Source organism: Vulpes lagopus, chromosome 8 (genome assembly GCF_018345385.1).
Source record: "Vulpes lagopus strain Blue_001 chromosome 8, ASM1834538v1, whole genome shotgun sequence".
Lineage (NCBI taxonomy): Eukaryota > Metazoa > Chordata > Mammalia > Carnivora > Canidae > Vulpes > Vulpes lagopus.
This window is the reverse complement of record NC_054831.1, coordinates 30,068,495-30,140,583: the sequence shown is the minus strand read 5'-3', so window position 1 is coordinate 30,140,583 and position 72,089 is coordinate 30,068,495. Positions and strand designations below refer to the sequence as shown.

Sequence of the window (72,089 nt, the reverse complement as noted above, 5' to 3'; positions counted from 1 at the left end):
ACCAGTGAGAATGGGGAAAATTAACAAGGCAGGAAACAACAAATGTTGGAGAGGATGCAGAGAAAAGGGAACCCTCTTACACTGTTGGTGGGAATGTGAACTGGTGCAGCCACTCTGGAAAACTGTGTGGAGGTTCCTCAAAGATTTAAAAATAGACCTGCCCTACAACCCAGCAATTGCACTTTTGGGGATTTACCCCAAAGATTCAGATGCAATGAAACGTCGGGACACCTGCACCCCGATGTTTCTATCAGCAATGGCCGCAATAGCCAAACTGTGGAAGGAGCCTCGGTGTCCGTCGAAAGATGAATGGATAAAGAGGATGTGGTTTATGTATACAATGGAATATTACTCAGCAATTAGAAACGACAAATACCCACCATTTGCTTCAACGTGGATGGAACTGGAGGGTATTATGCTGAGTGAAATAAGTCAATCGGAGAAGGACAAACAGTGTATGTTCTCATTCATTTGGGGAATATAAATAATAGTGAAAGGGAATATAAAGGAAGGGAAAAGAAATGTTGGGAAATATCAGGAAGGGAGACAGAACATAAAGACTCCTAACTCGGGGAAACGAACTAAGGGTGGTGGAAGGGGAGGAGGGCGGGTGTTGGAGGGGAATAGGTGACGGGCACTGAGGTGGACACTTGACGGGATGAGCACTGGGTGTTTTTTCTGTATGTTGGTAAATTGAACACCAATAAAAATTAATTAAAAAAAATAATAAATGAAAAAATATGTAAAAAAAAATCAATAACTTTTCTATATGCCATCAATAATCTCTTAAATGTAATAAAATAATAATCTCTTAGGAAATGTAATAAAAAGCAGATCTTAGTAATAAACATGGAAAGTATTTTAAAAGATCTGTAAATAACCTTTAACAAGAAATGTGCAGGACTTATATGAAGAAAACTGTAGGATATCACTGGAGGCCATAAAAAAGAATTTAATGAGTGGAAATACTTTTTCCTAGAAGGAAAACAATATAATATTTTATTTTCTCTAAAATTATAAATATAAATACAATTGCAATAAAAATTGCAACTGAACCACTCTAAAGTTTCTTGGTAAAAATGAGTGTAAAAATGGCTGAGATGTTTTTTAAAAAGAAAAATGATGTAGGGCTTGCATTAATAGATAATAAAATGTTATGGTGATGATAATCAAACCATATATAGGTAAAATTCAGTATGGCAAAAGACCATTTTCTAATAATAATACACTATTCAATATATGCATGGCATTGGGACTACTGGTTGTATATAAGAAAAATATAAAATTGAATTAGAATGCAAAAATAGCTTCATACTAGTTTCTGATATAGACATGATTCATTGTATTAAAAGAATAAGAGTTGTGTCAATGAGAATGAAGTTTTTATCTTTGATGGAGCAACTCTGGTAACCATTTCCGATATAATGAACTTGTAGAAGATGGATCGTCTCAGTGTGTTGCTTTTAACAGAAATAACAAAAAGACTCAGACTTCTAACAGGGCATAGGCTTGGCAAGCAAGCATGGCTCAAATAGGAGCCTCTCTACTCTCCTATTCCCCAGGACTTTGGGCCAGGAAACATCATGTAGTGCAGGGCACTTACTGTGGATGTAAGCCCTGAGAGGAGTGTTGTATTCACACAAACATTCTGGAAGTCAACCTGACATATTGCATGTATGTATCTATTTTTTTCCAGCTATAGAATGTATCCCAGGGAGATGATAGGAGAAGTACAATATCGACAATTTTTAAATAAACAAATTCTTTATGAATAAGGTGTTTAAGGAATTATATACGTTTGTAAAATAAAATTCTTTTTTTTAAGATTTTTATTTCTTTATTCATGAGAGACACAGAGAGAGAGAGGCAGAGAGAGAAGCAGGCTTCATGAAGGGAGCCTGATGTGGGACTTGATCCCGGAACTCCAGGATCACACCCTGAGCCAAAGGCAGACACTCAACTGCTGAGCCACCCAGGCATCCCTGTAAAATAAAAATCTTTAAAAAATTTTTAACCAATGTCATACGTTAAAAAGTGCATATTATTAGAGTTATAATTTCTATCTCTTCCACTACTAGCTGTATTAAGCATTTCTCTCTCAATATTAATTGGCAGTTTATATTTCTCTGATTTAACTGTGTCCTTCGAATGTCTTCCTTTTTCTTTTTTTCTTTCATTTCTTTTTTTCGTTCTTTTTCTTTCAGTTTTACTATTCATTATATACATATAAAACTTCTTTTATATTGGGAAAATTTTATAATCAGAAAAGCACATTCTTGAAAAAAAAGAATCCCACAGAAGCTACTTGAAGAAATGTCAAGAGATTGGTTTCTTATTTGTGGAAATTTTCTTTATAATTAAAGAATGGAAGTGAAGGATATAAATATTAGCTAGGAACAAGTTTGCAATATGCCTTGAATCCCAAGTAGAACAAATTGAACTTTGTGCTAGAGACAGTAGACAATCATTAGAAATTTTGAGTTGAAATATGGTATGTGAGAAATGAAGTGTTTTAAGTATCATTTACTTCATAAAGGAAAATAGTATGGAGCTAGCTCTCAATTTTGTCTCCTGTCTCCTCTCACTATGTGGTGATGAGCTATTTTCTCTTAAAGTTCTCTACATTTGTATTTTCCTGGTGTGAAAAAAGATGAGGTATAATGAAGAATATTAGAAATTTTGCTGCAAGGTGAGGATATTAAAATAAGAAACACTTTTCAAAAACAAGTGATGAGGTGAGGTGCTGGAATAATTTAAAATGAAATGGGTCAAACCCTATTAATAATTTGAAGAGTAATTGGGATGAGCAGCTGAAATTAGGTGGCTTTTGGTTTTTTTTTCTCTCTAATTTCGGTGATTAACTTATTACAAAAGAATTATGTCTTTTTTATGAAAATGGTATAAATTTGAAAGAGCCACAAATAACCTTTAGTTTTGGATCTTAAGTTTTAATTTATTTTTAAAGATTTATTGATTTATTCATGAGAGACACAGACTGAGAGAGAGAGAGGCAGACACATAAGCAGAGGGAGAACCAGTCTCCCCATCAGGGAGCCTGATGTGGGACTTGATCCTGGAATCATGACCTGAGCCGAAGGCAGGCGCCCTGGAATCATGACCTGAGCCGAAGGCAGGCGCCAACTGCTGAGCCACCCAGGCATCCCTTAATTTTTAAATTTTTGATTCAAGAATAGAGGATGGAAAGAAGCTTTTATAACCTATGGTCCCACTTTACTTTTTCTGTTTGCACCCTAAAGTTGGAGCTATTGGACATTTCAGTGTTCCAACAGCACTTCGTTAACCAACTCATCTAGGAGAGAGAATTCTCTGAAGTACTCCTATGCCTGATCTCCTTGCCGAGACCCTGATTGCCTATGTGTATTCCAGACATTCCAACCCCTTCTGGGAAGCTGCCTGTAAATCATCAGAGACATACTATATTAAGGGAGTTATGGTACTGACCAGAGAAAGGGAAATAGGTTGAACAATGACAAAAGAACTAAATCCAAGTTTTTCTCCAGGGAAAACTTGGAAAGAGTGGTATATTTTTTCCTTGCTCCCAAAGTAAAAGAGAATTTCAGAATTTGGAAGAAGGAATGATTCAGGACAGGAATATTTGGAGCCTAAAACCAAGAACACTAAAGGAACTATGATCTTAGCTTTGGGAAAAGGTTTTCTTTTGGGTTTTGGATGTTTGGAGGCTCCCATGGCTTTGGGGTTGGGTATAGAGGAGCTTTGTTTAAGGGACAACTTGGTCACCAGTGCAAAAAGTGTGGGGAGCCCTTTGCTTCAGACTTGGCTCTGGTGAGAAGGGTAAGGGGCCTTTAAAGTTTCATTTTACCTTCTCTGGTCCAGTAATGAGTGCAGATCCTGATCCCGGAGAAATCAAGTGACTGCCTGTGTTTCTGGGACTTGAGGACAACAGATGTTGAGAGGAGGGTAAGGCACTCCAACACCCTCTTTTATTTATTTATTTATTTCTGGAATCAAATGTTGATGATAGACATGCTTGCTTAAGGAGGTAAGACACTTACTAGCAACAAATTATTCAGATGATATCAAGCACAAATTTTAAATGTTCACTATTATTAGATATTGTAAAGGACCTAAAGTCTCCATGAATTATTTTTCTTGAATGACATATTTTTCCTAAATTGAAAAGATAATGGAGTGCTGAATGAATTCCCAGATGTATCAAAGTAAAAACTAAACTGCTATATCAAAATAACTTGACTCCAATAGAAAGTATATTAGAAAACACATTTATTGAGCTTTGACTATATTACTGCATTTTGCTGGACCCTTTGACATACATCATCCATTTACTCCAGACAATAATTCTGTCAGTGAAAGACTAATATTGCTATTTTACAGGTAAGGAACAGGAAGCTAGTGGAGGTCAAGTGTCATCTAGAATGCACTGGATATGGTATTCTAATGCAATTCTTCTGAAAACTATGCAGTAGTCTTTCCTTGTACCAGGAATATATGGGAGAACTATCAGCATTTACAAAGTGATTCACTGAATTTTCATCTCAAACTTGAATTTTAGTAGGGCAAAAGAACCAAAATATCCTCTAATGTTAGTTCATAGCTGGGTGAACACTCTATTTTTACTTATTTTTTATTTTATAACATTTTGTCTAAATATTTTGATTTTTATATTTAAAAATAAGCATTTACAATTATGATTATTAATGGAATGTCTATAATGCTATGTCACAGCTGAGGTTTGATAAAGAATGTTGATTTGTCTATTTTGGGGCAATTGCATATTTGTGTATGAACTACATTTTTACTTGATGACCATCTAACTATAACTTTCAGTATAGCCAATGATCTCATTTTTTTATAACAAACCTCAAAGGCAGATTTAATTATTACTATTTCACAAGAGAAAGAATGAGGCAGAAAACAGTTAAATGACTACTTGGACTCATGTGTCTAGTGACATAGTTCAATCTAAAAGATGATTCTAAAATAAATCAGATATTACTCCCTCAGATGTCTCCAAGATGCTTCTAAATTCTGAGGCTACATTTTCCTTTAATTATTAAACTGAATGGCTTGAACTCCTCTCTCATGCAGAAGGAGGCTATGTTCTTCTCAAACATGACAAGTATTCTTTGGACATTTATGTGTCCATGGTTGCGTTTTGCTTTCAAATCCTGGGAACTCCAAATTTTTGTTATCCCAATTGCCAATTTCCTTCTAAAACAAGCCCTATTGAATATGAGGCATCACTGTTTAAATGTTCTCCACCCATGCCCATCACAGAATATGTCCATAAGCATCTTTCTCCTCAGAGTTACGTAACTGCCCCAGGCTTCTCTGTCCTGAAGACCTTCTCTTCCATCTAGATTTTCCTGTTTTATTTTTCTGTTCTAAAACTTGTCTCCCAAACATACAAATGAATATTTAATCATTTCTTTTATTTGGTATGTAAATAAGGTCTTTGATGAAGGGTATCTTGGTTAATCTATGCATACAGGTCTTCCCTTTATTGTAGATGCCTTTTATTAGTTTATTTTTGTCGTCTGATTGCTGTGACTATGACTTCCAGTACTATGTTGAATAAAAGTGGTGAGAATGGACATCCTTGTCTTGTTCTTAACCTTATGAAAGAAGCTCTCAGATTTTCCCCATTGAGGATGATGTTTGCTGTGGGGTTTTCATATATGGCTTTTATTATATTGAGGTAGGTTCCCTCTAAACCTACTTTTTGAGGGCTTTTATCATAAATGGATGTTGTCCTTTGTCAAATGCTTTTTCTGCATCTGTTGAGATGATCATATGGTTTTTATCCTTTCTCTTATTGATGTGATATATCACATTGAGTGACGTGAATACCACTCTTGCATCTCAGGAATAAATCCCACTTGATTGTGGTGAATGACTTTTTAAAATTTATTGTTGGATCTGATTTGCTAATATTTTTTGAGAATTTTTGCATCAATGTTTTTCAGAGTTCTTGCCTGTAGTATACTTTTTTTTTTTTTTTTTTGGTATCAGGGTAATGCTGTCCTCATAAAATGAATTTGGAAGCTGTCCTTCCTCTTCTATTTTTTAGAATAGTTTGAGAAGAATAGGTATTAGCTCTTCTTTAAATGTTTGGTAGAATTCACCTGAAAGCTATCTGGTCCTGGACTTTTTTGGGGGGAGTTTTTTGATTACTAATTCAGTTTTACTCCTGGTAATTGGTTTGTTCAAATTTTCTAATTCTTTCTGATTCAGTTTTGAGAGGTTATATGTTTCTAGAAATTTATTCATTTCTTTTAAGTTTTCTGATTTGCTGGCATTTAGTTTTTCATAATATTCTCTTATAATTATTTGTATTTCTGCCATATTGGTTGTTACTTCTTTTATATCTGGTTTTATTTATTTGAATCCTCCTTTTTTTATATAAGTATGGCTGAAGGTTTATCAATTTTTTTTATCTTTGCAAAGAACCAGCTCCTGATTTCATTGATCTGTTCTATTGTTTTTCATTTTGTTTTGTTTTTTGTTTTAGTTTCTATTTCATTTATCTTTGCTCTAATCTCTATTATTTCCTTCCTTCTACTGGTTTTGAATCAGGTATTACTTTTTTTAACCAAATATAGTAAGCTCTTTTTTTCTAAACATACAATAAGTTCTCCCCTTACAAGGAATTCTACCTATAGAATAGGAATAGATTTGAATTCAGCTAAGTTTTTAAAGTATAGATTTTTTCTTTTGGTTATATTGATTTGGGGAGCCAGAGACTCTCTCATGTTCTTTTGTCTTGATTATACTATTTGTGGCTTACATCTTTAGTTTCTTATCCAATGTTTATTCTACTTTTCCTCCTTTATATCAAAACTATGATTTTTTTGGAAGATGGGGGACAGTGATATGCTCTGTTGAAATACTGATCTCCTTGTTTCTCTTTTAGCTAGGAGCAGGCTTGTGGAATATTCTGAGAGTAGTGCTTTCAGATCCAGGCATAAGGGCATTTGCCCAGGGTTCTATACTTCAGAGAACTCCACATACCACAAACACAAAAGGAAGTTATTAAGGAGCATACATATCTCTGTTATTCAAGATCTGTCATTTAGCATGGATATACCCTAAACAACTGCTCTCATGAGTGACACTCTTCAGGCCCAAGAAATGGGGAATATTTAACATCTTTTATCCTCTGTATACAAAACAAAAGCCAAGTATACCCAAATACTAGGATGTATTGTGTATAATACTGTTGCTGACTTTAGAAATGAACTTTTCTTTGAAGTCAGGAGGATTTGAGTAGCAGGAAGGCTTATGTAAGTAAAAAGAAATACTAATTTGTTAAATCCTTTCTTTCATATGGCATGAATGAACAAGATTTTTCCATAATAAAGTTTAGCTTTATAATGGTACTGAGTTTCCACTTTCTTGCTCCTTTTTGGGCTCCTTTTTGTGATTCCAGAAGCAATTATTAATTAGTATTTACATTTTATAATATTAAACAATTCATATTATACTTAAATTGAAATATCTGTAGACCTAGCCATAATGTACGGAGCTTGATAACAGTTTTTGACATTGGCAACAGACACAAATTATGAATAGTTTTATTTTTGTAAAGATGTTTAATGTAATTTAATGAAATTTCAAAATAATTACAACTTTTTAGTGCAATCTAAGTAACTTAATATAAATAACTAAATAAATTAAAAACTAAATAATGCTTTTTAGCTTAACCTAAAACTTAATCTAAATAATGAAATAATCTTCCTCTGTGTACCTGGTATTTATAACCACTTATATAGTTAGTTTAGTATTTACAGTTTCCTGCTAAATTCATAAGGGTGGAAGTTGTTATAGACTGAATATTTGTGTCCCCCCCACCCCCAAATTCTTAAATTAAAGCCCTAATCTCTAATATTATGATATCCAGAGGTGGAGCCTTTAGGAGATAATTAAGTTTTGATAAAGTCTTGAAGGTGACACGCCTATGATAAGATCAGTGTACTTAGGAAAAGAGGAAGAGAGCTCAGAGCTATCTTTCCACCATGCCATGTGAGAACACAGAATGTAGCCATCGGCAAGCTAAGAAGAGAGTTTTCTCCAAGAACTTAAACTGTTGGCACTTTGAACTTGGACTCCAGCCTCCAGAGCTGTGGGAAATAAATGTCTTATGTTTTAGCCATCCAGTCGTAGGTATTTTGTTTATAGCAGCCCAAGATAATTAAGATAAAAGTACTTTGAGAATAAGGACTATGTGTTATTTCAATTTTATCGACACTGCAGGAGAAATCTATAAAATCTATTTACCCATGTTCTCTTCTACAAGTACAGTTTCAGAGGAATCAGTGCTGCTGTTCCTATTGGCAGCCAATTTCTCCATTCTTGATCTGGATCCCATTCCCCATGTATTATCTCATGACGTACACCTGGAATTATCCCTTCTCACATTTTTATTATTTATTTATTTTTAAGATTTTATTTATTTATTCATGACACAGAGACAGAAGCAGACACATAGGCAGAGCCTGGTGTGAGACTCAATCCAGGACCCCAGGATCACACCCTGAGCTAAGGCAGATGCTCAACCACTGAGCCACCCAGGCATCCCTCCCTTCTCACATTTTTATTGTTAATAGCATCTTTTCTTGAAACTCCAGGAAACTTTGAAATATTTTATTGTATCTTCTATGATGATAAAAATAGAAATATAACCTAAGCAAATCATTATACTATATTCCTTTACTGCTATCACCTGTGCCTATACTTGCTTTCACAGCTGCATTTTTTGAGTCACCTAAGATCCCTAGCTCTGTTTCCACCATAATTTCTCTTCGGCCACCATCTCTACCACTTCATTGGAACTACTTTTGTCAATAACTTCTGTGTTTCCAAATCCAAGAACATCTTACGTCGATACCTCCCAAATTTAAATCTTTGACCAGTGTCATACTTACATTGTCTATTACCTACTAGTCACTATCCTAGGTGCTAGATTTTCAAATTAGATTAAAAAACAGTCTAAACTCTCATTGCTCCTCATGAATGTGGTTGTATGAGAGATTCTAGTACAAACTAAGGCATTAAACCACGGTTCTGAAGACATATAACCAACTTACTCATAGTGATACTCTGAGGAAGAGCATAAAAACTACTCAATCTGTGGCAGGCAACTGCTTTCTATAAGAGGTCTGATGCATTTATATAATTAAATTAGGTAGGCTATTTTACTGCCTCTGTTTTTTGGTAGTTGCTTTATGTCCCACTATTTTTACATGAATAAACTTGAATGTTTTTCTGTATTCCATAGTTATAACTACAACAATGTGGTAGAAAAGAAATTCAATAGTTTATCATGAATGAAATGTCATGATACTACTTCCCCCTACTAAATTGTAAGACCCTAAAATTATAGAAACATTTTCTTAGTGTTAGAAATGTGTTACAAATAATAGATAAGTGCTTCCTATATGTTCACTCTTTAAGCCCATGAGAATATGATATCCAGATTCCAATTTATCATTGTTTCTCTTGCCACTCATGTTTTTACTGTTCTCTTTACACAGATAGATTTCGTAGCACAATAGCATAAATTATTCCTTGCATACATTCTTAATAATGCTTTTCTTTTATTTAATTCACCTGGAAAACCCTCAAACTGGTTAAATCCAAATAATTCACAAACTTTGAACCTGGACTATGAGGCTGAATGTGGCTAAAGAAAAAATACATGCATCATCTATCTTAATCTTGTAAATAGTAATATCAGGCAGCTTCACGGTATATCCTGGCAAGTTTAGTATATTTCCTTTTTTTTTTTTCAAAGATTTTATTTATTTATTCATGAGAGACACAGAGAGGCAGAGGGAGAAGCAGATTCCGTGCAGGGAGCCCAAAGTGGAACTCGACCCCAGGACTCCAGGATCAGGCCCTGGCTCAGGTGCTAAACCACTGAGCCACCCAGGGATCCCCTATTTCCCAAGTTCAATTGCTATCCCACTCTGTTAGACAATTATTTCATCCCTTTTGTCTTCTCAATGCTCTAATACTTCTTGTATAAGTTGTGTTATCATTTCATATTACTTCCAATTTTTCTCAGAACATAGTCAATCAGAATAGAAATTTCTTTAGATCCTATACTTACCCCTTTATACTTAACCACCTATCTGCACCTGTGCCTATGTTCTCTGCCTCCTCTCCTGTAATCATAGGTAAGTTGTCAATGATTCAAAATCAGTAGTCTCACTTCTGGATCTATTGCCTCATCAAGATTTTCCTTTTTTACTTGATCATTACCATCAGCATAGAAATAGAATGTTTTACTAATGATAACCTATTACATAGGAGAGTGCCTGGTACATGGTAGGCATCCTGTGAGTGTTTGTTGAATAAACAAATGCATCAATTTTTAATTTAGTGAAATAATAGAAAAAAATTCTTGGGGAGGTAAAGATGGTAGAAAAATAAATTGTTAGATCTCTGACAGTATAACGAATTTAGCTTTGATGAAAGGAATTTCATCCAGTTATGATCTTTTCTCTCTGAATTAAGACTTCTGATATACTTCGTGTCCTTTTTCCTTATGGTGGTCTGATTGCAAGTCAAGAATCATACCTTTGAGGTTATAAATTAAATTATAAAATACAGATATGAGTCTTACATATTTTAAATCAGTTCCCTATGTAAATAGAGGAAATTCTAGCTTTGGTTATTGATCTTAAGTGTGAGGTTATCTTACAAAGTTTCAAAAAATGACTATAATTGCAGGAGATTAAGAGTCTAAAGCCAAGATTTGAACACAAGTACTGTAGTGTAGTCCTAAACTCAATGTATTAACTAGAAACATATAACCATACTAATTTTGGCATGAAATAAATTATCCCTTAGTTATAAAATTAAGTGTAATTAAATTTTGCACCAATTAAGGTTAGATTATTTTGAAAATAAGCATCTGAAAGCATTAACATTATTGTTTTTTGTTTTATTACTCTCCTTACAAGTGGCTTTGGATGCATATACAAGCTAAGGAGCAGACTATTGCCTGGCAGCACTTAGGAAATGATTGCATTTACCTTCCCAAAGGATCAGAGTAGCTCAATATGTTACAAATTTCATCCTCTCAGGAAAATGTTTCTTACTTTCAGGTTATAATCGACTCATTCTCTAATGATAGTTTACTCTATAAAATAAGCTAATCCTCCCAAATCCTCATCTCCACTGGTGATGAGGATGAATTTAAATATTAATTTAAAAACGGCATTCTATTTGTAACTTTATTATTATAACTTTATTTACTTATTTTGCCACGGGTTTATTTGCTTTTTTTTTTTTTTTAAGATTTTATTTATTTATTCATGAGAGACACACAGAGAGAGGCAGAGACCCCGGCAGAGGGAGAAGCAGGCTCCATGCAGGGAGCCTGATGTGGGACTCAATCCCAAAACTCTGGGATCACACCCTGAGAGGAAGGCAGATGCTCAACCGTTGAGCCACCCAGGCGTCCCGGTTTATTTGCTTTTTAAGAGAAAAAGAAAATTCTTTTGCTCAAGCAGTTGATGAAAGTAAGAAGTTCATTATATGGCCTATGTTGGTTGATAAATTGATAGCTCTGGAACAGCCTCAGATAATCTGTCACATTGTCACCACAGACAAGTTCTGTTTAACAAGCCCCTCTAGCACAGGTTAAACTATTCGATTATTCCTAACGTGTTTGACCTCTTTCCTTGTACCCTGCAGGGGAAAATGTTAACATTTAACCAACAGTGAAGAATCCTTGCTGAGGGTGAAATATTCTTTTTTTCTCAGCTAGTTGTTTGTTCAGCTGACTCATGGTTGAAATATTCTAGTTTAAATTTATTAGCTGTGAAGAGGGAATAATTATTTTCCTTGATTCCATGCTTTTCTGTGCTTCATAAATTCCTGGCAAAGGCTATTAAATATATTTTCATATTTTCTCTAAAGATTGTAAAAGATCTTCCATGTTGTCTGATCTGTGAAATATCTTCAATTGCCATTACTTCAGTGGTTTATTTTATTGTTTTTTCAATATGTGAAATACAGTATAAGTTCACAGGAGAATATGAAAATATATATTACACTTAAGGAAAAGTAATAAATACCCACATACTCACCACCCAGGCCAAGAAATAGACATCATAATATATCTATATCTATATATATATGTAAAATATGTATATGTATATATATACTCTACTTTTAACCCTTACCCATGTATAATTTTATGTGTTCCTAAAACAAAGTATGGCTGGATTTATGTTTTTAAATCTTAATGAAAAAAAATTTTTTTTCTTTAACTTTCAGGACATTTACCTTTTTAAAAAACTGTTTAAAAATTTTCGATTTTTAATAGTGTTTTTTTAGAAAAAAATTGAGGGGGAAGATACAGAAATTTCCCACATATATCCTGCTCCCACAAATGCATGGCCTGCCCCATTATCAACATCCCCACTAGAGTGGTACACTTTTTACAACTGATAAACCTATATCGACACATCATTATCACTCAAAGTCCATAGTTTACACTACAGTTCATTCTTGGTTGTTTATTCTTTGGGTTTGGACATATAATGATGTGTATTTATTGTATCATACAGAGTATTTTCACTGTCCTAAAAATCCTCTATTAGATGTATTTTTCTATAGTCTGTGGTTTGTCTTCTCATTCTCTTGACATTCTCTTTCATAGAGCAGAAACTTTTAATTTTAATGAAGTCTAGATTATAAATTATTGCTTTCATGGATCATGCTTTGCTTGTGGCATCTAGAAATTCTTGCCATGCCTAAAGTCATCAAGATTTGTTCCCATATTATCATCTAGTGGTTTTATAGTTTTGGATTTCACATTTAGGTCTGTGATTCACTTTATTTTTTGTGAAGGGTGTAAAGTCTGCATCTAGATTCATCTCTCTCTCTCTTTTTTTTTTTTTGTATGTGGATGTACAATTATTCCAGAATCATTTGTTGAAAGACAGTTTTTGCTCTATTATCTTTGCTTCTTTGTCAAAGAGAACTTGAACTTATTTATGTGGGTCTTTTGCTAGGAACTCCATTCTGTTCTATTGATGATTCTTCTTCTTCTTCTTCTTCTTCTTCTTCTTCTTCTTCTTCTTCTTCTTCTTCTTTTTCTTCTTTTAATAATAATTGTCTTGAGTAGTACAGCTTTATAGTAAATCTTGAAGTCTGATAGTGTCAATTCTCTACTTTTCTTCTCTACTTTTCTTCTCCTTCAATGTTATGTTGGCTATTCTGGGTCTTTTGACTCCTCATTTAAATTTAAGAATCAGTTTGTCAATATCCACAAGAAAATTGCCAGAATTTTTATTGGAATTATATTGCAACCTTACACCAAGTTGAAAATAATGTATATCTTGACAACACTGGATATTCTTATCCATGATATGGAATAGCTTTCCATCTATTTAGTTCTTTGACTTCATTAACCAGAATTTTGAATTTTTTCTCAATTATATATAATTAGATTTATAACTAAATATTGTAACTAAATATTAACTAAATAATAATAACTAATACTATTAGTTATATTATAATATAACTAATATTACAAAACTAATATTAAATAGTATTGTTTTTAACTTCTTGTTCCCTTTACTATTTGCTTTGCTACAAGAAACGGATTGAATTTTATATATTAACCTTGTATCCTGAAAACTTTGTATAATAGCTTTCTCCAGGAGTTTTTTGGTCAATTATTTTGGATTTTATACATTAATGATGATGTCATCTGCAAATAAAGACTGTTAGTTCTTGCTTCCAATCTGTATACCTTTTATTTCTTTTTCTTGTCTCACGGGACTACTATGCAATTTTTAGTATGATAATTAAAAAAAAGGACATCATTACCTTGTTCCTGATCTAATGGGAAAATTTTGAGCTTCTCACCATTAAGTATATAATGTTAGCTCTAGTTTTTTTTTTCTTTGTTTTGTTTTTTAATAGATTTCTTTACTAAGTTGAGGAAGTTTCCTTCTGTTCCTAGTGTACTGAGAGATTTTCCACAATGAACTTTGGATTTTGTCCAATTTTTTTCCTGGATGATACCATCATGTGATTTTTTTTTTTTTTAGTATGGTGATATAATGGATTACATAAATTTATTTTCAATTTTCCTTGCATACCTGGGATAAATCACACTTGCTCATGGTATGTAATTCCTTTTATACATTGTTGGATTTGGTTTGCTAGTTTTTTTGGAGGATTTTTGTATCCTTATTCATGAGAGGTATTGGTTTGTAATTTTCTTGTAATGTGTTTGTTTGGTTTTGGTACTAGAGTGACACTGCCCTCATAGAATGAGTTAGCAAGTATTTTCTCTGCTTCTATCTTCCAAAAGAAAAATATAATTTTTTCCTTAAATGTTTGTTAGACTTCACTAGGTAGCCCATCTAGGCCTGGTACTTTCTTCTTTGGAGGGTTATTAATGATCAATTCCATTTCTTTAATGTATATGTTGACATATTTTCATAAATATTACATATATATTCAGATTGTCCTTCTTTCTGTGTGAGTTTTTGCTATTGTATCTTTCAAGCAATTGGTCCATTTTATCTAGGTTATCAAGTTTGTGGTTTTAGAGTTGTTCATAGGACACTTTTATCATCCTCTTATTGTCCATAGGATCTGTAGTGATCTGTCCCCTTTCTTTTCTGATAATAACAATATGTGACTCTTTTTTTGTAGTTAGCCTGGCTAGAATTTTGTTAGTCTAACTGATCTTTTCAAAGAATCTGTCTTCCTTTCACTGGTTTTATTTTTTTATTTCCTTTTTTCAGTTTTATTGACTGATGCTCTAATTCTTATTATTCCTTTTCTTCTCTTTACTTTGGATTTAATTTTCTTTTCTTTTTCTAGTCTTCTAAGTGGATACAGGATAGTGATTTCATATATTTACATATACATTTAATGTATACATTATTATATGTTTTATATATTGATATAGTTGGATTAATATGTACCACATTTATTACTGGTTTTTATTTGTTGCTCTTTTCCTTTGTTCCCTTTTTTTTAATCTTTTACTCTTTTTCTGATATCTGTGGTTTTAATTGAGCACTATAAATGATTCTGTTTTCTTTCATTTCCTAGCATATCAGTTATACTTACTTTTTTTTTAAACCTTCTTTTAGTGGTTGCCCTAGGGCTCGTAATGTACACTTATAAGTAATCCACATCCTCTTGTAAATGATAATGTACTAATTCATAGGTAGTGTGAGTACTTTATAATAAAAATAATCTTAATTTTGTCTTCTTGCTCTTTATATGATTGTTATTCATTTATAACTTGGATGGCATTTATATGCATGAGATACATATATAGGCATACACAATCAAATACATTGTTGATATTTTATTATTATTATTAAATTGTTATCTGTTATATCAATTAAGAATAGGAAAAACATAGAAGTTTTTATTTTATTTTAATTTATTCTTTCTTCAATTTGCTTTTTTTTATGTAAGTCTGAGTTTCTGACCTATATTATTTTGATCTTCTATATAGTTAACCCTTGAACAACACAGATTCGAACTATGTGGGTCAATTTATACACAGATTTTTTTTTATAAAGATAGTACAGTGCTGTAAATGTATCCTATTTTCCTTATAATTTTTTCTTCTTAAAAAAATTTACTTAATAGTTTTTCAATTCCAGTATAATTAACATACAGTGTTATATTACTTTCAGGTGTACAATATAGTTATTTAACAATTCTATACATTACTCAGTACTCATCATAATAAGTATACTCTTAATCCTCTTCTCTTATTTTACATCTCCCCTCTGGCAGCCACTAGTTTGTAGTTAGGAGTCTGTTTTTTGTTTGTTTCCTTTTTCTCTTTGTTTGTTCATTTGTTTTGTTTCTTAAATTCCACATATGAATGAAATTATCTGATATTTGTCTTTCCCTCGCTTCTAGGTCTATCCATATAATGGAATATTACTTATCCATAAAAAGAATTAAATCTCACCATTCCTTATGATTTCCTTAATATCATTTTCTTTTCTCTAGCTTACTTTATTATGCAAATATACTATATAATATATAAAACATACAAAATAAGTGTTAACTTACTATTTATGTTATCAGTAAGGCTTCTAGTCAACAGTAAGAAGTTAGTAGTTAAGTTTTTTTGGGATCAAAATTATATATGGATTTTCAACTATGTGGGGGCTTGATGCCTCAATTCCACATTGTTTAAGGATTAAGTTTATGTGTTTTTTTCCTTCTTTCTAAAAATCTTCTCAACATTTCTTGCAAGGCAAATCTATTGGCCTCAATTTTTGTTTGTCTGAAAGAGATTGTATTTCTCCTTCACTTTTGAAGGGTTATTTTTTAGGATACAATATTCTGATTGGTTGTATTATTTTTTCTTCTCAACGCTTTAACTATTTCACTCCAGTCTCCTCACTTACATGATTTCTGAGAAGTTGTATGTAATTATCTTTGTTCCTTATAGGTACAGTATTTGTGGTCTGTTTCCTTCTTCTTCTTCTTCTTCTTCTTCTTCTTCTTCTTCTTCTTCTTCTTCTTCTTATTTTTAAAATTTTATTTATTTATTTGAGAGAGAGAGAGTGAGAACCAGAGAGACCATGAGCAGGGGAAAGGGGCAGAGGGAGATGGAAAAGCAGACTCCCCCCTGACCGGGAAGCCTGAGATGGGGCTTAATCCCAGGACCCTGTGATCATGACCTGATCCAAAGGCAGTCACTTAACCAACTGTGCCGCTCTGGTGTCCCCTTTTGGCTTCTTTCCAGACATTTTCTTTATCTTTGATATTCTATAATTTGAAAATGATATGCCTAGCTATAGTTTTTTTGGGGTAATTTATCCTGTTTTGTGTTCTCTGAACTTCCTGAATTATGGTTTGGTGTCTGACAATAATTAGGGAAGTTCTAAGTTATTATTGTTTCAAATTTTTCTTCTGTTCTTTCTCTCTTTCTTGTCTTTTTGATGTTCCTATTATGCATATATTATACATTTTGCATAACAGTTCTTGGCTATTCTGTTCCATGTTTTTCAGTCTTTGTTTGCTTCTTATTTCTCAAATCTTCTATTTATATATCCTCAAGCTCAGATTTTTTCTTCAGCTGTATCCAGTCCAGCATTTCTTTTTGGTTCTTTCTTAAGTTTTCCATCTTTCTACTTACACTGCCCATCTGTTCCTGCATGCTGTCTACTTTGTCCATCAGAGCCCTTAGCATACTAATCATAGTTGTTTTAAATTCCCAGTCTGATAATTCTCACTACAAAGTCTGCTTCTAATGCTTTCTCTGTCTCTTCGTATTGTGTTTTTTGCCTTTTGGTATGTCTTGTAATTTTTTCTTTACAGCCAGACATGATGGACTGAGTAAAAAGAATGTTGAAAATAGGCCCTTAATAATGTAGTGGTTAGATGTGGGGGGAGGGGAACCATTCTATAGTCCTAGGAATTGGTCTTAGTCTTTCAGCCAGGCTATGCCTCTGAACTGTGAGCTTCACAAATGTTTCTCAGTTTTTAGCTTTCCTCTTAATTGGGAAGAGTGGGCTGGAGTTGGGTATTTCCCTTCTCTCATGTGGAAGAGCTTAGAGCTAAGTGGAATTGGGTATTTCCCTTGCCTGAAGTCAGTTAGGCTCTGGTTAACTAGTTTCACCTGAGGGCTGACCTTTTTAAATAGGAGAACACTCTGTGGTTTTTCAAAATGGTTCCTTTTCTCTTTTCCCTGTTGGAAACAAGAGGGAATTTTTCTCTAATATTTACTGTTGAAAACCTGGTCAAGCTCCTGGAAGTAAATCTCAAAATATTGTGATTATGTCCCTGGAGTTTTTATCTCTCAGAGTTTATTCATAAGGAGTCTCTAGTAATTTATCAATTACAGTTCATGTTGTTCTACCCTGGCACTGGTTCCTGCAGCAGTTTCTGCTTTTGAGTCTCCGCTCAGGTAAGCCATGATTTCATCTAATTACCTGTGTGTCTCTACAATCCTGGGGGCAGTGTTTTCCCCTGTGTCCTGCCCTTCTCACAGATTTGAGAGGAATTGTTGGTTTTTCAATTTGTTTAGCTTCTTTTTTTTTTTTTTTACGTGTTGATAGAACAGTAGTGACTTGCAGGCTCCTTACATGTGAAACTGAAAATTGGAAGTCATTCCATTTATTTTTACTTTAATTACTATATATTTAATGCATTCCTATTTATGTGGTTTATACTTTATTTTCATACTATCTTTACCATTCTTTTTGTTCATTTCCTTCATTGTTTGGAACTAGCAGATTGTTTTTTTCTCATTCAATTTTGAATATTTTTTTTGCAATTTGTCTACATTCTGTAAATAAATTTCTGCTGGCTATTGAATTCTTGATTAATAGTTTTTCTTTTTTTTTTCCTCGGCATGCCCAGGAGAAATCAGCTGTTGATATTTTAGAGAAATCCACTGTTAGTTCATTGTCAGTCTTTTGAAAGCAATGTTTTCTTTTTGGCTACTTATTACTTCTTTTTTGGTCATACCTATTTTTTTTTATTTCACCATGATATTTCTATGTGAAGAGTTTATTTACTCTGGTTCAGATTTCCTGGGCTCATTAAGTATGCTTAGTGGAGTCCTTCACCAATTCTAAAATATTCTCACCTGTTCCTTTTTAAAATGTTGCCTCTACATATTTTCTCTATCTTCACACTCAGAGATTTTGGATATGTGGTAAGCATTTTCATTCTTATTTTCCTGACTCAAATTCATTTGCATATTGTTCTTTGCTTTCTATCTGCATTCATGATAATTTTTGCAGTTTTATATTTTAATTAATGTCATGTCTAGTCTGCTCTTTAACGCATATATCAGTATTCTAATTACACACTTTCAATCATTATTTCAATTATACATTTTCATTTCTAGAAGTATGGTTTGGTTTTGTTATTTTTTAAAAATTTGATTGCTATTGCTGAAAGTTCTTTCATGTTCTAAAATATAATAAAATTTTTATGTGTCTGTTGATCTTGATATATGAAATTACTGTAGGTCTGAATTTTCTCTTTGCTGTTTCAGTTGGCTTTCACTGATTTTTTTGATGTTTCCCTCTGGTGTTAGCCACAGAACCAACAGGATGTGTGTGTGTGTGTGTGTATGTGTGTGTGTATGTGTGTGTGTGTATGTGTGTGTGTGTATGTGTGTGTGTGTACAGAGAGATTTTAAAGAATTTGGCTCATGTGATTACGGAGGCTGGGAAGTTCCAAGATATTGTCAAAATTTCAGAAATAGATTTAAAACTGCTGGATGACTGAAATATTAAAAAAGTATATTGTACACACATACACAACAGCTTGTGAACTGGTAGCCCTCAAACTGAATGTTCAATGAGACAGTCATGTTATTGAAGCAGCAGTGGTGTAATGTAAGTAGTGAGGAGGCAGTGGCTGTTTATTCTTCACAGTGATTGGCTATGACATTGGAGTTTTCCTAGTGACAGGGAATTGACTAAAAGTGGTTATCTCTTATCAGTTTTGGAGAACAGTTAACATTTTCTTTGTGGTTTTTAGAGGCATTAACAAGGAGTCGCCCAAGTTCTTTCACTCATTTTGTAAAACAAGCTAAATTAAGTTTTTTTGTTTCTATGACTAAATTGGTTGGTCTGCTCAGGGGATTTCAGGTCTGGTGTCCATTTGTGTTTGATTTTTAACAGTCTTCAGTTGGTGAGCTGGGGACATGGGAAAACTGATGGCATAGTTTTAACCTGCCTCTAAAGGTCTGAGAACCAGGAGAGCCATTGGTGTAAGCTCAAGGCTTAACACTCACAAAATTGAGACCCAAGGAGACTCATTTTTTAGTTTGAGTCCAGAAGCAGAAAAAGACTAGTGTCCCAGGTCAAACAGTCTGGCTGGAGGCTATGCCTCTCAGTGGTGGGAGGGTCAGGCATTTTTTTTCTATTTAGGTCTTCAACAAATTGGATGAGTGTCACCCACATTAGAAAGGGCAATCTACTTTATTCAGTCTATCAATTCAAATGTTAATCTCATCCCCAAAAGCCCTCACCTCATGGACTTACTCACAATAATGTTTGACTAAATACCTGGACAGGGCACCCTGTGGCCCAGTCAAGCTAACATTGAAAACATACCATCACATCCTTGTATTTAATTGTTTTTTTGCAATAAGATATGTAGTTTTCTTGGAACTTGATCTGTGGAAATTCTTTGAAATCTGGGATGAAGGTAGATTATTTAGAAAATATTTATTACCAATCTAGAAACAGGTGGAACATAAATCTTAAACATTTTTAGGCAACTCAGATGATATGAATTAGTTTGAAAACCCATGTGTTAAATGGCAGTGGTTTCAAATTCTTGAGAAATGTCACTCTTCTGTTGTACATGTAGCTCCAAGACTGACAGCTTACCCTATAGACATTTTAGGGGAGTGGGTATTTAATAACAGTTCACCATTTTACCAAGTCTGTTACTTTTTTATACACTTTCTCTTAGAGGAGAGTGGTGAGGCTGTGTTTATTTTTCTGTCTTTTGATGGGAAAATTCATCGGAATTAGGAAAATGCTCAAATGTGCAAGAGCAACTTCAGGTATTCCACTTCTCTGGGTGTCTTATTTTGCTCATTCCCTGACTTGACTTTCTCGCTGTATTGCCATCTCATGTAACTGTTTATGGTTTTTTTAAAATAAATTGATCCCATACTTTTTTGTTATTTTCATGGGCAGATTAAATCATATGTTACTAGCTGTAAGAGCATTAAGAGACATAAACTTCCAGTTATAAAATAAATAAGTCATGCAGATGAAAAGTACAGCATAGAGAATATAGTCAATAATTTAATAACATTGTATGGTGACAGATGGTAACTACACTTATTGTGGTGTAATGTATAGATAGAATTGTCAAATCACTATGTTTTGCACCTGAAACTAATTGTATGTCAACTGAACTTAAATGATAAAAAATGCTTTGTAATGCTAGAAATGAAATTGTTTAGTAACTAATTTTAAATATTCCATTTACCATTGATCTGTTCATTACTTTGAATGCCCTAATATAGCCAATGTATTTTATTTTATTTTTTATTTTTTTAAGATTTTATTTATTTATTCATAGAGACACATAGAGAGAGAGAGAGAGAGAGAGAGAGAGAGAGAGGAGGGAGGGAGGGAGGGAGGGAGGGAAGGAGGGAGGGGCAAAGGGAGAAGCAGGCTCCATGCAGGAAGCCCAAAGTGAGACTCAATCCGGGGTCTCCAGGATCAGGCCCTGGGTTGAAGGGGGCGCTAAACCGCTGAGCCACCCAGGCTGCCCTAGCCAATGTGTTTTAAAAGTAGAGTCTGACTTCATCCTTTAGTGATATTAGTATTACAAGTGAAGGAAAAGAAAACCCAATGAGTTCATGAATCAGAATATTTGCACCTCCTTTTAAGGGCTCTGTGATTTTTTTTTTTTTCCAACAAGCAAAATAAAATGTAATTAGTTTCATACTAGGGTAAGTAAAGAGAGCCATGAGATATGTAATACATATTAGCAAATTTTTTTAAAGGAAATAAGAATGTTTTTTTAAAAATGTAACAGTGGCATGCCCAAATAGGAAATGCCTCAGTCAAAGCTCTAGGGGTATGTTTACCAAATTAGCCTACTCACAGTAGGGCACAAAATCTATTCACTTGTTCTGTTTTAGGTTTCTTGTTCTGTTTAGGTTTCTTGTTCTGTTTTAGAGAGTTTTCTTTATCAATATCCCAAGGGATTTCTTAGTTAGAAGCTATTATTTGGACTGTAAAACCACATGTAGATGAAAAGTAAATAGATACTGATCTGTTAAACAACATATGCCGATACAACACAATGGATATAAATTAACAGTGTATGGCTGCAATGTGGTTTAGGTCTTTAATTCTAGTCCCTTTGAAAAGTGTATTGTGCAAATCCTAAGCATTTTAATCAGATAAATCCTCTTACACTGCATTTGTCTTCCTTTTCAGGCCAGTTCTGTGCCATTCTTTATCTTCTTCACGATGGCTAATGTGGCCCTATTTCAATCTGTGTGTGTTGTTAGTGTTGCTTTCATTAATACTGGAATATATTTAAGAGGAACGTGGGTGATTCTTTGCAGTTGCTTCAAGTTGAGGCTTTGAAATACCAATGGTGGTTAATTGATGTCTGCAAGTTTACTTTTTCTCTTCTGATCATTTGTGCACAGATCCCTATGACAAATCTCACATAGTTCACTCTCCTATTTTTCACTAAGCCTTCTGTAATTGCATGCTAATATTGAGGAATGCATTTTCTTGTGCTGATTCAGAAGGTTTTCATTGGTTTTTTGCATTTCTAGAACTTTTAGGTGAAGAATAACCTTATAATGAATCTTTTCATATGGGGAGGGGAAAAAGGCTTTATAGTGTTTTATTCCTTTTTTGAGTATGCCATTCTTTGAGAAGATAAATTTATTAGATTTCCAAGTGAGAGTCATTCTTCTATGTCTTGCCTGAGAAAAATACAGAATGATTTAAACTTTATATTCAGTAACTCATTTTTTTAAATTCTAGTGTAGTTAACATACAGTGTTGTATTAGTTTCATGTGTACAATACAGGGATTTAACAATTCCATATATTACTCAGTACTCATCAAGGTTCACCCATCCCCCTACCACCTCCCTTCTGGTAACCATCAGTTCTCTATAGTTAAGAGTCTATTTTATAATTCTTTTTTTTTCTTTCCTCTTTTGTTTTTTTAAATTCCACATATGAGTGAGATATTATGGTATTTCTCTTTTTCTCACTGATTTATTTCGTTTGGCATTCTACTCTTGAGCTCTATTCATGTCATTGCAAATGGCAAGATTTCATTCTTTTTTATGGCTGAATGATATTCCTTTGTGTCTTCTTTATCCAGTCATCTATCATTGGACACTTGAGTTGCTTCCATACTTTGGCTATTGTAAATAATGCTGCAATATTAAGTTTTTTTGATTGTTTTAATTTTATCATTTGATTGATAAATCAATTGATTTATCATTTGATTCTTTGGGTAAATACCCAGTAGTGCAATTATTGGATCATAGGATAGTTCTATTTCTAATTTTTTGAGGAATCATCATACTCATTTCCAGAGTGGCTGCACCAGTTTGCCTTCTTACCAACAACAGTACACAGGAGTTTCTTTTCCTCTACATCCCTGCCAACTCTTGTTTTATGAGTATTTGATTTAGCCATTCTGACAAATGTGAGATAATATATCATTGTAGTTTGATTTTCATTTCCCTGATGATGAGTTTATTCAGTAACTCTTTAAATAAATTGATATTAAGCAATCCAGGGACTTTGCCTAAAAAATAATGGTATATAATGTGAAAACATAATTTTTTTTTTCTGGTCTACTGAGAATGTTTGATGGATGTTTGGATTCAAGAATACCGTGAATAGAATAAACCTATTATCATCTCAGCTTTTCATGGTCCAAACCTTAGGAACAACCACTCTGAGTTTACCCTACATCACACCAGAAAGTAGCTAACTGGAAAGCCTGTACTTTTATTCTTTTACCATTTCTACCTTACCAGACTTCTTAGCTACTAATAACAGAAACTCTCACTAGCTAAACAAGAAATGCAATTATTTTAAGGATTGTGCTCTCAGATCAACAGGAAGCCTGGAGAAAACCAGAAAATTTTCAGGACCCTTGTCATGTTTACACCTTACACACTGCTTTGATTGGAATCTTGTTGCTGTTCTCACCTCTATTGACTATTCAATTTTGCAATGCTGATCTTTCAGCTTTGTTTTGTCATGAGTTACCTCCCAAAGTCCTGGGACTTCCTAAGGAAGATAGAGTTTTATAGGGAGGTGTAACTTTAACATGCGTACAATTAAAGGGAAAGTTGAGATAAAGTATACAAAATAATGAAATATGTGTTTAGATTGAGAGATAAAGAAGAGATACATTATGGTTAAATTTTTATTGTGGCAAATTCATGAAACAGATTTAATGATGGCATTGGTTATGTATAGTTTATATCATATTGCCTGCTTATCAGCTACTTTTAAATTTGAATAAACGAAGCACTGTGACCTCAATTATAATAAAATTGGTCACTTTTGCCAGAGTGACAGTGCTATTGCATTTTTCATTATAAGTCCTTTTTTTCTGTGGATTTATATCCTGTGATGTTAATTTGTATGAAGATGAAAATTGGCGTTAAAAGCAGTTCAGTTCATATGAAAATTTATTTCTAAAAATTGTTTAAATCAGTATTTGCCACAGAGCAATAAACTAAACCATAATTCATCTAAAAACTTCACTACTCTTCCAACTAAAACAGAAATTTATTCCAAATAATAAAATTTTACCAGCAGGTAGCCTTTCCTCCAGGTTAGTTTCTTTTGGCATTAAAGTGTTAATGCTATAGTTATTTTATATTGAAGCACGTTTGCCTCTAAATAGGTCTATGAAAACTTTTCCCAATTATTATTCCAGAAATGAACAAACCAATTGCTTTTTCTTATTTACTTTTTATTATTTTTTTAAATAGCATTTCTATAACATATTTATAAAAGTGTTTATATGGGGCCCTGGGAAGAGGGTCTGCCTTTGACTCAGGTCATGATCCCAGGGTCCTCGGATGGAGCCTCACATTGGGAATCCTTGCTCAGCGGGGAGCCTGCTTCTCTTTGTCCCTCTGCCTGCTACTCCCCAGCTTGTGCTCTCTCTCTGTCAAATAAATGAATAAATAAACTTTAAAAGAAAAATGTTTATAAATCTAATAATATAAGAGTACTCTGCTACAAAGTGGAGAGTGTTTACTTAGGTTTAATTGATATGTAATATTACATAAATTTAAGGGGTGCTGCATATTGATTTGATGTATTCTAGGGATGGGAACAATTAAGATCTATTCTCTTAGCAAATTTGATGTCTATAAGAGTTTTATATCTACAGTCACTGTACTGTGTACCAGATATCCAAGACTTATTTATTTACTTAGTTGTGATTATGTGCACTTAAAATCATCACTTCTACTCCCCTGCTCCCTTGCCCCTAGTAACTACCATTCCACTTTTTTTTAAGTTTGTTTCTTTTTAGATTTCACGTATAAGAATATCACATGGTATTTGTTTTTCTCTGACTTAGCTCACTTAACAAAATGTCCTCAAGTTCCATTCCTGTCATTGCAAATAGCAGGATATGCTTTTTTCTCATGGCTTAGTAGTATTCCATTTTGTGTTTGTGGCATGTGTGTATGTATATATTTATGAATGAATAAAGGAGATATGGCGTACATATATGCAAAAATATGTTTGTGTATATATTTGTGTAAGTATGCCATGTCTTCTTTGTTCATTCACCCATTGATAGACATTGAAGTTGTTTTTGTCTTGGCTATTGTAAATAATGCCACAATAAAGAGTGCATATATCTCTTTGATAATCTGTTTTCATTTCTTCTGGATACACACCCAGAAATGGGATTACTGAATTATATGGCAGTTCTCTTTAAAAAGAAAAAAAAAAAATTAAGGAATCTCCATACTGCTTTCTATAGTGGCTGAACCAGTTTACAACTCCATTAAGAGTATCACCCCATATTCTCCACAATACTTGTTATTGTTTGTCTTTTTGATGATAGCCATTCCAAGAGTTGTGAGGTAATATCTTGTTGTAGTTTTGATTTCCATTTGCCTGATCATTAGTGATACTGAGCAACTCTTCATATACCTGTTTGCCATTTAGATACCTTCTTAGGAAAAATGTCTGTTAAGTTCCTTTACCTGTTTTTTTAAACAGGATTGTTTTTGAGTTGAATAAATTCTTTATGAATTTTGGATATTCTGCCCTTATCTGATGCATATTTTGCAAATATTTTCTCTTGTTCCATATGTTGCCTTTATTCTTTTTCTTTTGCCATGCCAATGCTTTTAAGTCTGATGTAATTCAACTTTTTCCTTTTTTTTTCTTTTGTCATTTGTGCTTTTGGTGTTCTATTAAAAAATATCATTGCCAAGACCGATGTTGAGAAGTGTTTTCCCTATGTTTTTCCAGGGGTTTAACTAAAACTTTTTAAGGTAGCATGGACATTTGAACAAAATTAACTCTTCCATTCAATGCACATGGGATTTCTCTCATTTGTTTTGTGTCTTCAAATTCTTTCAGTAAAGTCTTTTCTCATTGTACAGATTTCTTACTTCCTTAGTTAATTTATACCTAGGTATTTTATTGTTTTTGGTGTTATTGTGAATGAGACAGTTCTCTATTTCTTTTCTTTTTTTTTTTTTTTTAATTAACTTTTATTGGTGTTTAATTTACCAACATACAGAAAAACACCCAGTGCTCATCCCGTCAAGTGTCCACCTCAGTGCCCGTCACCCATTCCCCTCCAACACCCGCCCTCCTCCCCTTCCACCACCCCTAGTTCGTTTCCCCGAGTTAGGAGTCTTTATGTTCTGTCTCCCTTCCTGATATTTCCCAACATTTCTTTTCCCTTCCTTTATATTCCCTTTCACTATTATTCATATTCCCCAAATGAATGAGAACATACACTGTTTGTCCTTCTCCGATTGACTTATTTCACTCAGCATAATACCCTCCAGTTCCATCCACGTTGAAGCAAATGGTGGGTATTTGTCGTTTCTAATTGCTGAGTAATATTCCATTGTATACATAAACCACATCTTCTTTATCCATTCATCTTTCGATGGACACCGAGGCTCCTTCCACAGTTTGGCTATTGTGGCCATTGCTGATAGAAACATCGGGGTGCAGGTGTCCCGACGTTTCATTGCATCTGAATCTTTGGGGTAAATCCCCAACAGTGCAATTGCTGGGTCGTAGGGCAGGTCTATTTTTAACTCTTTGAGGAACCTCCACACAGTTTTCCAGAGTGGCTGCACCAGTTCACATTCCCACCAACAGTGTAAGAGGGTTCCCTTTTCTCCGCATCCTCTCCAACATTTGTTGTTTCCTGCCTTGTCAATTTTCCCCATTCTCACTGGTGTGAGGTGGTATCTCATTGTGGTTTTGATTTGTATTTCCCTGATGGCAAGTGATGCAGAGCATTTTCTCATGTGCATGTTGGCCATGTCCATGTCTTCCTCTGTGAGATTTCTCTTCATGTCTTTTGCCCATTTCATGATTGGATTGTTTGTTTCTTTGGTGTTGAGTTTAATAAGTTCTTTATAGATTTTGGAAACTAGCCCTTTATCTGATATGTCATTTGCAAATATCTTCTCCCATTCTGTAGGTTGTCTTTTAGTTTTGTTGACTGTATCCTTTGCTGTGCAAAAGCTTCTTATCTTGATGAAGTCCCAATAGTTCATTTTTGCTTTTGTTTCTTTTGCCTTCGTGGATGTATCTTGCAAGAAGTTACTGTGGCCAAGTTCAAAAAGGGTGTTGCCTGTGTTCTCCTCTAGGATTTTGATGGAATCTTGTCTACCATGGACTTTCTTCAGAGAGTTAGAACAAATTATTTTAAGATTTGTGTGGAATCAGAAAAGACCCCGAATAGCCAGGGGAATTTTAAAAAAGAAAACCTTAGCTGGGGGCATCACAATGCCAGATTTCAGGTTGTATTACAAAGCTGTGGTCATCAAAACAGTGTGGTACTGGCACAAAAACAGACACATAGATCAATGGAACAGAATAGAGAACCCAGAAGTGGACCCTGAGATGTACGGCCATCTAATATTCGATAAAGGAGGAAAGACTATCCATTGGAAGAAAGACAGTCTCTTCAATAAATGGTGCTGGGAAAATTGGACATCCACATGCAGAAGAATGAAACTGGACCACTCTCTTTCACCATACACAAAGATAAACTCAAAATGGATGAGAGATCTAAATGTGAGACAGTTCTCTATTTCTTTTTGAGATGTTTTGTTGTCAGTGTATAGAAATGCGACTGATTTCTATGTATTGTCTTTTCTACTCTTTAAACTGTTATTTACAAATAAATAATTTTGATGTATGAATATCTATTTGCATAATTCTGTCACTACCAAATTAACTGGTCAAGACTGCATTACTACAAGGGAGATTTTAAAAGTAAATCTATAAAAATTTTATTTTTTGGAGGGTGGGGATATGTCATAGTTGATTTTTTTTTTTTTCTTCTTCCCAAACCTGCATGTTATTAATTATACTTATCATTATTGGCTATGAGTTGTTCTAGAACTATAAAGAGTTAAGAAAGAATAAAAAATGAAAAGGGATCTTTCCAGCACCCTTTACCATGAGCTAAACTGGATAACTTTCCCTTTGAATTTTCCAATTGTTCAGATTTCACACTTTGAGAAAGTGGTAAATTCATGGATAGGAATTTGCTTCACTATGTGGCAGCATTATTGAAACTAGAAATGTCAGCTATTCTTATCATTGAGAATCCCTGCCCTCCATAGCTTTTAATGTTATATATATATAAATCACTTTTTTCTTTTCCTTTCTTTCCTTTTTTTATTGATTAAGTTTTGAATAGACTTATTAGAAAAATATTTTGATTTCACCAGGTGAATATCACTTATATGTGATGTTTGGGAATTTTTGGAAATATTCCAAAGAGACTCTTTTTAGGATGATTTTATCTGTTGGTAGTATTAAAGAGAACCCCTGGATTTGAAATATCTGGTTTCTTTTTTCTTGACATTGTTGTCCCCAGCCTGGTCAACTGACTAATAAACAAAAAATGGGGACTGATCCTTCTAGACTAGCATTGTCCAATAGACAGTAATTACTTGAATTCCAGAGATGTTTTAAAAATGTAAATTACTGGACACCTTGGCGGCTCAGTGGTTGAGCATCTGCTTTTGCCTCACGTCGTGATCCTGGGGTCCTGGGATCCCGTCTTGCATCAGGCTCCCTGCAGGGAGCCTGCTTCTCCCTCTGCCTATGTCTCTGCCTCTATCTCTCATGAATAAATAAATAAAAATCTTTAAAAAAAATCAGATTACTGGAACTCACATAAAAACTTCTGAATCATCATCCCTGGACAGAGATCCTAGGAATTTGCATACACCAACAAGAAAACAGGAGTTTATGTCATGGATTATTCAGGAATTCTAATATACTTTTCAGGAGAGTTTACCTCAATCTAGAATAGCGATAGCATCTCTGGTCTCTTTCCAGTGCCTTACTTTATACTCTCTAACCTCTTGCTTAATTTTTTAATATACTTATTGCTACCTGACTTGATACTCTATACTAACCTTTTCAGATTTTTTCCTTCCTTACTGTAAACCTGATGCAAGCAGGAACTTGACCTGTTTTCTTCTCTTTTCTCCTCCTCTACCTTCCTCTTTCCTCTCCTCTCTCTGAACTGAATGCATATACTGGGTCTGAAATGGAGTAGGAATTCATGTGTCCGGGCTATTTTATTGCCATAATTATTTTATTATTATAAGACTGATATTAAAGTTGTCTAAGTACTGAAAGTTGTTGCTTCTACAGAATGGAAATTAGGCCTTAAAAATACTTTTCCATTTTTTATAAGTTTTGTACATTGAACATGTATTATAGTACTTTATAATTTTAAAATACATGTAAAGCATGCGTCAGTTAAAACCCATTTCATTTTAACATGCAATGTAGATTTCCATCTCTCATTGTCTTGTGCAGATATGCTGTTATTGAATCAGATGAGCACCAGGTATATTCCAAAATTCTCTAAGAATACAATGGGAAAGAGAATCACAGATGGTTTTTCAATTCACCACAAGGGAACTAAACCAAACTTTGCAGATAATTAATGTAAGGTTTTATAGATAAAATAATTTTATGAAATTTTTTCTGCATTTAGAATGTGTAGTAAAAAATAAACTTCAGTTTTATTCATGAGGGCCACATTCTAAGAATGGGGTGACTCCTGGAAGCGAATATCTTTTTGTGTGGCTTTTTAGATCAATTCAAATGCAGCTCACATTTCCATCTCCTGTATTCACATTTCTACTCAATATTTAACTGATTATACCCAGACATAATTTCTAAAGGCACACTGTGAATAATGTTGCTGTTCTCATTCTCAATGCATGATTCACAGGGAGATAAGAGCATTGTTCTCTGCATTTGGGGACCTAGGTGGTTTGTCCAACTGTGCATAATGCATACTTTGCCACTTGGTAGAGAAATAAGATGTAGGCTATACTGGTAGCTGTTTTGAAATATGGCAATCACTACAATGATTATTTTTCTATAAAATTGGCAGTCAAATACAGAAATGACCATGTGCGTGCATGCATACATAATGCAAATGCCATTTAAAAGGTTCCATCACATTTTTATAATTTTTTCAAATTAGCTGCTCAGAAATGGTAATAAGACTGGTTGTTTTTAATCTTCAGAATATTAACTGTCACAGACGTTTAGAAAGTGATAATCCAATGCTAAGCAACTAAGCTGGGTTTTCTTAGCTAGTACTTTAAAATAACACAATATTTTCAGAAGGAAATGGATCTGAAATGAATTCTCTTTACCTTCATTCAGGAATCTGACCCTTGAAAGAATGAAGTCAGTGTAAGTAGTTCACATGGAGATGTAAGGGATTAAACCTAAAGCATATAGTTTGAAAGTAGAAGAAAAAAATATAAACATTTATGAACATCTAAATTTTGGTCTAGGGAGTATCGTCTGCATGAAAGGAAAACTGCTAGTTGGGGTATCAGTCAACTAGAATCCAGACTCCTCTTTTCTGTTAACTGGGTTTGTGACCTTAGGCAACCTAGCAAACCTTTTTGAATCTCCATTTATAACACAAAAATCTTGTAATTAGACTGAATTGATCAGGTAAAAATCAATTCACTCTCCTATACAATTTGCTCTTGTACCTTGAGGAATTAATTATATATTAAATATTTTTATTTGTTCAGCTGAGGCACAGTACCCATGTGGATTAAGTTTGGAATTCACGTCTGAACCTTTACTCAGCAGAGTTGTTAAACAGCACAAGAAAGCTCCATAAATTTACCTTCTTTTAGATATAATCAACCAATTTGGAAAGAGTGATAATAACAAACTTCTTCTCTCTTCAAAGAACTCAAGAGTTAGTAGGATCAGTAATAACTACTGCTGGGTGATCTGTCATTGCTTTTTAGAGCACAACCATCAAATACCTTGATCTTGGCTAGATCTACTGAAAGTAAAATGGAATCAATAGTTTCTCATTTGACTTGGTTGTCAACTTTACAAATTCATCAGAATACTACTAACTTCTCTTTTCAATTGGCTCTGTAGAAGATGCTTTTCTGAAAGATGGCTTAATCATAAAAAGGCTGTAATTTGAATCTCCAAATTGAAATATAGTGTTATGCATACAGTAGGCTTTCTTTGAGCTTAAGAACTTTTCTTTAAGTTATTACACACAAATGAATAAAATACACACCACTTAGTAACTATAAAGTGAAAACCCAAGATACAAACATTTATTTTTTTTAAATTAATTTTTATTGGTGTTCAATTAACCAACATACAAACATTTAGAACCAGAATTAAAGCTTTGCCAGCACCTCTGAAGCCTACCCCTTCAATGTGGCCTTCTCTAATGAAAACTCCACTTCCCACTGTTAGTCCTGTTGTGATAAACACACTTTATTTTTCTTACAAGTTTCCTTCCAGGTTTGCATCCCTAAAACAAACTGTATAGACTCATTAATAAAATATTAGATTCTTTTTTTCTGCTTATTTTTCTCAACATTATTTAATGCATCTCAAGTTACATGATGTCATGGTTTATTTTTTGTTTGGTTTTTGGTCGGCAATTCTTAGTTGATGGAATAGTTTTAATGCGTTCTATTATAGATGAACATATATGCTGTTCCAGCTTTGGGCTATTGTAAATAACGGTGCTATGAACACTTGTCTATGTTGTACACTTTACAGCTTGAACATCTATCCTTGTACTTATCTGCATTAGAATCTTAGGAATGGAATTGCTAGAAAAGGGATTGCTGATAGATCTTGGGAGATTCACTTAATGAAGATATTTGGGACTGGAATTTTCTTTTGGGAGGATTTTATGGATTCATTTGCTTTATTTAAAATTTTTTAAATTTAAATTCAATTTGTCAACATATAGTATAACACCCAGTTCTCATCCCATCAAGTGCCTCCTTAGTGCCTGTCACCCAGTCACCCCATCACCCCACCCACCTCCCCTTCTACAACCCTTTGTTTGTTTCCTAGAGTTAGGAGTCTCTCATGGTTTGTCTCCCTATCTAATTCTTCCCCACTCAGTTCTCCTCCTTTCCCTTATAATCCCTTCACTATTTCTTATATTCCATGTTGATTCATTTGCTTTAATCATTAAAGGACTATTTAGCTCTTCTGGTTCTTTCTGTATATGTTTGGAAAATTAAAATTTTCCTCAGAATTTGTCCTTTTATTTAAATTTTAAAAAGCACTAGTTTAAACTTGCTTTTATACATCCTCTTGCTATGTGTATGCTACATAAGAGGATGTGTAGCATCTTATGTTCCTCTTTTTCATTTATCATACTCCTTTTTGAGTTTTTTTATTTTGCTCCTCCCCCTTTTGATGCATCTCTCCAGTGCTTTGTCAATTTTTAAATTACTCTCCAAGGAGAGGTAAGTGCCTGGCTTTGTTCCTTTCAAATTTATATTTCTCTATTTCATCGTGTTTTTCATATAGCTCCTTTTCTTAAACTTCTTTTGGTGTGGGAAGCCTGGGTGGCTCAGCAGTTGAGCGTCTGCCTTCAGCTCAGGGCATGATTCTGGAGTGCCGGGATTGAGTTCCACATCAGGCTTCCTGCAAGTAGTCTATTTCTCCCTCTGCCTATGTCTCTGCCTCTCTCTCTCTCTCTGTGTCTCTCATGAATAAATAAAGAAAATCTTAAAAAACAAAACAAAAAACAAAACTCGGTGTTATGGCTTTTCTTTGTAGTGTATTGACAGATGCCTAGTGTATTCATCATAATATTTGTTATTAGCATATGCATTTGAGACTGCGTTGGCTTCTTTTATTTTATTTATTTTATTTTTTAAGATTTTATTTATTCATGAGAGACACCGAGAGAGAGAGAGAGAGAGGCAGAGACATAGGCAGAGGGAGAACCAGGGGGAGGCTAATGTGGAACTCGATCCCCAAACTCCAGGATAATGCCCTGAGCCATCCAGATGTCCCATGAGTTGGCTTCTTTTAAAGATATATTTATTATATCTAGAGAGAGAAAGTAGGGGGGGGGCAAAGGGAGAGGGAGAAAATCCTCAAGCAGACTCTGAGTACAGAGCCTGATGTGGGACCTATCCCATGACCCTAACTGAAATCGAGTTGGCTACCCCACCAACTGAGCCATCCAGGTGCCCCTATGCTGGCTTTATAATGTGCTGACTCAGCTAAACTAAGTAATATTGCCCAGCATTCCCCTGTATATTTTCAATTAGAGTGGACCACAAATGATTCTTGTACAAGATTCAGAGGGCACTCTCATTTATGTGTGGAATTTAAAAACTTATAGAAACAGAACTGACTGGTGGTTGTTGGGGTGCAGGGGTGAAGAAAATGGGAGAAGGTGGATAATAGGTAAAGACTTCTGGTTATAAGATAAATAACTCCTGGAGAAGTAATGTATAGCATGCTGACTATAGTTAGCAATACTGCATTGTATATTTCAAAGTTGCTAAGAGAATGGATCCTCATAGTTCTCACCACAGGAGAAAAATGTAACTCTGTGTGGTACCAGGGTTAACTAAGCTTACTTCAGTAAACATTTTACAATATATACATATCATGATGTTGAACATCTTAAACTAATACAAAGTTATGTGTCAATTATATCTCAATAATGAAAAACTCAAAACAGAACAAAAGTAAAGATTTGGAGGGCAGTAGTGAGGCAGTAGCTCATTTGGGAACTTACATATTCACATTTTGATTACTGATCTGATTTGCTTCTCTAAGGCTGGGCAGTGGCTGGATCTGAAATTTGCCCACTTTCTCCTGGTTACTCCTTCAGCTTCTTGGGTGCCTGAGTCAGGTGTTTGCATTTGGTTGTTAAAAACCCTGGTTTCTACAAGGCCACCTATGCAACCATGGCCAAAGACAGCAAGAGCTGATAGTTTCAGTATTGTCTCCTGGGCTTGTGAGTTCCAGCTGTTTTCACTGTCTTCCAGCTTCCATCCGTTTCCTTCTCATTTGCCTGCCTTAATGACAGTACACTGTAACATCGAATGCAGAGACAGAGTCTTCCAGACCCAGCTTTACTAGCTTCTGTAATTCTATGAAGTCAAATCTTCATAATAATTCTTAATATATAGAGCCTGTGATTCTGTCCTGTTGGTTGATTTCTGACAGGTATAGAGAATATAGGTTTTTGTTCCTCCAAGTTTTTTTTTAACTAAAATATATTTGACATATAACACTGGGTAAATTTAAAGTATATATAACATGTTAACTTGATATGTTTATATATTAAAATTGCCATTGCAGTAATAATTGATATCTCTATCACACTGCATAATTATCTTTTTTAGTGGCTGAAATAATTAAGTTCTGGTCTCTGCAAGTTTAATTATAATACAGTATTGTTGTCTATATTCACTGTAATGTGCATTAACTCTCTAGGGCTTATTTACTATTCATTGCAAGTTGGTACCATTAAATAACATCTGTCTTATTCCCCTACCCCCATTCCCTGTGGCCACCATTCTATTCTTTGTTTCTATGACTTCAATTTTTTTTTATTCTACATATAATTGATATTGTACTGCATTTGTTTTTCTCCATATGACTTACCTCAAGTAGAATGATGCTCTCAAGGTTGTTGCCAGTGGCAGTATATCCTTCTTTCTCATGACTGAATAATATTTCATTGTGTATATATGTGTGTGTGTATATAAAAAATGTGTATATGAGTGTGTGTGTGTGTGTGTGTGTGTGTATATATATATATATATATATCATGTATTCTTTACCCATACTTCTATTCTGGGCACTTAGGTTGTTTCCATATCCTGGCTATTGTGAGTGTTTACTCACAACTTTTAATATGCAAAATCATATCATCTGCAAATAGCAACAATTTTATTTTATTCTTTCCTATTTGGATGCCTTTTATTTCTTTGTCTTGCAAAATTGCTCCAGCTAGGATCTTCAGTACTATATTGAATAAGAGTCATGAGAGCAAACATCTTTGTCTTGTTCCTAATCTTAGAAAAAAAGCTATCTTTTTCCATTGTGTATAATATTAGCTTTGGGTTTGTCACATGTGGCCTTTATTATGTTGAGGTATTTTCCTTTTATACTCAATCTGTGGAGATTTTTTTTTTCTTAACCATGAAAAGATGTTGTATTTTGTCAAACGATTTTTTTTTTGGCATCTATTGAAATGATCGTGTGCTTTCATTCTATTTATGTGATGTATTATATTTATTGATTTGCATATATTGAATCATCCTGGCATCCCAGGGATAAATCCCACATGGTCATAGTGTATAATTCTTTTAATGTCTTCTTGAATTTGGTTTGCTAATATTTTGTTGAATTTTCACATCTGTATTCATCATGGATATTGGTCTGTAGTTTTCTTTTTCTCTTTTTTTTTTTTTTTTTTTTTTTTGTAGTTTTCTTATACTGTCTTTATGTAGCTTTGGTTTCAGGGTAATGCTGCCACCCACCAGTTTTGTATCTTATGTTTTGTATCTTATGTTTTGTTATATATTTAGTTTTGATTGTAACTTTCTTTGATTCATGACTTTTCTACATATTTTTAATTTCTAAACATAAAGATGCTATTTTGTAACTGATTTCCTATTTACAATGTCAGAAAACATGTTCTATATGATTTAAACTTCAAAAAATTGTTGGTTATGGCTACTATATGATGAATAGTTCCCTGAGTGTTTGAGAATAATATATGCTCTACAGTGGTTTGTTACACTGTTGTATATATGTCCACTACATCAAAAATTTAATCATGTTTAATATTCTATATTTTCTTGATTTTTCTATCTGCTTGTTTGTCAACTGTTGAGGTAGTTTTTTCCTAAATTTCCCACTTTGTGTATTTTTATATATCTACTTATGTTCTAAAAATTTTTGCTTTGTGTATCTTAACATATCTCAATGACATTTTATTAATACATTTTTGCATCATTCTTCCATGGTGTAGCCACCTACCATACCTTTGATCCAACCTCTTTCCTGAAAAATTTTTTAGATTTTATTTATTTATTTATGAGAGAAGGAGAGAGACAGAGAGAGAGAGAGAGAGAGAGAGAGAGAGAGAGAAAGACTAGCGGACTTTGCACTGAGTGCTAAACCCAATGATAGGCTCGATCTCAGAATCACAAGATCGGGACCTGAGCTGAAAGCATGACTGAGCCATGTAGGTGCTCCTCTACTGTCACTCTGAATATTACTTTTATATTTTTCAGTGATCTCAATATCCATGTAGATTTCCCTTCGAATATCTTTACCATTCTTGGTACCCTCTGTCAGTGACCTTGTCTTCTATCTTTCCTCAGGGAACTCCTTTGTCTTAATTACTGGGAATAATTCTTCTACAATATCAAAAGCAAAAAACTCTATTTTTTTTGGGGGGGGGAGGGACCATCCGCATCCCCACCATCTTTCCAGGTCACTTCCTCTAATAGCCCTAATCCAATAATCTCTTATTTCATCTTTCCATCTCAATTTCACTTTTCCTTAAACCAATTTGGTCCTGATTCTGCTTCTTACATAACTTATATTCATGTTAAATCGTTCTAAGCACTATTTACTATTTGTGCCATATTCTCTTGTCCTCTACCTTTATCTTAATTGCTTGGGTTAATATAACCTTAGTTAAATCCAAGTCTCTTTCTTCTCCATGCCTGAATGTACTCACCTAAGTATGGTTGGAGAAAAATAACAAAACTATGGTGACTGGTCTTCATTTAAATCTGTAATCAATAACCTCAGATGGGCTCTTTTAATTGCTGTGAAACCCTACATTTGTCTATATTATTCTCTCTCTCCTGGACAACTTTTTCATGCTTCACTTCTTTTTGTACCTCCACTTTCTCCTCCATATTCATTGTTAGTTAACAATTTTGTTTCCCGTTTCACTGTGGAATTAAAACACTTAAAACTGAAAACAACAACAACAACAAAACATTTAAAACTGAATGTCCAGGGATCCCTGGATGGCTCAGCGGTTTAGTGCCTGCCTTCCACTCAGGGCGTGGTCCTGGAGTCCTGGGATCCAGTCCCACATCAGGCTCGCTGTATGGAGCCTGCTTCTCTCTCTGCCTATGTCTCTGCCTCTCTCTCTCTCTCTCTCTGTCTCTCATGAATAAATAAATAAAATCTTAAAATCTGAATGTCCATAATAAATAGAGTCATTATAAAAGCAGACATCCCAACTCTCATATTATTTCTCTTTAATTGCACTTGCCTCACCCAAACCCAATGGCGGTTAAATCTAACACTCTGAAGACTCCATACTAGTGCCATAGTAGATTAATGTAAGTAGAAAAACAAAGATCCATGCTGACTCCTGTCACTCTAAATGTGTGACCACATGCCCATCTCTAGCGGGATCTCTGCTAATGCCCTTAGTGCTTTAGTTTGTTTTCTCTACTATCCCATACTCTGAGCTACTTATTTCATATCTCTTTGTCCTCAAATCTCTCATATGCTCTCCTTTTCCTCAATCTTAATAACCCTGCTTTTTAATTCATGAAACCAATAATCAGAAGAAAACTTTCTTTTCTTTCTTCTTCTTTTTTTTTTTTTTTTTTTAATATGGAACACTTCACAAATTTGCATGCCATCCTTGTGCAGGGGCCATGCTAATCTTCTCTGTATCTTTCCTATTTTAGTGTATGTGCTGCCGAAGTGAGGACGAAAACTTTGTTTCCTGCCCCCAAGTATGCCATTCCTTTCACTTAAGGTCAGAAACTCACATCTCATTTATTTATTTATTTATTTATTTATTTATTTATTTATTTATTTATATTTTTTTTATCACCTAAGAGCTCTACTATTGCAATTATCCTTGCTGTGTTGTGAAATATCAATATTTCACATTCTATTGGATTATTACAGGAAGCAACAAATATGTGGCCTCACTCTGTAACAATTATGTATTGGTTGTTCTTCCACTTATAGCAAACTCTCAAAGTCTAATTTACATTTTCCTCTCCCTTCCCTCCTTCTTTCCTGAGTATACTCTAGGCAAGGCTTTTTACTCCTAGTATCCCATTGACATGTTCTTTTTTAATATTAAGGTCACATGTCCACTGTATTGCCAGATTTGATGTTCCTTCTTCCATTTTTTTCTTGATCAACCTCTAAGCAAAATTCAGGTTAGCTTATAACATTCTTTTCAAAAGTTTTTTTATTTTGCTCCCGCCCCCCTTTCCTTTTAAGGCTTAACGTGCTTCTAATTTTTCTCCTTTCTCATATAAGGATAAATACAAGTTGAAAAAAATAATTTTCTTTAACAAAAAAAGGAAAGAGACTTCCCCACTTCATGCTTTTCTAAGCACATTATTTATAAAACAAAAACAAAAACCTGTAACTGTAAATTCTTTATTTCTTTGAAATGCATGTAACTCTTTTTAGTGGCTCTTGCCAGTTTTAAGAATCAGGAATATCTTACTCAATAAGCAGAGAACTGTCTCTTAGAAATACTGAATATTGAATATTTCCCAGTTTCTGTGGGAGGGTAAGACCCTAACTTCAGTGGATGCTTTGCACCAAGTTGCAAAACTACCTCCTAAAAGATTTGAGAAACCTCTTTTTCCATTGGATAGAGCCAATTAGGTAACACAGATGATCACCCCAATTATCAAGTAAATCTAGAAGGAACTATGTACAACAAATGGTACTATTAAGTACTCTTACTTGAAGGCTAGTTATTGTTTATCCTACATGTATATAATAGGCTGTATCTACTTGGCTATATAATAGGATGAGATTTCTTTGTCTTTATGATCTCCTAGTGGATTGCCTGTGATACAAATCACACTCTCGTATTTAATGTTTATTCAATAATAAAACTATTTTGTCCTCTATCCTTGTGGAGAAGATTTTTGGGTTGGTAGGATAGTTTTAAATTATATTTCCCTAAACACTCAGTACTTCTCTTTTTGCCTATTAATGTTGGGATGCCTCAATGCTTCTTTTTTTATTTTTATTTTTTCCTTTTTCCATCTTTACTCACTTCTTAAATAGTCTTTAGTTCACTGGCTTTAAATATTATCTATACATTAATGTATTTGATTTTCTACACCTAACCAATCTCCCCTCTCCCTCTCTCTACTATAAATCTATAAATATCTTTTATTTGATGAGTCCACTTCTATGTCCTATCCATGAATGAACCTTTTTTTTAAATAATTTTTTATTTATTTATGATAGTCACACACAGAGTGAGAGAGAGAGGGAGAGACACAGGCAGAGGGAGAAGCAGGCTCCATGCACCGGGAGCCCGACGTGGGACTTGATCCCGGGTCTCCAGGATCGCGCCCTGGGCCAAAGGCAGGCGCCAAACTGCTGCGTCACCCAGGGATCCCCATGCATGAACCTTTATAATAAGGTTATCTTTATTGTCCATCAATGAACTATATACTCAACATAAATCTGCTTCTTCTCTTGTGTTTCCCATCTTAGTGAAAGTCATCATTATTTACAGGTTACAGATTTTTTTGTTTATTTTGTTGTTTATTTTCATATTCCACAAAATATATCTTATAGGTCTGCTTTCAGAAAATATCTGAAATTTTATTACTTACATATGTCTCATTATTACTCCCCATTTAACATTTACATTGATTTCCGCCCCCCTCCCCCACTTCCCTCAGAAAGAAGGAAGAAGAGAAAGGAGACAGGAAGGGTGGCTTTAATAAACCAGAGAGCATACAAAAGAAGTGGAAGGAAAGATTCAAAGGTTAAATTCAAGATGTGAAATCAATAGTGAAACATGGGAATTGTCTATGGTAAATGAAATTGTGATAGTCCATGGTATGGCTCTGATAGAGTTATGGAATAAGAAGATTTTAAAATTATAAGGAAGCATTTATAGTTTGCAAGCAATAACTGTTGAAAGGAGCAGAAAATGAGGATTGAAAAAGGTGTAAGGAGAACCTAAACAGATTTTTCCAGAATTCATGGGGAAAAAAAATTTTACAAGTTGAACAAATCAGAAGGACAGTGTTGAATGCTGTTTGAGATTAAGATTATAAACTTAAAAGAGTTATGATCAAAGTTTGGAATATTACAATGGAAAATGTTAAGCACAAAGTCAATAGTAGGCACTAATAAGAATATAAAGATAAATAAAGTCTCTTCATTTAAGGGCATGGAACTCTATTAGAGAGGTAAAATGGAAATATAAATAACTCAGAGACAGTATAAGAATTGCTATGTTTTAGACTTTCAGTCAAACTTATGAGAGATCTGGAGAGGAATATTCATTGTAGGGCCAATGAGGAAAACTCAATGGAAAAAACAGGTTTTTTGTGGACTCAAACTCTGAACAATTTGGCAGGGTAAACCAGTGGGCAGTCCAGAGATAATACAGGTTTAAATATGGATAGGAGAAACATCAAGGTATAAAAGATAAGAATTTGCAATTTCAATTGTTGGTGTGCAAGAATTGTAATATTTAAAAAATCCGTTTATAATCTTTTATATCTTGGGCTGAGAAAGAATTTTATCTCAGTCATTTGTGGATGTTTTTCCTTTAGTTGTGTCTTCCTATTGAAACCTGAGGAAGAACCCCTGGGATCATTGCTTCTGAGACACCTATTGCTTTAATCAGTCTTTCAGATCCTATCGTTGATCCTTTTGATTTTTCTGCTGTTCTTGGGGTACAAGTGAGTTTGACAAGGCTGGGAGAAGTGATTGCAGGCGGAGAGCAAAATAGTAACATCAGTATTTTTATTGATTGTTAATGTGACAATAATACAGCATTATTTTGGACTACATAAAATAAAACAGTAAAGTCACATAATTCAATAAATTTATAAGAAAATCATAAATATCAAATTAAATATTAATCTAATAAAACATAAAGTATATATTATCATAAGCTGATAAAATTAATGATTAAAATTTTCCAAAATATCAGTACTACATGAAAGTGAACAAAATTTAGTTATCATAACTCATTAAAAGGATATAGTATAACTCAATTCCTCTGTAAAACTCAGATCTTCTAAAAATTGCATTGTGATTATTATTGAGCCAAGACTTTTTTTGTAAAAAATACTTCCTTCTGTTGGAAAAGAACTGTAGTCTTCATCAGCGGGAGAATTTTTAGTAGCCTTTATAAACTAATTCTAAATATTTTCCCTGGAGTCCCTTACTTTTAAATTATCGCAAGATCTATTGGTAACATTGAAGACATTTTTTTTAGCGCCACCTAAGAATACAATGCAAAGTGTCAATTTAAATACCACAATGCTAATATTTCACTTGTTCAAAAGGTCTTTGAATAATGGCAATAATTATGCTTTATAATATGTTTTTTTTTGTTGTTTTTTAATAGAAGGTGAATGCTTATTGTAATGTGTATAGGTGCAAATTCTCCTGGGCTTTGTTTTGTCTTTTCTGCACATATTGACCAGATAGGTTATTGATTTCATTATCAAGATATAAATGATTTAAATATCAGGTTCTTTCAAACATAGAAATAATTACATTACATCAAAAGGTATTAAAATTTTAGTACATAATGCTTGGAATTCTAAACACTATCTAGCAGTGTTGTGAATTGGCTCTATCTCCCCCTAATGGCACCAACCAGTTATGATCTCTTTGTTCTGGTGACACTTCCAGCCAATATACCTTAGTACTTAGATTCTCAACTTCTTGGTCCCCTTTTCTGTATGATCGAATATCTTTTTTTCCTATCCCTTCTTGTTCTTGGACTTTTACTGTTATGTCTTCAGTGATTTTAGGATTTTCAAAAGATAGAATCAGCTTTCGTTTTCCAGGTCCAAAAAGGCACAAGGTAAGAAAATAGTGGGTCTGACAGTCTGCATGGAATGAGAGAAAGATACAACACACAAAACACGTTTGTATTTCAAAAAGTTCCCTATCACAATAGAAGCAGTTAGAATTGTCATTAAATCCATTATTATATTAATTTTCTTAATTAGAATCTGTATTGCTACATGTATTAGTGAACTTATTTTTTTGAAGTATGTTGTCTAAATGTTTAATATCAACAGACTACTTGGGACTATAGAGATTGCTATGAATGTGTGTTATTCTATTTATATGTTTATTTAGAAAGAACAATGTAATGTACGTAAAGTAATATAATTCTGTAAAAGTAAGGTAAAATATTACTGTAATTAATAAAGCTAGAGAAGTGAACATTTGTTTTAGAGCTCTACTAAAAGTCATCACTGTCCTCAACTGTGAAATGGAATCTAAAACTTTTCTGGGGGTAGGAATTATATTTCTAATATTGAGAGAATCTAACATAATTTTGGTAGGGCATATATTTTTAATAAAGTTTTTGTAATGAATTATCAAGTCAATCAACAAATTTCCTATTTCAAAAAGATCTGTAAACATAATTTTTTAAAAGATTTTATTTATTCATGAGAGACACAGAGAGAGAGAGAGAGAGACAGAGACAGAGGCACAGGAAGAGGGAGAAGCAGACTCCATGCAGGGAGCCTGATGTGGGACTCTATCTTGGGACTCCAGGATCATGTCTTGGGCTGAAGGTGGTGCTAAACTGCTAGCCACCCAGGGATCCCCCTGAATGTTCATTAGAGAATAGTTAGGGAATAGTTATTAATTAAATGACTACATGAATTAATAAGTTTATACCTAAATTGCTAATGTGTGGTTTCCTTTATGTTATTGCAAATCATCTTTATTATATTGCAACATAGGCTGACAATGATATTACCCACTTTTGTATATAAGGGAAAGAGGATGTGGAGACATAAAATATTTTACCTAGAAGTGACCTGGTGGTAGAGTTGGGAATACAATCCAAGTTTTATGCCTCCATGTTTAGAGTTTTGCTATCATATAGTGTCTTTTGCAGGTGAGAAGTTATTGTCATTCCTTATAGGATTGTAACCTTGATACCATCTCTTATGAATTTTGACTCTGACTGGTTTCAGTGATTGAATCTCTCACTAGCTTATAAATACAGTGGGAGAAAAATAGTTAATATCTGTGGACTTTACTAGAAAGACTTAAGGTTACTTCTGATGCCAATACTTACTGATTATTTAGGCAGACTACTCAACTCTAGGCCAGAAAGATAATACCAAACTATTACAAAGCTGTTTTGAGATGAAATGTGATAATTGTAAGAGAAGACAGTAAACAAGTAACTGTAAAGTAACTTGTAGTAAACAAGTGTTAAGGGCATTTTATTGGAACACCTTAGTCTTATTTTGTTAGTTCATCACCACTGTCTACTTCTTCTAAGCTTTTCTCTTTATTGTGTAAGAGAAGCCTAAAAAGTATTTTCTACAATTCTTTTCTCCATGTGGTTCTGAATTAGTCCAATCATGAGAGGCACTTAACTGATATTTGGATGGTGAAGAATTGGCAATATGTGGTGAAGAGTACTAGTGACAAGTACAAATTCTCTCAGGGAGGAAAAAATATAATTTGCATGGGAAATGAGAATAATCTTGAGTATTGAGGAGCAATATTGGGGAGTATTGGGGCTATGATAGAAATAGAATTCACTGAATATTTCATGTTCTGCTATTCTTTCACATGGTGGGATAATGCTAGGATACCGGGTAAGACCATATGTTTAATTCTGACCAGTGAATTGTAAATGAAAGTAACTCCTATCTCCTCAAGGTCAAGAATTTAATTGCTTCTGAGAGTTCACTCCCCTGGGTTGTGGCTAGCTCAAGATAGTAGCTACTCTAAAGCTTGGTTATCTGACTGACTACAGTGAGCCTTGCAGATTGTCAGTGGGCATGTATCAGGAGCAAAAAACAAATTTTAGCTTTTTGTGGTAATGTCTTCCCAAAGAATTCATGTTCTAATCTGCAACCTGTAAATATGTTACCTTATGTAGCCAAAGACATTATGCAAATATGATTAAGTTAAGGACCTTGACATGAGAATATTATCTTGGATTATCTGGATGGTCCTTTTGTAATGACAAGTGTCCTTAATATGTCCATGGAAGCAGAGGTTGTATTGATATGATTGTTGGCTTTGAGGATGTAGGAAGGAGTCAAGGAATTCAGATAGCCTCTAAAAGTTGGGATAGGCAAAGAAATGTGTTTTTGTTTTTTTGTCTTTTTTTTTCCTAGAATCCCCAAAATATTTTGAGCTCAATAAAACTCATTTTAGACTTTTGACCTCAGAACTCTGAGATAATAAATTTATATTGTTTTAAGCCACTATGTGTGTAGTGATTGTTAAAGGAGCAATAGGAAACTAATACACTATTATAAGCCATTTGAAGTTTGAGATTGTTTACTACATCAGCAAACCCAGTCTCGCTAGAATTCTTACCTTTCTTTTAAAATGGTCAACACTAGTATTAAAATAAACTTAAAATTTCAATGATGATTTTTCATTGGAACAAGCTTTATAATCTTTCTCTAGTTGCTTGTTTTGGAAGGGGAGGTGAATCAGGGTACAGATAAAATTTTAGATGTTATTATTGATTACATATTTTCTATAGTACATAGGACTTCACTTTGAAAAGCAATAGAGTTCCCACTTTAAAAATTGTCAGATGTTGCTATTTTAGAATTTCAGTGTTCTTTTCACTTTTAATTTGCTTATAAAATGTAGAATAAATGTTCATGCCTCAGGATAAGATGCAAAGATACAACCCATAGATACTATGCAGAAGATAAACTAATACAGTGACTTTACTAACAAGTCTATTTGGTGACAGTATATTCTTTCTTCCAGAAGATAAAAGTGGTAAACTGCCAAGGAAATTGTAATGTTGGAATCAAAGTGAAATTTCACTGAAGAACTCAGCTATAGAGTGTCACACATGAAAAGGGATTAGAAGCTGAGCTATCACGAAGAGATGAAAAGGTATTTTCCGAATGTGTTTCTTCTTATGTGAACTTCTGTGTGGAATCTAGAAGTGACTAAATTGATGCAGTAGCTAGAAATCTGAAAAGGAAAACAAGAAGGAAAGCATCATTTTCTGAGATTCAAGAATTTCTCCTTAACTCAAGCCAAGAGCTGAATGTGAGAGAAGGGTTCATATCTGAAATTATTGCACTTAGACCTAGAATCAAGTAAAATGCCTGCTATCTTTGATAATGTTAGAATCCATGTACTTATAGTAATAGTTCTTATTATTTATCCCTGTATTCTAATTTTTATCTGATATCTTCATCAATGTTTCCTTCTCTCCTTGTTTTTACCTGTGTACCTCATGCATACACGTATGCATGCACACACATGCACACACAAGACTATGTATATGACTACGTGTGCATTTTGATCATTTCCCAGGTATCTGGGAACATTTATTCAGTTTCTCTCCCTAGAAGTACAAAAGGAAAAGAAGGTAGCTTTCTCTGTGGTTCCCATAAAATACTCTGCAGATTTTTTCCTTATGAGGCTACTATCATGCAGTGTGTCTGAAAGTGTTGGGAATGGCCATTCTCCTTGGCTTTCACTTCTGACTCCAGGTACAGGACACAGAAAGTCTCTACATTTTCTCAATATTTTCTCTGTCCTTCAGTTTTGAAAGCTTGCCATTCACATCAATGTTCTAAAGTCTCTGCATACCTGGTGGGTGAAATATCACTTGATATCTTGTCAGTTAATATGTGTGACTACAAGGAACATCTTATAAATGAGTATCTTACTCTTCTCAGTAGTATTTAATCCTACTAAAATTTTGTCTATCCTCTGTGCAAGAATATTCTCAAAAAAAGCATTGGTATTTAGATTATTCTGTATTTTTTTTTTTACAGATTTTATTTATTCTTGAGAGACACAGAGAGAGAGGCAGAGACCTAGGTAGAGGGAGAAGCAGGCTCCCTGTGGGGAGCCTTATTCAGGACTCCATCCCAGGACCCTGGGATCATGACCTGAGCCAAAGGTAGATACTCAACCACTGAGCCACCCAGGTGCTCCAAGATTATTCTTTAAAGAACAATATTTTCTGTTAACCTTTGTACACATATGCAGAATCGTCATAGTTCTGTTTGCCAAAGTTCTTTATTTATTCATTACATATAAAATAATCTTTATTATTTCAACAATCATCATAATAAAGAATTCTATTGTCCTACACACGACCCAATTCCTACTTAGTTCAAATACTACTAGAACCTCAAGAACAACTGTCCCATGTCCTCTTTGGGCATAGAGGAGATTAGCTTTGCTCCTCTGTATTCTCAAATACCTTTTGCATATCTCTGTCACTACAATGTCCATATCCTCATATCAGATTTGAGTGTCTTGAAAACAAGTGCATAATTACAGTAACTCCAGACATGTTCATAAATGTTTAACAACCAGTTTCCCCAAAACAGGAGTATACATATACTTGTAACTCTATATATGTACATATGTACATGTTTTTTACAAATTTTATTGACATAAGGATTATGCAGTATGCGATATGAGTAATAATTAAATGTACAATGAATTTTATTAGTAATCCATATAGTCAATTGATTCTTAAAAAATACTTTGATTTATGCTGAACTTTTTATCCATAGTCAACCTATCACTGTGATAGATGAGTTAGTGATAGATGACATGATCAGGTGATCATGAATGTTGGTTGATATTTTTATTTGTGTTAATAAGTAAGACGGAAATGAAACAATAAAGATATGTTGAGATTTATTGAGTCACTGGTGTGAGTTACTTGCTCAATTGTACAGTACTTGTGAATACTGAAAGTGTGTTTCTTTCAAATTTTGTGTATTGTCAGTGGAACAGATACTTTTAAGTTAAACCTATTAACAGATTCTCCATTATTTTCTTATATTTTGACCATTAACACAACACAAAAACCAAACCCTGATTTGTAGCATTTGCCAATTTCTTGGTGTCAATATTCTACCCTGACCTATTCCAAGTTACCAATGTGTATGTCATCACTGAGAGCAGAGTTGGGAGTGATATAGAAGAGCACACCATTATATTGTATATATTCTATTCTACAGATAAAATAGACATAGATACCTTTGAGAATGCAATACTGACATGATTAGGAACTTATAAACTTTGAATATTTTTTAAAAATAAAAAGTTTAGGGCAGCCGGGCAGCCTGGGTGGCTCAGCGGTTTAGTGCTGCCTTCAGCCCAGGGCATAATCCTGAAGACCTGGGGTCGAGTCCCACGTCAGGCTCCTTGCATGGAGCCTGCTTCTCCCTCTGCCTGTGTCTCTGCCTCTCTCTCTCTCTGTCTGTCTCTGTCTCTCATGAATAAATTAATTAAATCTTTAAAAAAATTAAAAAGTTTATTGTAAGTTTATATAATTTAATTTTTAAATAATGTCTAACAATAAGCTCTCAAAAATTCATAAAAAATGTAACCATTGGTTCTTGTAAGCTGGTAAGATTGGCTTGAGTACAGCACTTACAGCTTCTCCATCTTGTTTTCTTTGGACCTGGCATGTAGCAGGTGATCAGAGAATATTTGTTAAGTGAACAAATGATAATCTTACCCAGCATAGTACACCAATATTGCTTTTAGGACATGGTGAATATTATAAGCACTATTGCATTCTCTGATCAAAAGGCTTCATGAATAATTGAGCTTATTCTTTTTGACATATTTTAAACTTCATGAAATTTATAATAGAATATTCCATCTGTGACATTTGAGTTCTGGAAGAATAACTAATCACAGAACAAACCCCATCACTTCCATACTAAATACTTTCTGTACTTAATGAACTGATATTATATTCAGATCTTATTTATATACCTCAATAAAAGTGTAAACTGTTTCAGTGTCTTTTTGTTTTATCTTTTCACTGCCTTCAGTGATTCTCTCCTCTCTCACCACTGAGGATTCTCAGTAGGGCTCCACTCAGGTTAGCTTCCCAGAATTCTTAATTTAAGGCATTATTAGTATTATTGTTGTTAAGATATATTTTCTCCAGCTCCACATTGAAATTAAGCATCAGTTTTGTCATCATTTTGCTAGAAAAATTGAGAACTTGGAGGCACTGTGAGATCCTTCTAACTCTATTCTTCAAATTTTTGCTTTTCATAGGTGCACTCCCACACAAGATCACTAGAGTATCAATGTGGGGTCCCATTGCACTGTGGGTAACACCAATAAAGAGACACAGTAAAGAAATAAGTTGCTCCAAATTTTAAACAATATTTTTCTGAGAGAAGAAAATTGATAAGTTTAAATGCTTCAGTGATTTTTTAATAATGGCATAAAACTAATTTTTTTTTGTAAAACTAGTTTTTATAACAATACATTTTTAAATAAGTTTATATTGTGGGAAAGAGAACAAAGGAACAAAGGTAAAAGCACAAAGGTTAAACGTGTGTGTGTGCGTGTGTATGTATGTATATATGTGTATGTGTGTGTTGGTTCCAAAGAGAATGAGAACATGAGAAATGAGAGTGAAAGTAAGATCCTGACAGGGCATCTTGACCTTATTATGCATTTTCCTCTACCTTCCTATCATCCTTTGTCTCTCCTTGTACCCTCTTGGCTTTAGCACCTTAATTCTTCTTAAAATCTTCCCATTCCTGAGCTCCTTTTCCTAAAGATTAAAAGAAACAAAAGTTAATGTGGTCCTGCCATAAAGGTTGAAAATCAGTTTTAACTGAGTCTGCTTACACACAGATATAGTTGCATATAGGGCATTTTAAAACTATAGTTGGTGTGTACGTGTAAAAGCATGCACTTTGGGTTCAGATAGACATAGGTTCACAACTTGATTTCTGAAATTTCCTAGTTGTGAAAGTTGTTCAAATATCTTAAATTATCAGAACTTTAGTTGGTCTCTTTAAAATAGACCTAATTATATCAAATTCAAAAGACTGAGAATGTTAGATTAGATAATGTATATAATGTCCTTTAACACATAAGGACTTGCTAAATGATTATTTTTGTGACTGTTGATATAAGAATAGTTGAAAATATTTAATTTAAAGTAATTAACATGCTTTCATTACTGTTAATATAAGCACAATTGCAAATATTAGTGAAGTGCACAGTGTAAAGACGTATTTAATCAAAGAGAATTACTCTCATTAGGTGTCATTTTATCAGGTAAGTAGTTTAAAAAATAAAGAGAAGTACTAGGAAAGCCTTTAAACTGAAGTCAAAGTTCAATTTATTAAATAACAAATCAATGAAAAGGGAAGGAAGATTAGACAACTCCAGGAAGAATGGAAGAATATGTGGTTTTTCAAGTTGAAAATGTATTCTGACTTTTAGTATTCTAAAGTTAGACATCTCTTCACTGGAATTTCAGTCCAGTGACATCTAGAGAAACATGACATCTCTTGTCTCTAAAGACAAGGTCTTGAAAGTATTTTAAAATGGTTCAAGAAGCTCATTTGTCATGAACTAACTTTTTAGAAACAACTTTTCAGTGATTTAAGTGATGGTAAATCAGAAACACACTGATGAAGTTTACCCCGAAATGCCTATGGGTTTAAAGATTAACAGGCAAAGAACTAGGAAAGACACAGTTTAGACATTTCCAAAGGAAATGCATTTGACCAATTATGTGAGTCACTAAATGAAACAAAGCACCTAGGTTCTATCTTTTTGGTCTGTGACTCTATTCTATCAGAAATTCCAGAATAAAAATAACTCCATCATTTCTGTTTATATTCAGTACAATTTTTGTCTTTATTCTTAATTACAGAGACAGATCTAATTATGCAGTCATTCCAAGTTTTAGATGCAATATTTGTCAATGAAAGATAACAGGAGTTGGGCACCATTATAAGAATTTTTTTTCAATTTTGCGATTTTTTTTTTTTGTATATTGAAATTCTCCTTTATTTAAAATATAGTCAAAATTTCACTGTATTTTAGGAATAAGTTTACTTTGGCTCTTTCTAGAATCATACATTTGGAAAAAGCAATATAAAGAAATTGTATACATTTAAATACATCATGAGTAAAGCACTACTATAACAAAATCTATCCATTAATTATAACTAGGGATAGAAAGTTGAAACTACTGAAGTAAAATTAATGGTACTAAAGTTATGCAGAGTTAATAATTTCCTTTCTCTTTAACTTCAGTCTATGGAAGCAAATTCAGTTGTTATTGAAGATCAATGAAAGTTACAAAATAGGCTGGATGATCAAGTAACTAAGATGAGCACAAAGAAAAAAGGCATAAGTTATCCTGAGGTCTGTAGGTACCAGTAATTTGTGACAATCAGTATGTTTCAAATTGGGTCAGAGCAGTGTCTACTTTTAAACACTACTACCCTGGAAACCACAGGAGTGACCACTTCCTTCATTTGAAAGAGATTGAAACAAGTCACTAATGACTATATTAAATGCTCACAAATAGCCAAAGTAATGACCAACATGGTTTTGTGAAGACTTAGTACTAAATCTAATTTAATTTGATGATAGAATGACAGATCAAATAAATGAAAAATAGCTTAAAATATTTTGACTTAAGAATTTTACTTTTAGAGGGGAAGCAATATGATTTTCTTGAAGCCAGTATTTTACAGTGATACTGCAGCTCACTGATTATTTAAATGTCAAAATCCTAGGAGTTGACATACATCCTCTGTCATCTTTAAGTAGACTAGAAACAGGCATCCTTCCTTAATTCCCAGTTCACATTAGCAGGGGATGCAAAGAATAATTTCTAACAATCATTAAAGTTTTAAAACCCCCTAAAGAAGTAAAGAAATGATTAGATTTTGACCTACTTGGTTCAAGACCATATGAAAACTTTCAATATTCTAGCTTTGCAATATAGCAGCAATATCCCCCAAAGAACATTTCCTTTTAGTTCTTTGAAATCTAAAAGATGTTTGACATAGTCTTTGAGGTCCCAATTTTTAAAACCTGGCTTCTGTATCTTGTAACAGAACTGCCAGGGATCTCTTAATAACTTTGTAATTGTACCTTTCAAATATCAAATTAGACAACAGGCAAAATCTTGTTTGTTGCCTTTTTCATGTGACCAAATTTCACATTATTTAATTTTCCCAATAACGAGTGACAAGCATAAGCCAAATGGTCAATCTATTAATTTATACATATTTGTTGGATGCCTATGCACTGTTAGTCACTGTGCTAGGCTTGAGGGTACAACCTGGAACTAAATATGTATGATGCCTTATGCTGTACATATATTAGTTGAGATGACAAACATAAATAACTAGCTATAGTGAGGGGAAGGTGTTTATTAGGACTTAGCAAGGGGACCTATGTTAGTATTCCTGTGGAGGCTGAGAGAAGGTTCAGAGATCACTTTCTGGTGGAAGTAATCTATACACTGGATAGGATGAGTAGGAGCTCTCCACTGTGCTGGAGAAAATCGCAAAACAGGCAACAGTGTGATTGAGATTTGCAAGAGAAAACAGCAAAGACTAATTTGAGAATTAAAAGAACATCAGTCCCTAGAGCCGTAGTGTGAGGAAAAGAGAGACAGAGTGAGACTGAGAAGTAGGGATAGAGAGCCTGCTACATCATTCTGAGAAATGAGACTTCATGCTAATGCCAAAAGGAAGCTATTCAAGGATTCAAAGCAGGTTACTAAAGAGATGATAATTGCATCTTGTAAATGAAGTTATTAAAATGATAATTTTCCATTTGTGTTTTTGCTGAAGCCTTGAGACCATAAGAGCCAAATACTGTGAGAGGTATACCACCTGAGGAGGATTTGCAAAGGGAGTGGGTTCAGACCTCAGATGAGAGATTTTGTGATTATCAACCTCCAGGCTATAAAAATGGGTTGGAGACCCTGAGAGACAGAAGTGAGAGATTAGATAGGTAGACAATTTATGTACAAAAAATCTGAATGCTCTGAGATGTGTCCCCTCTCCCTTTGAGAGAGAGGTGGGATTCCAAAGGGGGATCTTTTAGGTAACTTAATATTTGTCCCCCACAGCTTGGGGCACACAGGCCTGAGAAAGCTAAAGGATAAAGTCCTGGTTGCAGCAGCCTGTAACAGCAAAGTATGCTTTGTGGTGTGGTTTGGGCAGTAACAGGTCTCTGTTTTGTTTTTTGGAGGTGGGAGGTGAGGCATTAACTGGAGATTAAACAATGAAGCAAACTTGTAGTTATTTTTCTTAAAATAAATTTATCCAAGGAAATGCCCAGACAGTGAGCCCTGAGAACACTGAGGGGGTAGATTTAAGTGGCCTTGCAGAAGGTGTGACACTCATGCCTGAAGTACGTATTCCCCATAGACCTAAGCCCTCCAAGAGAATTCCCCATCTCAGCAAACACTGCTGCATTAGTCAGCGGTCTCTGAAGAAGCAGAATCAATATAGGCTATGTGTGTGTGTTAGCATGTGGAAGTATGAATGGATGTACTTTAAGGACTTGGTTTATGTGATTATGGAAACTGGCAAGTCCAAAATCTTTAGGGTAGGCTGACAGGCTGGAGACCCAAGGAATAGTTGATGTTGCAGCTCAAGTCTGAACACAGTCTGGAAGAATTTTCTTTTCCTTAAGGGATATTGGTCTCCCTCCCCCTCCCCCCTTAAAGTGTTCAACTAACTGATGAGGCCACCCACATTGTGGAGGGTCATCTTTTCAGTCTACAAACTTAAATGTTGACCTTATCTGAAAAATACCTTTGTGGCAACATCCAGCCTAGTGTTTGACGAGATATCTTGTACTGTGACAGAGCCAATTTGACTCGTAATATTAACCATCACAACCACAATCAGTTGTAAATGTACATGTAAAAGCCAATGTACACTCAGTGACATTTCAGAGAGAGATTTTCTATCCCCTTACTTTCTGTCCTTTCATTTACTCCAACCATGGAGATGTTGGAAACCACAAACGAGCAAGGAGGAAAGCTAGCAGAGATCTCTTCCTGCTGCAGGTTTCCCACATGCAGGGGGTCAAGGCTGGAAGAGAAGACACGTCTCTATGTCGTGAAACTTTTATTATTTCCTTGGGAGGGACATATTAATTACTCCTCAGGACTGTCTAAAGTGACAGAGTCCAGGAGAAAGAGACCGAACTCGATAGAGCAGGTTTGTAGGAGCAGTAGGAGAAAAACAAAGATACTTTATTCTTGTATCTAAGTGAGTGTGCTACACTTTAGTAAACTGGTCCTGCCATGTGGGAATGATTGTAACATCCCCTATTTTGATGCTCTGTTAGGTGCATACATATTGAACTGTTATGACTTCCTGGAGAATTGACCCAATTATCATTATGTTATGCCCCTCTTTATCCCTGATAATTTTCTTGTTCTGTAGCCAGCTTTGCCTGAAACTAGTATGGCCACACCCACTTTATTCTGATTAGTGTTAGCATGGAATATCTTTTTTTAAGGATTTATTTATTTATTTTAGAGAGAGTGCACACAAGTGGGGGGAGGGGCAGAAGGAGAAAGAATCTCTAGCAGGCTCGCCACAGAGCATGGAGCCCAATGTGGGGCTCCACCTCAGGACCCTGAGATCATAGCCTGAACCAAAATCAAAGAGTTGGAAGTTTAACTGACTGAGCTACCCAGGTACCTCTGGGATATCTTTTTCCATCCCTTTACTTTTAACTTATCTGAATCTTTATATTTAGAATGGTTTCTTATAGACAACATACAGTTTGGTCTTAACTTTTTATCAACTTTCATAATCTGCCTTTTATATTTAAATTGATTATCGATATTGGATTAATATTTCCCATGTTTGTAGCTGTTCTTTTTGTTGTTCTTGTACTTTTTATCTCCCACCACTTTCTCCTCTTCCTCTGGTTTTAACTGAGCATTGTATATGATTCCATTTTACCTTGTCTATTAGCCTATCAATTATGTTCTCTCTTTATTATTATTATTATTATTATTTTTGGTGGTTTGCTGGTTACCTTAGAGTTTGCAATACACAATTACAACTATTTTAAATCCATCTTCAAATAACCATTACTGCTTCATGGGTAATGCAAATATCTTATGACATAGATTTCTCAATTCTTTCCGTCTCTTATGACATTATTATTATTAATTTAACTTATCCATATGCTATAATTACTTATGTTACTTTTATTGCTTTAAACAAAAAACTGTCTTTTAGATCAATTAAGAATAAGAAAAATAGAAGATTGCAGTTTACCTTTGTTTATTTTTCTGACACTTTTCCTTTGTGTAGATTCTAATTTCTAATCTATATCATTTTTCTTTTTCCTAAAGATTTTCTTTCTAACATTGCTTGCATGAGAGGTTGATTGGCAATTTCTGCAGTTTTTTTCTGTGAAAGTTTTTTTTTTCATTCTATAGGGAAATTTCATTGGATATAGAATTCTAGGTTAGTAGCCTTTTCCCCCCTAAATATTTTAATTAAATCGTTCCTTTCTCCCTACCTTGCATGGCTTTTGATGAGAAGCTATTTTTTTTAAGACTTTATTTATTCATGAGAGATACAGAGAGAGGCAGAGACATAGGCAGAGGGAGAAGCAGGCTCCACTCAGGGAGCCCATTGTGGGACTCGATCCCAGGACTCCAGGATCATGCCTTGAGCCAAAGGCAGATGCTCAACTGCTGAGCCACCTAGGCGTCCCTTTGATGAGAAGTTCTATTTATTACTCCTCTATCAATGTTCTTCTATAGAGTATGTGTTTTTCTTTTCATTTGATTTCTTCCAAAATCTTTGTCTTCTGTTTGCTGTAGTTTAAATGTGAAATGCTTAGGTATAGGTTTTTTGGAATTTATTTTGCTTGGTATTCCTTTAGCTTCTTGGATTAGTAGTTTGGTATTTGTCATTAATTTTGTAAAGTTAGTTGCTATTTCTTCAAATATTCTTTCTGCTCCATTCTTTTTCCTTTTTCTAGTATTCTAATTATGTGTATGTTAAATTTTTTAAATTGTCCCTAAGTTCTTAATTATTTTTTTTCTTCTTGTTTTTCATGTCTTTTTCCATTTCAGTTTTAGAGATCCTACTGACATACCTTTAAAATAATTTATTCTTTCCTTAGCTATGTCCAGTCTACTAATGAGCCTATCAAAAGCATTTCATTCTTCATTTGTTACAGCATTATTAATTTCTAGATTTTATTTTACATTTTTCCTAAAATTTGCATATTTCTGCTTATATTATCCACGTTTTTATATTTTCTTTTCCTATTAGAGCACTTAATATGTTAATTGTAGTTATTTAAATTTCCTATCTGTGTAATAGTTGAGTCTCATTCTGATACTAGCTTTGTCCCTTCTGGTCTTAAATTTTTTATAGAAAGTTGGACATGATATATTAGGTAATAGGAACTGAGGAAAAGGCCTTTAGTGTGAGATTTATGTCAATCTAACCATAAATTAGTCTGTGTCTAATGTTTATTTTATCTATAAATGCCAGAGTCTTCAAATTCATCTAGAATTCCTGTTTTTGTATCCTTAAATTCATCTCTGCCTTGCAACTCTTTCAGCTGTAAGTCACTGTTCCAACACTGGAGCCTCAATTGATGTGATGGTAAGAAGGGGGCAGGGTGAGGAACTAATCTATAAACTTACTCTTTAAAAAATTTTTAAAAGTTTAATTTTAAATTTTATTTACTTATATGTTAATTCCAATGTAGTTGACATGCACTGTTATATTAGTTTCAGGTGTATAATATAGTAACTCAACAATTCTTTTTTGTTGTTGTTGTTTTTTAAAGATTTTATTTATTTATTCATGACAGACACAGAGAGAAAGAGAGAGGCAGAGACACAGACAGAGGGAGAAGCAGGCTCCAGGCAGAGAGCCTGATGAGGGACTCAATCCCAGGTCTCCAGGATCACACCCCAGGCCGAAGGCAGCGCTGAACTGCTGGGCCACTGGGGCTCCCAGTGATTCAACAATTCTAAACATAACTCAGTACTCATCAGGATAAGTGTTCCCTTAAATCCCTTCATCTATGAACTTGTTCTTAAATCTCTATCTGCTGGTAGAACCTGTGTCCCTGATCTGTGACTTACATTTATTGATATATTTTTTCTTTAGCTCTGTCTAAACCTATCCACTGAATTTTTAATTTCTAGGACTAGATTTCATTTCTAAAGGCAATTTGTTCTTTTTGCAAAATTCATTATTTTAAGCCTTTTGTATTTTTTGAATGCTATCAAACATACTTTCAGAAATATATTCCTTGATTGCAAATTCAATATCTGAAGACTCTATGGGTCCTTTCTGTTTTGTTTTATTTATTTTTTCTATTTACTCTTGCTTATACATGAGTTTTCCTTGTGTGTTTTGTGATTTTCATCTATTGTTGCTTTTATTTTCCTTAGAACTTTATATTTGTGCAATTTTTTGGCTTAAGCTAAGGTAGGCTCTACCAGAGAGGATTTTCTTGTGGGTTAAGTACCTGTGAGTCTTAGCACTTTAAATTTTAAGCTAAATTCTTGCCTCTTAACATTTTTCTTGTTAATCATGCACTGTGAGTTAGGCCAGAAAACTCACATGAGTCATTCTTTTATTTTCAGGAAAGATTCCTCAGAAACCCCTCCTCCCTCCACTCAGTATAAAGATATGAGACAGATTTTGTCTGTTTGCTTGGTTGCTTATTTACAAAGAGTACTAAATGCATAGCATTTTTATTTTATTTTCTCACACAAAAGGTGAGCTTTTTTGGGTTCTTGCCTTATACTGGAAACCAAGCTATTAGACATCACATTTTCAGAGGCCTTTGGGCATTTTGTTCTATTTCCACAACACACTGAAGGTTTAAATTCAGTCAACTTTAGTACATTTTAAAACGATCTGCACATCTACTTTTGCTTAAATCTTATTTAAGCAAATATATATATTTCTTTCATAACAACTGGATACCTTTATAAAGATGTATTTGGTTTCATCTACAGATTTAATTGGGATGCTTAACTGGTCATAATGCTGAGAAAAGAGGTAGTAATGATTCTCTGTGGGCTAGAATTCTGATCTGTGTATCATTTCTGTAGAGTTGGTTACAGATCTCTGCTCGAATGCAGATCTACTCTTGGGGTACTGATAAATTTACAGATCTAGATGTGCTTGTTTCTTCTTTTTGAAATGTTGACAAGATCTATATATAATAGATGAAACATATGATAGATGAAACAGATACTGCTTTTATCAACATGCTGGTTGAATCACAGCCTAGCTATGGAGGATCTAAAATTTTATTTTTGACAACCAATCCAAATTAATGATACTAATAAGCCTTTAGGATACTTATTTTTCTCTTCAGTGGCCATTTTATATTTATTAACTATTTTTTTTGAAATGAGATGGTCTATTTATTATTGAAGAGTTTATGATGATACTCTTACATATTTTTTTTTTATTTTTTTTTATTTTTTTTTCTCTTACATATTTTTTTTTTATTTTTTTTTATTTTTTTTTCTCTTACATATTTTGAATATTGAACTGTGGAAGTATATCTCCTATCTTTGGAGTCCAATTGCCACTTACTAACTTTGTGTATTTGGACATTTTATAGACTTCTTTGTGACTCCAATTCCTTATTGGTAAAATGGAGATAAAAATAACACCTACCACATGAAAATTTGATTGTGATAATCATGATCCTCATGACTGAGATGGATCTGGGAAAGTGAGGTTGAAGAAGAAAGTGTTTACAAGTCTAAGTATAACCTTTTCCTTTTGATTCTTTGCCCAGTTTTTTAGTTTTTATTTGCACTCAGAATAATAATTTGATGCTTTAAGATCTCAATTTCTACCAAATAATTTGGAGAGTCAGTTTTCACCCATGTGCATATATATATATTTTTAAAGAATTTGATTAAGTTGAAAGTATTTTATTTCTTCCCTAACTTGATCTTATTTCCAACTTCACCACAGAGTCATCACTGACTTTATTGCATATGGCATTTTTGAGAAGTCAGTCTTTTCTCCAAGTGGAAATAGAATAACAATGATAATCTCTTTACCATCTTTCAACCACTTTCTGGGATTAAGTCTGAGACTCTTCTGTATAAGCTCCCTAAAAGAGTTGGCCTCAACATTATGTTCTAGTTTAATTTCCTCCTAATGTCCCCTTGCAATCCAAGCTATTGACTATTTTCTGCATGCACATAATTTTCACATTTTTGTCTTTTAAGTTTTTGTTCAAACTATTCCCTCTGACAAGAATGCCCTACTCTAACTTCTTTTCTCTTCTAGATGGACTCCTCTTTGCTTCTTAGACTTGCTCCCTTGAATACATTCACTATACTGTAACTGGATTGATCTTTGGAAAGTACAAACTGACTATGTCAGTTCCCTGTTTAAATCTCTTAAATAGCTGCTAGTTGCTCTAAGGAATAGAATTCAATCCCTTTAATTTAATATATCATGTATTCTTGGTCTTTCTGGACTTATTTTTGTTTAGCCTGCCTCACAGTGTGTAGACTCACTCCAGCCCTTTTAGATGTTCTTTTCTCCTTTTCAGATGATCTCCTAGTATCACCAACATATCCTTCATCCTTTTTTTTTTTTAGAGAGATTTTATTTATTTATTCATGAGAGAAACAGAGAGAGAGAGAGAGAGAGAGAGAGAGAGAGGGAGAGACATAGGCAGAGGGAGAAGCAGGCTCCATGAAGGAAACTCAACATGGGACTCAATCCTGGGACTCTGGGATCATGCTCTGAGCTAAAGGCAGATGTTCAACTGCTGAGCCATCCAGGGGTCCCACCAACATATCCTTCATATGGAAAAGCTATTCAGTTTGTCCTTCAGATCTAGTGTTGTCATATAAAATATAGGACACCAATTTAAATTTGAATTGCACCTAAACAGTAAATAATTTGTAGTAGAAGTATGTCCCAAATATTACACAGGGCATACCTGTACTAAAAAGTATTTTTTCCATGCATAATACATAAAGCAATTTATATGTTTATAAAACTTCCTACTTGGTGAGCGTCAGTGGTTGTGGCCTCATTATTTCATGGTTGTATTTTCTACCTTTTACATTGACTTGTTAATCGTTGGTAAATGTCAAGCAATGACTGTGATTTAAAGAAAGGACATGCAGTACACTATTTGGAAAGAAAATATTTAGTTGCATTCGACATGATATGTAATTCAAGACATGTGCTTTTCAGTGATGTTAGTAGGAAAATCTACTGGTATCTGCCAAATCACCTCTTGGTTAACTTGCTCAAATTTGAGTACCCTATTTTAAGAAAGATATAGGTATTATCCAGACAAAAGAGCCCAAGGCAATAACAATAACTAATATTATGTTCCAAATAGTGTGCTATGTGACTTAAATGCACAATATCAATTAATTTTCATTAACTTCTTTGGAAAAGCACTTGATAAGATTCAACATCCATTCAGGATAAAAACTCTGTACAAAATGGGTTTAGAGGAAACACCACAAAATAATGAAGGCCATATATGACAAACCTACAACTAACATCATGCCCATTGGTGAAAAGCTGAAATCTTTCCTGCTGAGATTAGGAACAAGACAAGGATGTTCACTGTCACTACTTTTATTCAGCATAGCACTGGAAGTCCTAGCCACATCAATCAGATAAAAAAAAAAAAAAAAAAAGGCGTCCAAATTGGTAAAAAAAAGAAGTAAAACAGTCACTACATGTAGATCACATTATACTATATATAGAAAACCCCAAAGATGCCACCAAAAAACTATTAAAATAAATGAATCCAATAAAATTATAGGATACAGAATTAACCATAAAGTGGTTGTATTTCTGTACACTAGTAACAAGTTATTAGAAAAATTAGGAAAAAATCTTATTTATAATTGTATCAAAAATATTAAAATATCTAAGAATAAATTCAACCAAGGAGATGAAAGACCAATACTCTGAAAACTATAAAATGCTGATGAAAGAAATTGAAAACAACACAAATAGAATAATATACCACGCTCTTGGACTGGAAGAATTAATAGTGTTAAAATGTCCATATTATGCAAGGCATTCTATAGATTCAATGCAATTCCTACCAAAATACTAAGTATTCTTCATACAACCAGAACAAGCAATCCTAAAATTTTTATGAAACCATGAAAGAACTCCAACAGCCAAAGCAAACTTGAGAAGGAGGGACAAACCTTAAGGTATCACAATCCGTTTCAAACTATCTTGCAAAGCTAGTATGGTATTGGCACAAAAATAGACTCAAAGAGCAGTGAAACAGAATAGAGAGCCCAGTAAGAAATCTATGCTAATACAGTCAACTGATCTAAGAGGAGCCAAGAATATACAATGGGGATAAGACTGTCTCTTGAATAAGTAAGGTGTTTTGGGAAAACTGGACAGCTCTATGCACAAGAATAGAACTCAAGGACTTTCTTACACTGTAAACACAAACTCAGAATGGATTAAAGATCTAAATGCAAGACCTGAAACCATAAAATTCTTAAAAGAAAGCATATACAGTAATCTCTTGAACACTGGCCTTAACGCTATTTTTTTGTATCTATCTCCAGGGATGGGAAACAAAATACACTATTGGGACTTGACCAAAGTAAAAAGCTTCTTCACAGTGATGTAAGTCACCAACAAAACAAAAATACAACAACTTACTGAATAAGAAGATATTTGCAATTGATGTAACCAACAGTGGGTTAATATCCAAATTAGAGAGAACTCCTACAAGTCAATAACAAACAAACAAAAGCAACAAGTAGATCAATTGAAAAAGGGACCTCAATTGGCATTTTTCCAAAGAAGACCTACAGATTGCAAATAGGCACATAAAAAGATGCTCAATATCACTAATCATTAGGGAAATGCAAATCAAAACTGCAATGAGATATCACCTCACACCTGCCAGAATGGTTAGCGTCAAATTAAAAAAAAAAAAGGAATAACAAGTGTTGGTCAGAATGTAGAGAAAATGGAACTCTCATGCACAGTTGGTAGAATGAAAGTTAATATAGCCACTGTGGAAAATAGTATGGAGTTTTCTCAAAAAATTAAAAATAGAAATGCCATATAATCTAGAAAGTGTACTCTGGATATTTACCCGAAGAAAACAAAAATACTAATTTGAAGCTAGATATAGGTTTACTACAGTATTATTTATAATAACCAGGATATAGAAGCAACCTAAATGCCATCAATAATCAAATGGATAAAGAAGAAATGGCATATGCATTTGGTGGAAAATTATATGTGGAACATTATATACATGGAATACTACTTAGCCATAAAAAGAATAAAATCTTGTCATTCATGACAACATGGATGGATCTCAAAGGTATTACACTAAGTGAAATAAGTCAGACAGAAAAAGACAAATACCATATGATTTGGAATCTAAAAAAAACAAAAAACAAAAAGTAGATTAATAAATGCAGAGAACAAACTGGTAGTTGCCACAGAAGGCAAGTGGGAGGATGGACAAAATAGGTGAAGGGAATTAAGAGATATAAATTTCCAGTTATAAAATAAATAAGTCACAAGGATGAAAAGTACAGCATAAAGTATATAATCGATAATATTGCAATAACATTGTTTGGTGACTGAGGGTAACTACGCTTATTGTGGTGAGCATAGTATAATGTATATAATTTTTGAATCACTATGTTTTGCATATGTCTAAAACTATTATAATATTGTATATCAGTTACTTGTTAATAAAACATTCATAACTGCCTTATGAAGCAAGTAATTGTCTCTGCATATCTATATATCAAAAATATGAAAATTAGCCTTAGGGATGGGCCCAGGATTCTATAGTATATTGTGGAAAACATCCAAGTTGTCTTACTAAACAAGCCAATACTGCTTAAAAGATTACATGTACTATGAGAAATAGTTGAAGGAAAAGTTATTTAGCATGAGTAGAAAAAAATAAATGTCAGATATTTGGAGGATTAGACTTTTCTCTTAAAAAAATAAAAAAAGATTTACTTATTTTGAGAGAGAAAGAGAGAGCCCAGGAGGAGGGGCACAGGGAGAGGAAGAGAATCTCAAACAAACTTCCTACAGAGTATGGAGACCCACGCCGGGCTCAGTCTCACAATCTCGAGACCATGACCTGAGACAAAATTAAAAAAGCTGCTTACTCACCAAGCCACCCAGGTGTCCCAAGATCAGACTTTTTGTGTGTTTCCAAGGAGCAGAATTAAGACAAATGGGAAATACATATGGCTAGATAAGAGTGGAAATTGCCTAAAACCTAAGGTTTAGGTATAAATAATTTATAAAGAATTCAAATAATTGAACTTGGAATAGAATTGATTTGAGACTCTTCTACAAAGAATACTTTTCTAATCCCTTGAAGATTTAAGGGGTAATAGGAAATTCAGTAGGCAGTTTGCATGAACAGGTTACACTGTATAGATTACAGATAAAAAAACTGGATTCTGGGATCCCTGGGTGGCTCAGCAGTTTAGCGCCTGCCTTCGGCTCAGGGCGTGATCCTGGAGTCTCGGGATCGAGTTCTGCATCGGGCTATCTGCATGGAGCCTGCTTCTGTCTCTGCCTCTCTCTCTCTGTCTCTCATGAATAAATAAATTTAAAAATCTTAAAAAAACAACACAACAACTGGATTCTTGGGGTTCCTGGGTCGCTGAGCGGTTGAGCACCTGCCCCTGGCTCAGGGTGTGATCCTGGGGTCCAGGACTGAGTCCCACATTGGGCTCCCTGCATGAAGCGAGCTTCTCCTTCTGTCTGTATCTCTGCCTCTCTCTGTGTCTTTCATGAATAAATAAATAAACCTTAAATCTGATTCCTGGTATTTTAAAGATGTTAGATTTAATAATTTTATATGTAAATAGTTCCTTGGCTAAAACTTCAGATGATATTGTATATTTCTATAGAACCGGTGGTAGCTGGGATGCCATTTTAAATCTATAAATATTTTTAACTCTGAGGTAAGGAATTAAATATGTGTATTGGCCATTTTGTTTCACTATTTTATAGTAACTATGTAAAATGATCTATTAATGCAAAGTATGCCTCCTATTGTTCTCTGGGGACATTTTGAAATAACTATTAACTTTAGTAAAGAGGTTTTGGACTGAGAAGGGACATGCTACATTTAGGATTGTACATAGTTATGTATTGTTCAGGCAGAATGCTGTCTTTAGTATTTTCTCCTTATGAGGGAGAAGAATGTTTCTTTTCTCCATGTGGATTTAGATTATATTTTTCTCTAAAGAGCTGCGTGCTCTGTTTGTTCTTGTTTGAAGATTCATTGACGAAAGATATGAAGTGGTGTTCTAGATGACTTCAGAAAGAAATTGTACTAGACTGAGGGAGTTAAAAGTCCAACCTGTACTATGCCAGGAATGACCTGCACACTTCATTCTACATAGGTCAGTAACCAAGATGTTGTGTGATGTAGTAATGTTGGAATACTATGTTCAGATGTGACTGTACTTTTGGGGTCACTAAAGAGTCTATGTATGCATCCTAGTTTCCTTGAGTGGACTTCAAATTCTCATAGTCTACGATCTCATTGAGGCAAATACAGGGCCTAAAATGGGGACCCCACTTTGGTTCGGTTATTGAGACCTGATTTTTTTTTTAAGATTTTATTTATTTATTCATGAGAGACACAGAGAGAAGCAGAGACACAGGCAGAGGGGGGAAGCAGGCTCCACGCAGGGAGCCCGATGCGGGACTTGATCTGGGGCCGGGATCACACCCTGAGCCAAAGGCAGACGCTCAATCGTTGAGCCACCCAGGCATCCCAAGACCTGATTTTGACATTAGCTTTTCTTTAAAGGCACTCTCATTGGTTGGGTTAAGCTAGTCCCTTTCACAAAGAGGCAAGATTGATATTGAAAGACAAGACAGTGTTCTAAATTTCCAAATATGAAGGCACCTTCTCAAGGAGGATTGGCTAGAGCCTTTGAGCTCTGAGAATAGCCATGAATACTGTGATTTGTAAATTACTGTGTTGTAATTCTCTCATATAAACTAATTCAAGCTTAGAAAACCTCTCTTCAAAAACTACAAACTGTTTTCTTCTGTGTTGGAAAAACTAAGTGAAGGGTAAGTGCTATGCCTGGAAATAATGATAAAATGCAGGCAATAACAAATCTCCATTTCAGACTCCCCTACTTCATCCTAGGACAGTGTGCCAGGAATAGATTGTCCTAGAATGGTGGGTAGTTTAAGAACTGCCAAAGGTTATTCTGAGAGGTAAGAGCATAGAGAATATCAGTAAAGATCCAAAAATATGCCAGAATCAAGACACAGAATAATGCAAAAAACCCCATGAGATGCAGCCATTTCTGATGACTCATTAGGAAATACTAAGGGTGTTATGGTGGCCATAAAAATGCTGCCGTAAGAGTATCCCATTCAGACAGCCTGCTGCAGAGTATAGTTGACTGACAGCCCAGCTGCTCTCATCTAGGTCCACCACTGAGTTTATACCAAAGCTGTGATTCTCCCAAGATGTCAGCTATCATCTGGGCACAGTAAAGGGACTAGTGCCAGAACAATTTTGGTGATGCACAGCTCATCTAATAGATTACTTTAGCTTCATAACACCTCATTCGTCTGATCAAAAGTTTTCTAAAATGGAGCAGCAGTCTGTGACTCTTCTCATCTCATCCTTCCTCTCCGCCTCCTTCTTTTTTAAAAATTTAAATTCAATTAGCCAACATAGTACATCATTAGTTTCAGATGTAGTTTTCAATAATAGATCAGTTGCTTATAACACCCGGTGCTCATCACATCACATGCCCTCCTTAATGCCCATCACCCATTTACTGCATCCCTCCACCCATGTCCCCTTCAGCAACCCTCAGTTTGTTTCCAAGAGTTAAGAGTCTCTCATGGTTTGTCCCCCTCCCTGATTTTTTCCCATTCAGTTTTCCCTCCTTTCTATAATGGTCTTCCACATTCTTTCTTATATTCCACATAAGAGTAAAACCATATGATAATTGTCTTTCTCCAGTTGATTTATTTCACTTAGCATAATACCCCTAGTTCCATCCATGTTGAAGCAAATGGTGAGTATTCATCCTTTCTGATGGCTGAGTAATATTCCATTGTGTGTGTGCGTATGTATATGTGTATATATATATATCATACCTTCTTTATCCATTCATCTGTCTAAGGACATTGAGGCTCCTTCCACAGTTTGGCTATTGTAGACATTGGGGTGCAGGTGCCCTTTCATTTCACTACATCAGTATCTTTGGGGTAAATACCCAGTAGTGCAATTGGTGGGGTATAGAGCTGCTATTTTTAACTTTTTGAGGACCTCCATCCTGTTTTCCAGAGTGGCTGCACCAGCTTGCATTCTCTTCAAACCGTCACTAATATTTGCTGTTTCCTGTATTATTAATTTTAGCTATTCTAACTGGTATAAAGTGATATGTTATGTTGTGGTTTTTATTCGTATCTCCCTGATGCCCAGTGATGTGGAACATTTTTCATGTGTCTGTTGGTCATTTATATGACTTTTTGGAGATATGTCTGTTCATATCTTCTGCCCATTTCTTGGCTGGATTTTTTGCTTTTGGGCTGTTGAGTTTGATAAGTTCTTTATAGATCTTGGATACTAGCCCTTTATCTGGTGTATCATTTGCAAATATCTTCTCCCATTCTGTAGGTTGTCTTTTAGTTTTGTTCACTATTTCCTTCACTGTGCAGAAGCTTTTTATCTTGATGAAGTCCCAATAGTTTATTTTTGCTTTTGTTTCCTTTGCCTTTTAAAGATATATTTTGTAAGAAGTTGCTGTGGTCGAGGTCAAAAAGGTTGCTGCCTTTGTTCTTCTCTAGGATTTTGATGGATTCCTGTCTTACTTTTAGGTCTTTCATCCATTTTGAATGTGTCTTTGTGTATGGTGTAAGAGAATGGTCTAGTTTCATTCTTCTGCATGTGGCTGTCCAATTTTCCCAGCACCATTTATTGAAGAGATGGTCTTCTTTTTTCCATTGGGTATTCTATCCTGCTTTGTTGAAGATTAGTTGACCAGTTGAGGGCCCATTTCTGGGTTCTCTATTCTGTTCCCTTGATTTATGTGTCTGTTATTGTGCCAATCCCACACTGTCTTGATGATCAAGATACTACTATGAAGGTTGTAGACTCAAATGCTGATAATGGTTATTCAAAATTAAATTTATGGAATACCCATAAAATAGGCTGACTTGGAACCTGTAGACAGTTTTAAAAAAACCAACTCTATAACAGTAACTTTTTGAAGACATAGAATTCTGTTGTTTTCATGTAAATTCGGAGTTTTAAAATCACCTCCCTTTAGAGGTTTCAGTTGTCACATGGCTATAAACCAAAGACCCAAATAATTTCAAATGATCACAGATACCATTTAGGTAAAAATTCCCATGTGTCAGTACTTTTTTTTTTTTTTTTTTTTTTAGATTTTATTTTTATTTATTCATGAGAGACGCACACAGAGGCAGAGGGAGAAGCAGGCTCCATGTAGGGAACCTGACATGGGACTTGATCCTGGGTCTCCAAGATCACACCCTGGGCAAAAGGCAGCGCTAAACCACTGAGCCACCCGGGATGCCCTTGTGTCAGTATTTTTGATACAAGAGAGCTTTGTTCTTATCTCCTGGAGTCGAAGAATGATTCTCATGGACAATAGAAAATGAGTAAGGGAATAGGAGTTTATTAAGTGAAGATATAGAGGAAGCTCTCAGAAGTGAGAGGACATGTAGGGTTAGTCTTTTATTGAGAGCCTACTCAGGGAACCTAAATCCTTTTAACTATCCATTGATATCACCATTGAAGACTAGTGAAAATATCTTTAATGGCTTACTTCCTTTTTAGAATCTGATGATTTTTTTCTTGGTCACAAATAGCTGATACAACAAGACACCTTCCCCCCCCCCCCCCCCACACACACCAAGGGCAGGGTGGTCTGGCTTGCTCCTTTATCTCTGGTTTCCTTACATCTCAGCATTTTTGGGATTTTTGTGAGCCTGCTTCCATGGCCCCCTGCCTAGCCCCATTTGTCCCTAACTCACTTTTAATGTTGTGTACATCAAATTATAGTAAAAAGATGACTATAAACAACATGCAGCTCCTCTATTTTAATGAATAACACAACAGATTACAGTGAACCAAGTTTACATTCCACCATTTAGTGTAGTTCTCCCATTAGTTCACTTTGTGATGTGCATTAAGAGTATCTTCAAATCCAATAGTCTCATCATTACATCTCAAAATATCCAGGGAAAGGTTTGAGCTTGGAAGAAATGGAAGATGCTAAACCTACTGCACTATCTTGAATTCCATTTGTAATTTTAGTGGAGCAAACAGACCTTGGATGTTTCTTAGTGTGGAAAATTCATTTTATCTGAGCTGGAAATTTTTTTTTGATAATTCAAGAGGGTGACTGGGCAGTAATTGATTTTTTTTTTTTTTCACACAAGGAAGACATTTTCAAAGAAGATCATGACTTTCAAAGGTCTACTTGCTGAAAGTTCAGTAACTGGAATGCTGTCCTTTAGCTAAGATCCCAGTCCTCTGGCATTCATCTTCATTTGCTCTGTGAACCTCCTCTCTCTTTTTATAGAGGTCAAAATAGCCTGAAGGCTTTGCCTATGTACTTCTCCCTTCCCTTTCACCTTCACAAGTGCTAATTCCTTGGTAAGGTCTTCTCAAAGGACTAAAACTCACACAGTGAGTGTGTGATTTAGCATAAATGGCAGATATGAGCTGAGACCAATTGTAATTTTAGTATTCTTATGAATGTGATGTAATTGAGCTTGGACATTTTAGTTACATATGTAAGTGTGTGCTAAGCGTATCAAATTGAAAAGTCACCTAAAAAAGAATTTGAGCTACTTCAAGCTGCAAGTAATTAGGAAGAGGTTGTGGGATATTATGATTTATAGTAAGGTAAATATTTGGTCTTCATCTCCATTTCTGGCAAAAAGCTCCTAAAACCTTTGGAATTTCCAAAGAGATAGGAACCATAGAGATGCCTTTTGTTATGTTAACAAAGTGATTCTGGGAGACACCTAAGGGTGCGGGCTGGTTGCCAGAACCTACCATATGATTAAAGGGTTGGCAATTTCAGTCACCATTTTCCCACCTCCTGAGAAGGGAGGAGGATTGCAGGTTGAATCAATGGCCAGTAGCCAAATATTTAATCAATTTTGCCTAGGTAATAAAACCTCCATAAAACAAAAAATAATTGCTTTCATTGAGCTTCTGGGCTGGTGAACACATGGAGATTGAGAGAGAGTAGTGCGCTTAGGAAGAGTATGGAAGCTCCACGCTCTTTCCCTATACCTTGCTCCATGCATTCTCTTCCATCTGGCTATTCCTGAGTTATATTGTTTTACAATAAACTGGCAATCAAATAAAATGTTCTCCTGAGTTATGTAAGCCACTCTGGTAAATTAATCAAATCCAAGGAGAGGATCATTGGAACCTCTGTCTATAGCTTGTTGGTCAGAAGTACACATAACAAGCTGGACTTGCAACTGTTATCTGAAGTTGAAAGGTGTGGGATCAGTCTTAAAGGACTGAAACCTGTGGGGTCTAATACTATGTTTAAGTAGATAGTGTCAGAGCTAAGTTACATTGTAAGACACCCAGCTAGTGGTATGGGAGGTAAAAACCCCACACACTGGAATTAGAATCACAATTATTGCTTGTTAATGAATTCATAAGTGTGGGTAGAACAAGAAAGGTAATGCTGAAATAAAAACAAGGACTGAGATGCAAAGAAAAAAATGTACTTGCCAAAAGCCTGGGAAGAAGGATTGACATAAGAAAGGCATTAGATACAGAGTATGAGAATAAAGAGGTATAGAAAAATAGCTCCAAGATATGCAGCATAGCAAGAAAATGAAGAGGAAAAAAATCTGGGATATAGATGCAAAAATACAGATTCCAGAAAAAATAAATAAAAATAAAAATTCTTGGTAGGGTACATATAGTATAAGCCTAAAAGCTGTCTTCAGCTTGTTTGTTCATTTAAGAATATAGACAATGAAACTGAAGGATTGGATGATAAATCACTTGAGGCAGGATTTCTAAGGAAATCTAAGGATGTAGATCAAACAAGACAAAGCTAGGATTGAATCTAATATGAAGAAAATAGAAAGAATGAAGTGTTATTACATGTGATCTCTGATTCATCTTTCTCTGAACTACGGTTTCTTATCAGTGAAAGAAAAGTGTTAAGGAATTATTGCTATTAGAGACTTTACATTAGATTGATACATCATGGAGAGTATCATTCAAATCTTTAAATATTTGCTGATATCAAACAATGTAAAAAAATCAATAATTACGTGTATACCCTTAGAATAGCAATCACATATTTTTATATATAAATGGATTGCCCTATACAAAAGTACTGATATTTAACTAGACCCTGCTTTTTAAATATTTTTCTTCAATAGTAGAGATAGACTTGTATAGTCCATTAACAAATTTTCCCAAGGTTCACTTTTCTACCAGAGGCCCTATTCGAATGCCAGGTGGTCAGAATCAAAGAGTTGCGAATTGACCTCTACAAAGATTTAGCTCAGTCAATGGGAAAATCAGAAGAAAAAGTAGCCATTTAAGCATAGAATAGAAAGAAAAATGTTAGCTTGGTTTTAACTGGTTTGACTCAATTTAGTTACTTAAAACTAACCAACAAATAATACCAATTGCCAACTCTCCCATCTCCACTTTCCAAGAAGTAGAATAAAGAGCTTTCTCTTTATTTCCAATAATAAGTAGGTCAAGTTGTCTCACATTACAATTGGTGGTTGTTTCCTTTAGTGTAAAAATGAAATACTACTAATTCGTAATTTACAAGGTTGTATTGAAGAAAAAAATGAGTCATCATATTCAACAACACACCTAATATATACTTAGCATCTTGAATTCTCAGCTTAGTCACTTTTAACTCATTTTGAGTTCAACTATTGGGTACTGTTAATAAACATTATTTTAAGAAGAAAGTAAAGAAGGTTGATATCTAGGGAAAGGTGTAAAGGTTGTACCCAATGAAAAGGCATAGAAGATAAGAAATCTAAATCAGTATTACAAATATAGGAGAAGGGAACATATAATCAAATAAATCGAAAGAAGACCTTTGAGAAGAACGCATGTTTTGTGAAGAAAAATGTAGTTTCAGGCAGCCCAGGTGGCTCAGCGGTTTAGCGCCGCCTTCAGCCCAGGGTGTGATCCTGGAGACCTGGGATCGAGTCCCATGTCGGGCTCCCTGCATGAAGCCTGCTTCTCCCTCTGCCTGTGTCTCTGCCATTCTCTCACTCTCTGTCTCATGAATAAATAAATAAAATCTTTAAAAAAAAAAGGTAGTTTCATAAATATATGTGAATTGAAAAGACAGGAAAGGGAGATTACAAATCCCTTAAGAGAGACTGAAATAAATTTAATGACAAAAGAGGTAAATGCAGGAAGAAAAATGATTGACTTATCTGTGTAAGTGCTCATTGGTGTTGTAAGTGGTCATTGAGAGTATATGACCACTGGTCCGCCCATGAGCTGGACCTGGGGCATAGGAGGCTCCTTCCCTTGCTCCCCTGTCCCTATGAGTGTGCATTCTGCATATGTTTCCTTGCTCCCAGAAGCTGTCCCAACAACATAGCCTTGAGATGTGATGTGGTTTTGAGACCATCTGGATGGTAAATGTGACTGAACCCAGTAAAAGCCTTTATATAAACTTAAGGTTTGGTAAGTGGTGTGGAGATCGATTTGTTTTGTAGTCATTCAAGACAAGCCTTGTATATAATATCCTTTGCTTATTAAACCTCTCACTAACCAATCTGGAGTGATCTATTTATTCCTTTTGGTCTCTCCCTGCCATCCATGTACAGGGTTTTGTTTTGTTTGTTTTGTTTTGTTTAGATTACACTTGGGAAATTCTCAAGGAAGTTGCAAACAAACAATGGGGAAGAGCTTGAGGTTGCAGTAGAAAGTAAAGTTTTCTACAGGGAGATGGCAAAGTCCTAAAACCAAAAGAGCTAGAAAATAATTTATATAGGTAATGTTTCATAACAAATCCTATAGTACCTTTATAATGTTTTATTGGGACAGAATTTTATTGAAATGATTTCAAGTGTTAAATCCCCTACAAATGGATAGATTAGGAAAAATAATGGAAATTCGGAAAAATAACTGGTTTGACTCTGAAAATAATGCATTTTATGCATATACTTACATTACACACTATGATAGGTATAAGGTTCTGTAAAACAAAAAGAATAGAATGGCTAAATACATTATAGAGTTTATATGATGTATTTTGCCAACACAATGATGCTTATAAAAGTCATTAGTAATGCATATGATATTAAATAAAAGGAAATTGAATATATAGAGTTAAAATTGGGGAAAATAAGTTAAGTTAAAAAAGACTAAGAAAATCCATAGCAAAATGTTGTAAGTAATTATCTCTGGATATTGAGGCTATGGATTATTTTTATATTCTTTTCACTTTTTTAATTTTCTAAAATTATTACATACTTTTTATATACCTATAGATGTTAATTATAAATCTACATTTTATAAATAAGTACATGTACACAAGGCTTTAAAAAGCAACTAGCTCTATAAGGCTTATTATTAAAAACAGCATTCCCTCCACCTTTTTCTCCTCCACCTTTTTTGCTTTCCCAAGGCAGCCACTTGCAAATCTTTTAACTGTTCCTTCTAATATTTACTTCCATTTTCTAAATAACTGCCATTTATTTTTAAGAGATTATTTTTTGACTTATTTGTGTGGAAAACAGATTTGCTTTTCTCTGTCTCTGCCCCAACACCCACATCAGTATTTTCTCCCTTTAGCTTCCCAGTACATTTATCTCATATTTAAGTTAAATTAATATTTCATGTTAATTCATAGTGAAGACATATAGTGTAATATGACTTTTATTTTCTTCCTTGTGCAAGTTGTTTTCCTTGTGGTTTAATAATTGCTTCTTTTTTGTTGTTTTCGTAAGAACCTCCTCTCAAACTGTTAGAAGTATAAAGGTCCTCTCAGTGGGTTTAAATAGATCAACAAAGGCCTTGGTTCAAGCTCCTTAGAAGTAGAGCTTGAGAAAGAGATTTGGATGCATTTAATTTATTAAATAAGCACATTCAGGAGAGGAGGAGTAAGAAAAGTGCTGGTCTGGGACAATCAATAAACAAGGATAATAATCTTTCAATTGGGGTCTAGCTTTCATCTGATCCT

The 72,089-nt window shown here is 34.3% G+C and overlaps 1 long non-coding RNA gene, 1 other non-coding gene and 1 pseudogene across 2 annotated transcripts; 1 reads left to right on the top strand and 2 right to left on the bottom strand.

Annotated features, from left to right (window-relative positions):
* The first annotated feature begins 17,703 nt into the window (after nt 1–17,703).
* LOC121496617 lies at nt 17,704–45,660 on the top strand. The gene is made up of 3 exons (XR_005989282.1): nt 17,704–17,923; nt 37,759–37,829; nt 44,810–45,660. It is a non-coding gene; the product is annotated as an uncharacterized LOC121496617 (long non-coding RNA).
* On the bottom strand, nt 37,676–37,782 carry LOC121498284. The gene has a single exon (XR_005989681.1). It is a non-coding gene; the product is annotated as a U6 spliceosomal RNA (small nuclear RNA).
* A 21,335-nt stretch (nt 45,661–66,995) lies between the features above and the next one.
* LOC121496616 lies at nt 66,996–67,558 on the bottom strand (annotated as a pseudogene).
* Between the last annotated feature and the right edge of the window lie 4,531 nt (nt 67,559–72,089).